Genomic DNA, 71,531 nt, shown 5'->3' on the forward strand with positions numbered 1-71,531 from the left:
CCTTCAGACGTAATATCACTCCCCCTGGTGGAAGAATGACATTACTGCAACGACCTGGACTCTGGGGCGCTGCAGATGTAACTCAGTATCAGTAATGTAATGTATGCACACAGTGACTGCACCAGCAGAATAGTGAGTGCAGCTCTGGAGTATAATACAGGATGTAACTCAGGATCACGCTATTAAAGTGTAACACTTTACCATTCTCTAGTCTGGCTGTCCCACCAGTAAATTTTATATACTGTATATTTACAGCTGCCAGAAGGGGAAGGAGACTGGTGGTGATGTGGAGCAGAAGGAAGTCCATGACCTATTGAGTAAATGGAAAGGATTTTGTAGGCAGATAACAGAGATGAGTCATGTGACTGCTCAGTAGCCCCCTTCGCTCAGTAGCAGGGATTAGTTGTGGTGCTGAGAGCTGCACAGAAAAGAAAAAAATATGAAAACCCTGTGTATTATGTTGAAACTGTAGTAAAGAGCTGACAATAGCCGTTAATTGTCTTTATGGGACTTTCCCTATAATCGGCGGCTGACTTGGGGATGGGGGACTTAGTTGGGGATAGAGGGTCTGACTTGAGGATGGGGATCTGACTTGGGGATGGGGGATTGAGTTGGGGATGGGGGGGCTGAGTTGGAGATGGGGGGACTGACTTGGGGATGGGGGGACTGACTTGGGGATGGGGGGATGAGTTGGGGATGGGGGGGTCTGACTTGGGGATGGGGGGCTGAGTTGGGGATGGATGACTGACTTGGGGCTGGGGGGGGCAGAGTTTGGTATGGGGGACTGACTTGGGGAAGGGGGGGGTCTGACTTGGGGATTGGGGGCTGAGTTGGGGGTGGGAGATTTGAGTTGCATTTTTTGCTTTCAGCCTTTTGTTTGCATTGAAAAAGAAAGTTTCAGCCTGTTTGTGGAGTTTGCTGGCAGCTGAGCCCCCTTAACCCACTGCTGGCCGGAGCTGAGCCCCCTCCTCCCGGCCTGGCACGGCTCCTCTTCCTCCAGAATCCCCCTGTTATTGTGGAGCTGCCAAACCAGTTCTTCGCCTGTGAGCGGCAGAGACTTGTCTGGGGGACTGGGCGCAGGAGGAGGGGGCTGGACGTGTCTGCACAGCACTAGCCGGCCGTCTCCTCCCCCTGCACTCAGTGCAGCCCGGGCCCCGATGAGCGGCAGGTGCGGAGGATGCCCTAAGCCGCGGCCCGGGAGATGCAGCAGGCCGCCGCCGAGCCACACCGCCCCCGGGAGGGGATGCCAGAGGCCGCAGAGCACCTGCTGGAGAGGACGAGACCCCAGGCCAGTGAGGCCACCCCGGGACCTGCAGCCCCTCTGCCATGTGTCGTCTGAAGACCCCCAGGAAGGAGGAGCCGCACAATGAGGTACTGTGGCCCCATGAGTGACTCTCTGTGTGCGGGGACTCCCTGCAGCCGACACTTGTTGATCGCAAACTTCCAGCAAGTAGTCGGAGGGGCCTGGAGTTAGTGGGGCGGGGGGCTGAGGATGGGGGGCAGCGCTGCAGACTGGTCACTGTACCCTCTCCCTTTGTTTCTCTGCTGGGACAATGCAGAGGGGTCGCTGCTCCCGGGACTGGGGGGCTACACTGGGGCTGGCCCTGTGAGAGCCGGGGTGGGGGCTGGAGCCAGTGTGCCGGTGACTGACTGCTGTGGATGAGGAAGACTTACACCTCCTCTGCACAAGACCTCTGCTGGCTGTCAGTGAATGCAGGGACTATCCATAAGATCTCTACTGGCTGTCAGAGAATGCAGGGACTATCCATAAGACCTCTGCTGGCTGTCAGGGAATATCCATAAGACAACTGCTGGCTGTCAGTGAATGCAGGGACTATCCATAAGACCTCTGCTGGCTGTCAGGGAATATCCATAAGACAACTGCTGGCTGTCAGTGAATGCAGGGACTATCCATATCAATGAATGCAGGGACTATCCACAAGACCTCTGCCGGCTGTCAGTGAATGCAGGGACTATCCACAAGACCTCTGCCGGCTGTCAGTGAATGCAGGGACTATCCACAAGACCTCTGCCGGCTGTCAGTGAATGCAGGGACTATCCACAAGACCTCTGCCGGCTGTCAGTGAATGCAGGGACTATCCACAAGACCTCTGCCGGCTGTCAGTGAATGCAGGGACTATCCACAAGACCTCTGCCGGCTGTCAGTGAATGCAGGGACTATCCACAAGACCTCTGCCGGCTGTCAGTGAATGCAGGGACTATCCACAAGACCTCTGCCGGCTGTCAGTGAATGCAGGGACTATCCACAAGACCTCTGCCGGCTGTCAGTGAATGCAGGGACTATCCACAAGACCTCTGCCGGCTGTCAGTGAATGCAGGGACTATCCACAAGACCTCTGCCGGCTGTCAGTGAATGCAGGGACTATCCACAAGACCTCTGCCGGCTGTCAGTGAATGCAGGGACTATCCACAAGACCTCTGCCGGCTGTCAGTGAATGCAGGGACTATCCACAAGACCTCTGCCGGCTGTCAGTCAATGCAGGGACTATCCACAAGACCTCTGCCGGCTGTCAGTCAATGCAGGGACTATCCACAAGACCTCTGCCGGCTGTCAGTCAATGCAGGGACTATCCACAAGACCTCTGCCGGCTGTCAGTCAATGCAGGGACTATCCACAAGACCTCTGCCGGCTGTCAGTGAATGCAGGGAATGCGACGTTCGTGTTACTCTCGGATCCATTCATTATCTGCAGGTGACGGGCTGCAGCCTCTACCCCCAAGTCTCCGCAGTCTCCGGCACCTGTCATGGGATTAGTTATTGGGAGGTAAGGGGTCCAGGGCTCACAAGCCGTGCGATGGCCAAAATATGTCAGCAGTGATGTCACAAATATCTAGCCGGGGTTGGGGAATTTGAGCTATAAAATAGCGTTCACCTACAAGACGTCATATGGGCCGACCGTCCTAACGACATGGTGCCAAAGCCAGACACAGAGCGGAGGTGCGGGAGCGGAGGTGTGGGCTGCAGCATCCAACCTGACCGGCTCTCATCCCTCCACAAAACCGTAGAGAATGGAGTCAGATCTGATTGGTTGCTTTGTGCAACATATATTCATGTTATCTATCTTCCGTACCTTTGGGAGAATACTGGGTGCAGCAGGCGCTCTCTAGTAATGTCATCAGGCCGCAGAATAAAATGCCAGTGGTGCAGGGAGCCGGTGGCGCAGGGAGCTGCATCTGCACCCGTAGATGTACCCCGGCCTCCAGGAATGACCTCTCTATGCTCTCCCTCTAATTTTTGATGTTTTTACCGTTGATGTATGATGATTGAGTGCACAGATATATAGTACTATGCTGAAGTTGTAGAAAAATGCTGCTGAGGAAGAAACCATCTACAATAGAAGGGTTAATAGTTTATTTTTATCAGTCAACAAAATGCAAAGTGGATAAAGAAAAATCTACAGCGCCTTGAAAAAGTCTTCATATCCCTTGAGCTTTTTCACGTTACACCACAAACTTAGCTATATTTTATTGGGATTTTCTGTGAGACCAATACAAAGTAACAAGAAATAGTGATGAGTAAAGGAAATGATGCAGGGGTGTACTAATTATTGTAAAAATATAAATCTGACAATTGTGAGGTGCATTAGTATTCAGCCCCCAGGAGTCTGATGTCCCTAAATAAAATCCTGAATGACCAATCGCCCCCAGAAGTCACATAATCTGTACATTACATCCACCTGGGTGTGATTTCTTCAGTATAACTACAGCTGTTCTGTGAAGGCCTCAGAGGTTTGTGTGAGAACATTAGGGATCAATGAGCCCATCAGACAGGTCAGAGATAAAGTTGTACAGGAGAGGAAAGCAGGGTTGTTATAAAAAAAAATAGCCCAAGCTCTGAACATCTCACAGAGCACTGTTTAACTCCTAATCCAAAAATGGAAGGAGTACGGCACAACTGCAAACCTCCCAAGACATGGCCATCCACCTAACCTGACCTCCCAAGACCTGGCCGTCCTCCTAACCTGACCTCCCAAGACCTGGCCGTCCTCCTAACCTGACCTCCCAAGACCTGGCCGTCCTCCTAACCTGACCTCCCAAGACATGGCCGTCCTCCTAACCTGACCTCCCAAGACATGGCCGTCCTCCTAACCTGACCTCCCAAGACATGGCCGTCCTCCTAACCTGACCTCCCAAGACATGGCCGTCCTCCTAACCTGACCTCCCAAGACATGGCCGTCCTCCTAACCTGACCTCCCAAGCCAGGAGAGCACTAATTAGAGAAGCAGCCGAGAGGCCCATGGTCACTGGAGGAGCCACAGATCCACAGCTCAGGGGGGAGAATCTGTCCACAAGACGACTATTAAGTCACCCTCACATATTCAGTATTTGGTCTGTATTTTACATCAGTACTTGTTCCACTCCTAGTTTAAAATCAGAAGAAAGGTATGATAGAATGATATTTAATAGGAAGAAATGCAAGATTCTACATCTGGGCAAGAAAAATGAAAATTACATCTATAGAGTGGGAGGAAAAGAACTAAGCAACAGCATGTGTGAAAAAGACTTGGGTATACTAGTAGATCACAGACTGCAGAGGAGTCAACAGTGTGAGGCAGAAGCAAAACAGGCAAACACAGTTCTAGGATGTATTAAAGGGCCACTGTCACCCCCCCCCCCCCCCCAGCCGTTATAAACTAAAAGAGCCACCTTGTGCAGCAGTAATGCTGCAGTCTAACAAGGTGGCTCTTTTAGTTTTTGATTCATTTATTACCTCAAAAAAGCGTTTTAAAAATTGGCCACACATACCAGATATTATACCTGGAGGCGGTCCGAAGCGTCCTGTATGAAGCTCCCAACTGCCGTCACTCTTCTCTTCAGGGGCGATGGTATCCGCCCCCTGAGCGCTGTTATCTTCTGAAATCCGGCGCCTGCGCTGTGCGTGCCTGCCTGGGGCCTGCGCAGTGTTCATTGTCAGTGCGGCCACACTGTTGCTGAATCCCCCGCCCCGCACTGTTATTCATTATGCACAGTGCGGGGCTGGGGTTCCTGGGAAGGCGGGGGAGCGTCGGAGCTGGGGAGCGTCTAAACAGCGCAGTGCGCATGCCCAGGAACCCCAGCCCCGCACTGTGCATAATGAATAACACAGTGCGGGGCGGGGATTCAGTAACAGGGTGGCCGCACTGACAATGAACACTGCGCAGGCCCCAGGCAGGCACGCACAGCGCAGGCGCCGGATTTCAGACGATAACAGCGCTCAGGGGGCGGGTACCATCGCCCCTGAAGAGAAGAGTGACGGCAGTTGGGAGCTTCATACAGGACGCTTCGGACCGCCTCCAGGTATAATATCTGGTATGTGTGGCCAATTTTTAAAACGCTTTTTTTGAGGTAATAAATGAATCAAAAACTAAAAGAGCCACCTTGTTAGACTGCAGCATTACTGCTGCACAAGGTGGCTCTTTTAGTTTATAATGGCTGGGGGGGGTGACAGTGGCCCTTTAAGAGTTTAGATCACGTGAAGTAATTACCCCCCTCTAGTCGTCCTCCTTTCTTTTCTTTTTTTTTCTTTTTTTGTCCATTCCTGGTTTTGGATTACAAATACTAATATAAAATACTGAACATGTGAACTTGGCTATTATTATTAATAATAATAATAATAATAATAATAATAATAATAATATTTCTATAGCATCATTGATTCCATGGTGCTGTACATGAGAAGGGGTTATATACAAATTACAGATATCACTTACAGTAAACTAACAATGACAGACTGGTACAGAGGGGCGAGGACCCTGCCCTTGCGGGCTTACATTCTACAGGATGGTGGGGAAGAGACAATAGGTTGTAGTAGCTCCGGTAGTGGTGAGGAGGCAGCGGGGGGTCAGTGCAGGCTGTAGGCTTTCCTGAAGAGGTGGGTTTTCAGGTTTTCAGGTTCCGTCTGAAGGATCCGAATGTGGTTGATAGTCGGACGTGTTGGGGCAAAGAATTCCAGAGGATGGGGATATTCGGGAGAAGTCTTGGAGGCGGTCGGGTGAGGAGCGGATAAGTGTGGAGGAGAGAAGGAGGTCTTGGGAGGACCGGAGATTACGTGAGGGAAGATATCGGGAGATTAGGTCAGAGATATATGGAGGAGACAGGTTATGGATGGCTTTGTAGGTCAGTATTAGTAATGTGAACTGGATACGCTGAGGGAATGGGAGCCAGTGAAGAGATTTGCAGAAGGGGAAGCGGAGGAGTAGTGAGGAGAGAGATGAATTAGTCGGGCAGCAGAGTGAAGGATGGACTGGAGAAGTGCAAGGGTGTTAGCAGGGAGGCCACAGAGGAGGATGTTGCAGTAGTCAAGGCGGGAGATGATGAGGGCATGCACAAGTATTTTAGTAGATTGACGGTTGAGGAAAGGACGGATTCTGGAGATATTTTGGCGCTGGAGGCGGAAAGAGCTTGGATGTGCGGTTTGAAGGACAGGGCAGAGTCAAAGGTTACTCCGAGGCAGCGGACTTCTGGTACGGGGGAAAGTGTGATGTTGTTATTTGCGATAGATAGGTCGGGTAAGGTAGATCTGATATGTCTACATTGAGTTTGAGGAAGCGAGAGGAGAAGGAGGAGGATATGGCTGAGAGACACTCTGGGATTCTGGACAGCAGAGCGTTGACGTCTTGGCCAGAGAGGTAGATCTGCGTGTCATCAGCATAGAGGTGGTACTGTAATCCATGGGACTTTGAGTTGTCCCAGGCCAAGTGTATAGATTGAGAAGAGTAGGGGTCCTAGAACAGAGCCTTGGGGGACTCCAACAGAGAGAGGGTGGGATGAGGAGGTAGTGTGGGAGTGGGAGACGCTGAATGTGCGGTTGGAAAGGTATGAGGAGATCCAGGATAGGGCGAGGTCTTTGATGCCAAAGGAGGAGAGGATTTGTAGTAGGAGGCAGTGGTCAACTGTGTCGAAAGCAGAGGACAGGTCTAGAAGGAGAAGTACAGAGTATTGTCCGTTAGCTTTGACTGTAAGTAGGTCGTTAGTAATTTTGGTCAGGGCTGTCTCAGTTGAGTGATGGGGGCGGAAACCAGATTGTAGATTGTCAAAGAGCAAGTTAGACGAGAGGTGGGAGGAAAGTTCAGCGTGGACGTGCTGCTCCAGGAGTTTGGAAGCGAATGGGAGCAGCGATATTGGGCGATAGCTTGGACATAGCAGTTGGATCGAGGGTTGGCTTTTTAAGGATAGGCGTGATTGTGACATGTTTGAAAGCAGAAGGGAAGGTGCCAGAAGCTAGTGATAGGTTGAAGAGATGGGTTAGGGATGGGATAAGTGTGGTGGTGAGGTTGGGGAGGAGGTGGGATGGGGTTGAGTGCAAAGGTGGTGAGGTGTGATTTGGAGAGGAGACAATTAAGCTCCCCTTCAGTGATCTTGGAGAGGGAGGTTATGGGGTTTGGGCGTTGGTCTGGTATACAAAGGGGCTGCGGAGGTTGAACAATGATGATTTGCCTCGTTTGGTCGATCTTATTTTTGAAGTGTGTGGCAAAGTCCTCAGCAGAAATGAGGGAAGTTGTGGGGGGCGGAGGAGGGAGTTAAAGGTTTTGAATAAATGTTTGGGGTTGTGGGATAAGGAAGACACGAGGGTTGTGAAGTCGCCTGGTTAGCCGAGGTGAGAGCAGATTTGAAAGCGACTGTTGCCTGTTTGAATGCAATGAAGTTGTCTTGCGAATGTGTTTTCTTCCAACGCCGTTCTGCAACCCTGGACACTTGCCAGAGCTTTTTAGTGGTGTTATTGTGCCAGGGTTGTCTATTGATATGTCGCACCCTGTCATGAACTAGAGGGACGACCGCGTCAATAGCTGATGCGAGAGTGGCATTGTAGAAAGCAGTGGCAGTGTCTGTGTTGTGGAGAGAGGATATGGATGCCAGTGGTAGGATAGAGTAAGAGTGTGTGGGCATTTAGGTGTGCAAGGTTTCTGTGGGGGTGCACATGTTGCTGGACATGGGTGACCGGTGAAGAGGACAGGGATGAGAAGGTGAGCAAATGGTGGTCGGATAGAGGGAGAGGGGAGGTTGTGAAGTTAGAGAGCAGAGATGGGTGAAGACCAGGTCTAGTGTGTGGGTGGCTGCGGAGGACCACTGAGTAAGTCCAAAAGATGAAGTAAGGGACAGAAGTTTGGAGGCTGCTGACTGAAGGGTATAAGTGGGGATGTTGAAGTCACCCATGATGATGGTGGGAATGTCAGCAGAGAGAAAGTGAAGAAGCCAGGAATGGCAAGAAGCAGCCATGAGAAATCCCATGTAGGGTACACAGTGAGGGTGTGGAAGAAGGGGCTCTGGTCAGATAAGACCACAGGAGTACTTTTTGGGCAATGTGTGGCGGAAAACTAAAGTTGCCTATCACTCTGAAAACTCCATCCCCGTTACAGCATCCTGCTGTGGGGAGGCTTATCTTCAGCAGGGGCAGGGAAACTGGTCCAAGGTGATGGGAAGATGGATGAAGCTGAATACAGGGTAATCCTGGAGAAAAATGTGTTGGAGACTACACAAGACTTGAGACTGAGGCATAGATTCACCTTCCAGCAAGACAACGACCCTCAACATCCTGGCGAGCTTTGATGGAAGGTGTAGATCAGAGCATATTCCTGCGTGTGAACAGCGCAGTCACCGTCCAGACCCAAATCCCAGAGAATCTGTGACAAGACGTGAAAATTACTGATCACAGACGTCTCCATCCAATCTCACGGAGCGAGGGTGCAAAAAAGGGACAAAAATGTCACCTCTAGATGTGCAAGAGACAGACCCCAAAGGACTGCAGCATTAATTACAGTGAAAGCGGGTCCCAGAAAAAGTAACCTCCTATTATTTCCTTACAAGTCACAAATATTTGTTACTTTGTGTTTGTGTCACAGAAAATCCCAATAAACATTATACAGGTGAAACCAGAAGTTTCCATCCACTATATATAAAGACACATCTGCAGGTTTTCCTCAATATCTGACATGAAATCAGAATAACCTTTCCCATTTTAGGTCAGTTAGGATTACCATAATTATTAATATTTGCCAAATGCCAGAATAATGAGAGAGAGAGAGAGAGAGAATGTTTTAAGGCATTTTTATTACTTACTGCAAAGTTAAAAGTTTCCATCTATTTCATTAGTATTTGGTGCCATCGCCAGTGAACGAGCATGTGTGTCTTTTTATATAGTGGATGGAAACTTCTGGCTTCAACTGTAAGTTTGTGGATGTAATGAGAGAAATGTACAAAAGTTCACTGGGTCTGAAGACTTTTTTTCATCAGTATCTGGTGATCGCCCGTCGCCTCCATCATCAGTAGCTGGTGACCGCCTCCATCATCAGTATCTGGTGATTGCCCGTCACCTCCATCATCAGTATCTGGTGACCGCCTCCATCATCAGTAGTTGGTGATTGCCCGTCATCTCCATCATCAGTACCTGGTGACCGCCTCCATCATCAGTATCTGGTTATTGCCCGTCATCTCCATCATCAGTACCTGGTGACCGCCTCCATCATCAGTATCTGGTGACCGCCTCCATCATCAGTATCTGGTGACCGCCTCCATCATCAGTATCTGGTGACCGCCCGTCGCCTCCATCATCAGTAGCTGGTGACTGCCCGTTGCCTCCATCATCAGTAGCTGGTGACTGCCCGTCGCCTACATCATCAGTAGGTGGTGACCGCCTCCATCATCAGTATCTGGTGACCGCCCGTCGCCTCCATCACTTCTTCTCATCACTTGTACACATTATGGAGGATCTTGGCAGGAGGTTGTTCCAAACATCTTGGAGACCTGACCCCAGATCTTCTGTGTGTGATTCTTGTGCAGATCCTTCATGTGATCCCAGACAGACGGGCTGATGTGAGATCAGGGCTCCGGGGCCGGATCATCCCCTCCATCACTCCTCGTTCTTACTGATATTGGCTGGATGTTGAAGGTCGTTGTCCGGCTGCAGGATAATTCTGGGGACGATCAGATGCCTCCTTATGGTGTCATATTATGTTTAGTTCATGAATCGGTTGCTGATAGTTCTGTGCTGATGACACTGCTGAAGATCTTCCGATTTTGAAGACATGTATGATGTCATTTTATCTGCAGTTTTATTGAATGATCACTGCGTCTCAACGTTGCCCATTTCTTGGTTTCTCTTCTTGAACAGCCCAGTAGCTGTGACCTCTTTCCTGGGAGAGACCTCGCTGATGCAGTATAACTACCTGGTGTCTTGTTGCTGCGCTCAGTCTTATCACCTCTGTTCCGTCCTCCACACCTTCACATTTTTGTTAGGCTAGTTTCACACTAGCGTTTACCTGATCTGCGGCGGGCTGCGGACTTCCTCCGTGAAGCCCCCCGCAGCACCTCAGCCGCTAGCTCCGCCTACTTCTGCATGCGGCCTGTGTACCTATATTTAACATTAGGTACGCAGGTCGTGCCGCATGCGTCGTTTTTACGATGCGGCGACCATCGTAGACGCAGCCATGTAGCATTTTTTTTTTTTTCTGCATCGTCAAAACGACGCATGCGGCACCATCCGCATACTGCGGCACGACCTGCGTACCTAATGTTAAATATAGGTACACAGGCCGCATGCAGAAGTAGGCGGAGCTAGCGGCGGAGGTGCGGCGGGGCTTCACGGAGGAAGTCCGCAGCCTGCCGCAGATCAGGTAAACGCTAGTGTGAAACTAGCCTTAGTTTGGCTGTTCCTCTCCCACTTTTATGCCTCCTACATGGCTGTTTGTGTCTGTTAATGACTGAGTGTTTCAACCTCAATATAAAAATGCTGGTTATTGCTTGTATTGATGAGCCGTACATTTTTCTTTTGTTCACTTTGCATTTTATTAGTTTGATGTTATCACTTCCATTGTAGAAAAGTCTATAGTCTGCAGCATTTTTCTACATCAGCCTAACACTTTTGCATAATTTTAATAAATCTAGAAATGATTTTTCCTGACCTCTCTCGATAGTGGTTGGCTCTCTTGAGCCATAATGTCTCCTCCTTTCTGAAGGACTTCTCCTCCTTGTAAGGCAATGCTTTTCATTTGCAACGTTTGGATACGTTTTCTCGACCATCTATGATTTGGGGTACCTGGTGGCTCAGGCTTGTGCACTCATTCCCGACTGTAAGTTTTGGAGACATAAGTGTGTGGTAATATGTATGGGTAGAAGCTGCGGTGGTAGGCGGTGAAACGCACGTCGAGGCACTTCAGTACCCCCCCTTCCTTGCATGCACCATGACTACAGGTGATATAACAAGATTCTATTGTTATCATACTGTTTTTTTGCAAACTTGGATACCAGTATTTCTCTTTAAACTCGGTAGAAAAAAAAATAAAAATAAATTATTACAAATCATTAGTAGTAATTTAAAACTATAAAAGATTTCCAGAGATCTGTATCTAATCCCGTCATGTGTGATACGCCCGTTAGCACAGTCCCCAGGACGTCCTCCATGCTTCTCGTCCTGTGCAGGTGAGCGTCTTGTCACCTGACACGGGGTGGGGGCCACACATTCTTCAGTCTATAACAAGCCGGGGGCCGCACTTTTATCTTGTCCTCAGGCCGCGATGCATGAAACCTCAGAACCTGCAGTCTCTAATTCCTCCATAGTCACAATCATTATCCACGACTGAGTGAGCCGCTGATAAACACGTCGCTGGGTCGCCCCGATTACCGCCTCGCACACGGCTGCTGCGTATTTGTCGTAAACTTCCTCCTGAGTCTCATACAGCAGCAGTGAGAATGGGGGAGACGCAGCGGAGAGGGGACAACATCTGCGCACAACAGACGTCCTGTCAGGAACCAACTTGGATGACTGCGCACAAAGCTGGGGATCAGTGTACATGAGAAGAACACGAAACTCCCGACACCTGTAATATCGCACGTGTAACACTGGTCCCCCGTGTAATAACGCACTTGTAACACTGGTCCCCTGTGTAATATCGCACGTGTAACACTGGTCCCCCGTGTAATAACGCACGTGTAACACTGGTCCCCTGTGTAATATCGCACGTGTGACACTGGTCCCCCGTGTAATATCGCACGTGTAACACTGGTCCCCCGTGTGATATCACACGTGTAACACTGGTCCCCAGTGTAATATCCCCCGTGTAATATCGCACGTGTAACACTGGTCCCCCGTGTAATATCGCATGTGTAACACTGGTCCCCCGTGTAATATCGCACGTGTAACACTGGTCCCCCGTGTAATATCGCACGTGTAACACTGGTCGCCCGTATAGTAGCGCACGTGTAACACTGGTCCCCCGTGTAATATCGCACGTGTAACACTGGTCCCCCGTGTAATATCGCACGTGTAACACTGGTCGCCCGTATAGTAGCGCACGTGTAACACTGGTCCCCCGTGTAATATCGCACGTGTAACACTGGTCCCCCTCTGGATAGTATTGCATGTGTAATACAGACACCCACCCTAAACCCCCCCGGTAATATCGTATGAGTAATATCAAAAGTGTAATACAGACACCCCCCTCTGGATAATATCACACGGTAATGTCGCGTGTGTAATACAGACATCCCCTCCCCGGATAATATCGTAGGAGTAAAAACCTGACCTGCACCTCCATATAGTATGAACATGTGCCTACTTCAATGAATACATAACTTGCAAAAAGGAGGAATGCAGCAGCACTCTGTAGAGACCAATACACATGCGAACACACAATCTTTTTTTTACTTTTTAATACAGTTTACTCAGCAATTATGATAGATTTTGTGTTTGCATGTGTATTGGTCTCTAGAGTGCTGCTGCGTTCCTCCTTTTTGCCCCGGGGAATATCGCACGTGTAATACAGACACCCCCATCCCCCCATGTAATATCGCATGTGTAATATGACACGTGTAATGCAGACTGAGCCTTGATCGTGGTTCACCTGCCTGCTCAGTTATGTTCTGTAGCCAGCAGGGCCGTGGAGTTGGAAATGGTATGAACGGTATGAAATGGCGCTACTCCGACTCCTATCATATATAACACATTGGGGGCAGTAGTACAATGCAGGATGTGCTGTAATTGTTTCCATAAGAATTTGGGAAAGTTCTGAAATGTCCTATAAATGTCTGTTGTGTTCCTGATCTCGGCTTTTAGTTGAGATGAATCTGTGCTGCAGTTTATGTCCAGGTCAGTAGTGACCGGGGCTGTGGGGTCCGAGTCATGGAGTCGGAAGTCAGGGAAATGTTGGTGGTTTGCCTTACCCGCTCCACAGCCCTGGTAGACACGGGGAGGGGAGGATGAGGATGCGGGTGGTGATATGATGCACACCAATTCACATGACAATAAGGCTCAGCTGAGGACTGTCTCAGTAGTGCAGCCTTAGGCATTGGGCCTGAAGGGAAAAGGAAGCAGCTCAGAACTAGAGATCCCGAACACAATGAGGTTCACTTTGTTCCAGTAATTTTCACACATATTGGTACAATTCTGGAGCACCGGCTACAGCCATAACACTGAGACAGCGGGGAGCCGGTGCTGGACCTGGGGAGGGTGGTACAGGTTGTTAATTCAGGTATTTTACAAAGTTTAGGAGCAACTTTCCCGAATGTGGACAATATCTCTAACTCTATATGGTGTTTACTAAGAATGGGATTGCACTATACATTATGCCCTTGAATCCTCTCATTTTATCCTGTGGATTGTTTAGACTTATTTTAGGTAGGAATGTATTTGTGTGTTTTTTACATATATTTATATTGGACCACCTACTGTATATCTCAGGAGGGGTCTCGCTGGACCTCGTTCTGGCGCCATTGAGCTCCGTGTTCCCAACATAGTGCTTCTGTTTACTTGATTAGAGGCTGAGATCCTAAAAACACATTGTTACATGCGCAGCTTCCAGTGAGTGCGCTCTGCTCGTCCCCCGCTCGGCCCCATCCCCCGCTCTGCTGTCTTGCTCTACTGTCCCCCACCTTGCCCCGTCCCCCGCTCTGCCATCTTGCTCTACCGCCCCCGCTCTGCCGTCTTGCTATACCGTCCCCCGCTCTGCCGTCCTGCCCTGCCGTCCCCCGCTCTGCTGTCTTGCTCTACCGTCCCCAGCTCTGCCCCGTCCCCGCTCTGCTGTCTTACTCTACCGTCCCCCGCTCTGCCGTCCTGCTCTACCCTCCCTGCTCTGCCGTTTTGCTCTACAGTCTCCGCCCTGCCCCCCGCTCTCTTACTCTACCGTCCCCCGTTCAGCCCCGTCCCCCGCTCTGCCACTTTGCTCTATCCTCCCTCGCTCTGCCCCGTCCCCCGCTCTGCCGTCTTGCTCTGCCCCGTCCCCCGCTCTGCCGTCTTGCTCTGCCCCGTCCCCCGCTCTGCCGTCTTGCTCTGCCCCGTCCCCCGCTCTGCCGTCTTGCTCTGCCCCGTCCCCCGCTCTGCCGTCTTGCTCTGCCCCGTCCCCCGCTCTGCCGTCTTGCTCTGCCCCGTCCCCCGCTCTGCCGTCTTGCTCTGCCCCGTCCCCCGCTCTGCCGTCTCGCTCTGCCCCGTCCCCCGCTCTGCCGTCTCGCTCTGCCCTGTCCCCCGCTCTGCCGTCTTGCTCTACCGTCCCGGCCACAGGGGATAATTTTGCACCTTCTATCTACTCATTTTTCTACTGGTGATTATTTGGCGACCGTCCTCCGGGCCCTCGGGCAATTTGGCTCTGTACATTTCCTGTAGCGGGCCAGAGCAGTGAAGACATGCCACTGGACCATGGCACCACCCTGCGCCCCACTACATCTGCACACAGCCATCATCTCTATGATGATGGCTGATGATTTGAGCCAAATCTCAAATCTGAGATTTGGTTTCCAGTACCATCTCTATGCTGACGACACCCAATTATACACCTCTTCTCCTGTTATCACGCCGACCTTTTTAGAAAACACCAGTGATTGTCTTACCGCTGTCTCTAACATCATGTCCTCCCTCTATCTGAAACTGAACCTGTCAAAAACTGAACTCCTCGTGTTCTCTCCCTCTACTAACCTACCTTTGCCTGACATTGCCATCTCCGTGTGCGGTTCCACCATTACTCCAAAGCAACATGCCCGCTGCCTTGGGGTCATCCTTGATTCCGAGCTTTCATTCACCCCCCACATCCGATCACTGGCTCGCTCTTCCTATCTGCATCTCAAAAACATTTCTAGAATTCGCCCTTTTCTTACTTTCGACTCTGCAAAAACTCTTAGGGTACTGTCACACAGTGGCACTTTTGTCGCTACGACGGTACGATCCATGACGTTCCAGCGATATCCATACGATATCGCTGTGTCTGACACGCAGCAGCGATCAGGGACCCTGCTGAGAATCGTACGTCGTAGCAGATCGTTTGGAACTTTCTTTCGTCGCTGTCATCGTTGGATCGGTGTGTGTGACACCGATCCAACGATGCGTTCGCTTGTAACCAGGGTAAACATCGGGTTAGTAACCCGATGTTTACCCTGGTTACCATCGTAAAAGTAAAAAAAAACAAAAACGTACATACTCACATTCAGGTGTCCGTCAGGTCCCTTGCCGTCTGCTTCCCGCTCTGACTGACTGCCGGCCGGAATGTAAGAGCAGAGCACAGCGGTGACGTCACCGCTGTGATCTGCTTTCACTTTACGGCGACACTCAGTCAGAGCGGGAAGCAGACTGCAAGGGACCTGACGGACACCTGAATATGAGTATGTACGGTTTGTTTGTTTTTTACTTTTACGATGGTAACCAGGGTAAACATCGGGTTACTAAGCGCGGCCCTGCGCTTAGTAACCCGATGTTTACCCTGGTTACCCGGGGCGTTCGGCATCGTTGGTCGCTGGAGAGCTGTCTGTGTGACAGCTCCCCAGCGACCACACAACGACTTTCCAACGATCACGGCCAGGTCGTATCGCTGGTCGTGATCGTTGGAAAGTTGCAGTGTGTGACAGTACCCTTACTGTTTCACTTATTCATTCCCGTCTGGACTATTGTAACTCTACTAATCGGCCTCCCTCTTACCAAACTCTCCCCGCTCCAATCTGTCCTCAATGCTGCAGCCAGGATCATATTCCTCACCAACCGTTACACCGATGCCTCTACCCTGTGCCAGTCATTACACTGGCTACCCATCCACTCCAGAATCCAGTACAAAGCTACTACCCTCATCCACAAAGCACTCCATGGCTCAGCACCACCCTACATCTCCTCTCTGGTCTCAGTCTACCACCCTACCCGTGCCCTCCGCTCCGCTAATGACCTCAGGTTAGCATCCTCAATAATCAGAACCTCCCACTCCCGTCTCCAAGACTTTACACGTGCTGCGCCGATTCTTTGCAATGCACTACCTAGATTAATACGATTAATCCACAATCCCCACAGTTTTAAGCGTGCCCTAAAAACTCATTTGTTCAGATTGGCCTACTGCCTCAATGCATTTACTGAACGATCCCTGTGTGGCCTATCATTTAAAAAAAAGAAAAAAAAACCATAATCGGGTTCCTCGTATCATGTTCTCATACACTTTATGCAGTTAATAGCCTCTGTGTCTGTACTGCTACATACTTAGGCAGTTAACTGGTTCATGCAGCTTTACATGAACACCCGAGCCTTACACTATGGCTGGTCCAAATAACTAAAGCAATTGTTACCATCCACCTCTCGTGTCTCCTCTTTTCCTCATAGTTTGTAAGCTTGCGAGCAGGGCCCTCATTCCTCCTGGTATATATTTTGAACTGTGATTTCTGTTATGCTGTAATGTCTATTGTCTGTACAAGTTCCCTCTAGAATTTGTAAAGCGCTGCGGAATATGTTGGCGCTATATAAATATTATTATTATTCCATCCCAGGACTCCCCTGTGGTGTAGGAAGCCAGAGAACGCACCTTCAGCCTGCCACATCCTGAGAGGAATCTTGTTTTTGTCCCCTGTGGCTACAATCCTAGAAGCTGACGCTCGCAGAGTCCGTGAGTCAGCGCAGCCTCGGGCTTCAGGATTTCTGAATTTTTTCCGACATGACATTATCCTGTCTAGTTAAGGACCATGACCTGGAGAAGGTGCTGCCCTCACTTCCTGCACTTTAACCTCAGCCCCATACGACAGGTGTGGAGATTGGCGACGATCTTCCAGCATGGCCTCTATAATGAGCGGTGTCCTGTGTGGAGGGTGACAGACAATTTCTGCCAGAAACCTACCAAACGTCTGCAGGAGAAGAATATTATTCAGGCGCAAATTTTTATAGATTTATACAGGACGGGTCTACGGTGTGGCACAATGTATCCGAGTATCCGAATACTGGAGGCAGGAAGATGTGTCTTGGTGTGGGATGTGGGATGGACGGTGTGTCTTGGTGTGGGATGTGGGATGGACGGTGTGTCTGGGTGTGGGATGTGGGATGGATGGTGTGTCTGGGTGTGGGATGTGGGATGGATGGTGTGTCTGGGTGTGGGATGTGGGATGGATGGTGTGTCTGGGTGTGGGATGTGGGATGGATGGTGTGTCTGGGTGTCGGATGCGGGATGGACGGTGTGTCTGGGTGTCGGATGCGGGATGGACGCGGAGTGTGGGATGTGGGATGGACGGTGAGTCTGGGTGTCGGATGCGGGATGGACGCGGAGTGTGGGATGTGGGATGGACGGTGAGTCTGGGTGTTGGATGCGGGATGGACAGTGAGTCTGGATGTCGGCTGCGGAATGGACGCGGAGTGTGGGATGGATGGTGTGTCGGATGTGGGATGGACGGTGAGTCTGGATGTCTGATGCGGGATGGATGCGGAGTGTGGGATGGATGGTGTGTCGGATGTGGGATGGACGGTGAGTCTGGGTGTCGGATGCGGGATGGACGCGGAGTGTGGGATGTGGGATGGACGGTGAGTCTGGGTGTTGGATGCGGGATGGACGGTGAGTCTGGATGTCGGCTGCGGAATGGACGCGGAGTGTGGGATGGATGGTGTGTCGGATGTGGGATGGACGGTGAGTCTGGATGTCTGATGCGGGATGGATGCGGAGTGTGGGATGGATGGTGTGTCGGATGTGGGATGGACGGTGAGTCTGAGTGTGGGATGCAGGATGGAGGGGGTGTCTGGGTGTGGGATGCGGAATGGACGGTGAGTCTGGGTGTGGGATGCAGGATGGACGGTGTGTCTGGGTGTGGGATGCAGGATGGACGGTGTGTCAGATGTGGGATGGACGGTGAGTCTGGGTGTGGGATGCAGGATGGACGGTGTGTCAGATGTGGGATGGACGGTGAGTCTGGGTGTGGGATGCAGGATGGACGGTGTGTCAGGTGCGGGATGGATGGTGAGTCGGACCCAGAACAATAGAGTTGTGGCCAAAAGTAGTGTGGCTGACACAAAGGTTGTTTACAAATTTTGCAGCTTCAGTGTTTACGCTGTTTCTATGGTTACTGACAGACCATTATAAACATTCCAGAAGTTGATACTTTTTATTGACAAATCCATGAACTTTCTGAGACTCCTCAATATTCCCAGTCCATTCCCCCTTACTCTCCGGGTTCCTTCCCTCCCTTACTCTCCAGGTTCCTCCCCCCCTTACTCTCCAGGTTCCTTCCCCCCTTACTCTCCGGGTTCCTTCCCCCCTTACTCTCCGGGTTCCTTCCCCCCTTACTCTCCGGGTTCCTTCCCCCCCCCCCCTTACTCTCCGGGCTCCTTCCCCCCCTTACTCTCCGGGCTCCTTCCCCCCCTTACTCTCCGGGTTCCTTCCCCCCCTTACTCTCCGGGTTCCTTCCCCCCCTTACTCTCCGGGTTCCTTCCCCCCCCCCTTACTCTCCAGGTTCCTTTCCCCCCCCCCCCCCTTACTCTCCAGGTTCCTTCCCCCCCCCCCCCCTTACTCTCCGGGTTCCTTCCCCCCTTACTCTCCGGGTTCCTTCCCCCCTTACTCTCCGGGTTCCTTCCCCCCCTTACTCTCCGGGTTCCTCCCCCCCTTACTCTCCGGGTTCCTTCCCCCCCCCCCCTTACTCTCCGGGTTCCTTCCCCCCCTTACTTTCCAGGTTTCTTTCCCCCCCCCCCCCCCTTACTCTCCAGGTTCCCTTCCCCCCCCCCCCCTTACTCTCCAGGTTCCTTCCCCCCCCCCCCCCTTACTCTCCGGGTTCCTTCCCCCCTTACTCTCCGGGTTCCTTCCCCCCTTACTCTCCGGGTTCCTTCCCCCCCTTACTCTCCGGGTTCCTCCCCCCCTTACTCTCCGGGTTCCTTCCCCCCCCCCCCTTACTCTCCGGGTTCCTTCCCCCCCTTACTTTCCAGGTTTCTTTCCCCCCCCCCCCCCTTACTCTCCAGGTTCCCTTCCCCCCCCCCCCCTTACTCTCCAGGTTCCGTTCCCGCCCCCCTTACTCTCCGGGTTCCCGCCCCCCTTACTCTCCGGGTTCCCGCCCCCCTTACTCTCCGGGCTCCCGCCCTCTGGCGTCTCCGGGCTCCCGCCCCCTGGCGTCTCCGGGCTCCCGCCCCCTCGCTCTCAGGGCTCCACATCCTGAGCATCACACTTGTTGTGCAGCATGCTACCCTATCGATAGATGACACCCTGCACGGTCATTGCCCCCGGACCGCTCTCTCTGTGTGGTCACTGTATATTTTGCACTATACATTTTTGCTATCCTTAAGCCTGTTTTGCCTTTTTTCACAGGCCCGGTCTCCCTAACACGATATTCATGGATTATCAAGCCCTCCCTGACTTCCAGCCACACCACAGCCCGATACCGTACGGGCGTGAAAGCAGTATGGTGTCCGGCATTGGAGACGCGCCCCCCAGAGAGAGGCATCGGGTGGTGATGTACCAGCAGGAGAGCTTGGCTTTTGGTGCTGTTCCCCCTCTGTGCACGGAGAGACAGTTGGGGTTCAGTACTGTGCAGAGTCCTCTCAAAACCGGGATCCCCGGAGTCACAAACCATATACCGGATCACTGGATCATGGGCTTCCACAACAAAGGAGTAGAGCAAGTCATGGAGCCCCAGAGCCCACACAGAGACCAACATGAGGACCTTACCCTTCAGGACGGGAGGAATACCAGCCTGGAGAGTGATGGTGACCATCCAGAAATTCCATCTGCCCCCATCCAGGAGAGTCTGCGACCTCTCTGCAGAACATCGCACAGCTCAGACAGAGCCAAATCCGCCTGTAAGTGATCGACCACCATCAACTGACAGATCCCCCATAAATGTGTCACTGATGCTTAGCAGATTGCTGTACATTCCATGCGGTAATCATAGAATATAATGTCACAAGACTTAATGCATCCAAGGTTCTGTCTTAGCCGAAATGTCACCGTCACTACTTGTGGTTATGAAATGTGGATAGTGGGGAAAATAAGTATTTGATACTCTGCCGATTTTGCACATTTTTCCATTAACAAAGAATAGACAGGTCTGTAATTTTTATCGTAGGTACACTTGACCTGTGAGAGACAGGCTCTAGAAATAAAAACAGAAAACCACATTGTAGGATTGTTACATAATTTGCATGTTATTGCATGAAATAAGTATTTGTTACAATAGAAAAACAGAACTTAATATTTGGTGCAGAAACCTTTGTAATTACAGAGATCAGATGTTTCCTGTAGTTCTTGCCCAGGTTTGCACACACTGCAGCTGGGATCTTGGCCCCCTCCGCCATACAGATCTTCTCCAGATCTTTTAGGTTTCCGTGCTGTCACTGGGCAACATTGAGTTGCAGCTTCCTCCAAAGATTTTCTATTGGGTTCAGGTCTATAGACTGGCTATGCCACTCCAGGACCATGAAACACTTCTTGCAGAGCCCTAGTTCCCTAGTCGTGTGTTTGGGGTCATTGTCATGCTGGAAGACCCATCCATGACTCCTCTTCAATGCTCTTACTGAGGGAAGGAAGTTGTTGGTCACAATCTCACGATACATGACCCCATCCATCCTCCAATCGTCCTGTCCCCTTAGCAGAAAAACACCCCCAAAGTATGATGTTCCCCCACCATGCTTCATGGTTGGGACAGTGTTCTTGGGTTTGAACTCTTTCTTTTTTTTCTGTTTTCTCCAAACACAGCGAGCAGAGTCAGTACCAAAATGTTCTATTTTGGTCTCATCTGACCACATGACCTTCCATGTCTCCTCTTGATCATCCAGATGGTCATTGGCAAACCTGAAACGGGCCTGGACATGTGCTGGTGTGAGCAGGGGGACCTTACGTCCCCTGCAGGATTTTAATCCATGACGGTGTAGTGTATTCCAATCTGTAATGTTTGAGACTGTGGTCCCAGCTCTCTTCAGGTCATTGACCAGGTCCTCCTGTATAATTCTGGGCTGATTCCTGACCTTTCTCGGAATCCTCTTTACCCCATGAATCAAGATCTGGCATGGAGCCCCAGACCAAGAAAGATGGACAGTCATCTTGTGTTTCTTCCATTTTCGAATAATTGTGCCAACAGTTATCGCTTTCTCACCAAGCTGCTTGTCTATTGTCCTGTTGCCCATCCCGGCCTTGTTCAGGTCTATAATTTTATCCCCGGTGTCCTTTTACAGCTCTTTGGTATTGGCCATGGTGGAGAGGTTGGAGTGTGATTGTGTGTGGACAGGTGTCTTTTATACAGGTAACGAGGTCACACAGGAGCAATTAATCCAGGTAATGAGTGCAGAGTAGGAGGCTTCTTACAGAAAACTAACAGGTCGGTGAGCGGCAGAATTCCTGCTGGTCGGTCGGTGATCAAATACTTATTTCATGCAATAAAATGTAATTTAATTGTTACAATAATACAATGGTATTTTCTGGATTTTATTTTTAGATTCTGTCTTTCACAGGTGAAGTGTACCTACGATACAAATTACAGACCCTTCATTCTTTGTAGGTGGGAAAACTTGCAAAATCGGCAGAGAATCAAATACTTATTTTCCCCACTGTATAATAACTAGTGGGGATGAGTGAATAGCTGCGGATAGTTCCTTACCCAAATAGCTATAGCGCTCACCGAATAGCTGCATCGGTAACCCGGATACCTGGAGCGCTCCGGTACCGGTAATCGGCTGTTCCGCACCGCAGCTGCCTGTGTCGCGGCTGTGTGACGGTCACAACACCTGAGCCCTAATCACTAGATGAGGCGGATCTGCCCAAAATTACCACAAAAGTAAACGCTGTAGGATGAACTTCATCACCTCTTGATGGTCCCATTACTGTAGACACATTGACGTATGATATCTCTCTGCTGACTTGCCACCAATGTTTTGTGCCAAAATATTTGGTACATTCTATTATTATTATTATAAAGCTTCTTTTCTAGCCTCCTCTACTCCTATAGGAGGCAGCAGGGTTGAAAGCAAATAATCTGCAGGGAAGAAAGCAGCTGCCAGACACTTGTGTTCCCTCCAGACACCTGTCACCCACCCAACTATTGTCACCTCCAAACACGTCTGTTCCCTTCCACAGCTCTGTTCCCATCTAGTCTCTTTTCTCCACCTTCAGACTCTTTTGTAACATTTATAGTCTTCTGTCTTCACCTGACATGTTTACCCATCTCCAAACGTCTCTGGCCTCCTTCCACCCTCTTCTGGCCTCTTTCCAAACCCCGGTGAACATTTTGATTTCATGAAAAATACCCAAAGAAAAAAGCCCACACACAAATGCCCACAAGCGGAAAACTGCCCTCAATGACAAAATGTTTATTAAAACAATTTATTAAAAAGAGTTAAGCCTGTATTCACACATGGAAAATTGGGCACATGCCGGTACAGCTGGGGTCACAGCGTACACAGGCTCCGGAGTAATATAACATATTACAGGTTGGGGGGTCGGGTGGTTGGATTTGATAACTTATTTTGTCTGCGTGGCCTTTCTTTCTGGTCAACAAAACTCCTCTGTCCTCCTTCAGACCCCTGTAAACTCTTCTGTCCTTTTTCCAGACCCCTATAAATTCCTCTGTCCTACTCCTTCCAGACCCCTGTAACCGCCTGTGTCCTCCTTCCAGACCCCTGTAACCGCCTGTGTCCTCCTTCCAGACCCCTGTAACCGCCTGTGTCCTCCTTCCAGACCCCTGTAACCGCCTGTGTCCTCCTTCCAGACCCCTGTAACCGCCTGTGTCCTCCTTCCAGACCCCTGTAACCGCCTGTGTCCTCCTTCCAGACCCCTGTAACCGCCTGTGTCCTCCTTCCAGACCCCTGTAACCGCCTGTGTCCTCCTTCCAGACCCCCTGTAACCGCCTGTGTCCTCCTTCCAGACCCCCTGTAACCGCCTGTGTCCTCCTTCCAGACCCCTGTAACCGCCTGTGTCCTCCTTCCAGACCCCTGTAACCGCCTGTGTCCTCCTTCCAGACCCCTGTAAACGCCTGTGTCCTCCTTCCACACCCCTGTAACCGCCTGTCTCCTCCTGCCACACCCCTGTAAACGCCTGTCTCCTCCTGCCACACCCCTGTAACCGCCTGTCTCCTCCTGCCACACCCCTGTAAACGCCTGTCTCCTCCTGCCACACCCCTGTAAACGCCTGTCTCCTCCTGCCACACCCCTGTAAACGCCTGTCTCCTCCTGCCACACCCCTGTAAACGCCTGTCTCCTCCTGCCACACCCCTGTAAACGCCTGTCTCCTCCTGCCACACCCCTGTAAACGCCTGTCTCCTCCTGCCACACCCCTGTAAACGCCTGTCTCCTCCTGCCACACCCCTGTAAACGCCTGTCTCCTCCTGCCACACCCCTGTAAACGCCTGTCTCCTCCTGCCACACCCCTGTAAACGCCTGTCTCCTCCTGCCACACCCCTGTAAACGCCTGTCTCCTCCTGCCACACCCCTGTAAACGCCTGTCTCCTCCTGCCACACCCCTGTAAACGCCTGTCTCCTCCTGCCACACCCCTGTAAACGCCTGTCTCCTCCTGCCACACCCCTGTAAACGCCTGTCTCCTCCTGCCACACCCCTGTAAACGCCTGTCTCCTCCTGCCACACCCCTGTAAACGCCTGTCTCCTCCTGCCACACCCCTGTAAACGCCTGTCTCCTCCTGCCACACCCCTGTAAACGCCTGTCTCCTCCTGCCACACCCCTGTAAACGCCTGTCTCCTCCTGCCACACCCCTGTAAACGCCTGTCTCCTCCTGCCACACCCCTGTAAACGCCTGTCTCCTCCTGCCACACCCCTGTAAACGCCTGTCTCCTCCTGCCACACCCCTGTAAACGCCTGTCTCCTCCTGCCACACCCCTGTAAACGCCTGTCTCCTCCTGCCACACCCCTGTAAACGCCTGTCTCCTCCTGCCACACCCCTGTAAACGCCTGTCTCCTCCTGCCACACCCCTGTAAACGCCTGTCTCCTCCTGCCACACCCCTGTAAACGCCTGTCTCCTCCTGCCACACCCCTGTAAACGCCTGTCTCCTCCTGCCACACCCCTGTAAACGCCTGTCTCCTCCTGCCACACCCCTGTAAACGCCTGTCTCCTCCTGCCACACCCCTGTAAACGCCTGTCTCCTCCTGCCACACCCCTGTAAACGCCTGTCTCCTCCTGCCACACCCCTGTAAACGCCTGTCTCCTCCTGCCACACCCCTGTAAACGCCTGTCTCCTCCTGCCACACCCCTGTAAACGCCTGTCTCCTCCTGCCACACCCCTGTAAACGCCTGTCTCCTCCTGCCACACCCCTGTAAACGCCTGTCTCCTCCTGCCACACCCCTGTAAACGCCTGTCTCCTCCTGCCACACCCCTGTAAACGCCTGTCTCCTCCTGCCACACCCCTGTAAACGCCTGTCTCCTCCTGCCACACCCCTGTAAACGCCTGTCTCCTCCTGCCACACCCCTGTAAACGCCTGTCTCCTCCTGCCACACCCCTGTAAACGCCTGTCTCCTCCTGCCACACCCCTGTAAACGCCTGTCTCCTCCTGCCACACCCCTGTAAACGCCTGTCTCCTCCTGCCACACCCCTGTAAACGCCTGTCTCCTCCTGCCACACCCCTGTAAACGCCTGTCTCCTCCTGCCACACCCCTGTAAACGCCTGTCTCCTCCTGCCACACCCCTGTAAACGCCTGTCTCCTCCTGCCACACCCCTGTAAACGCCTGTCTCCTCCTGCCACACCCCTGTAAACGCCTGTCTCCTCCTGCCACACCCCTGTAAACGCCTGTCTCCTCCTGCCACACCCCTGTAAACGCCTGTCTCCTCCTGCCACACCCCTGTAAACGCCTGTCTCCTCCTGCCACACCCCTGTAAACGCCTGTCTCCTCCTGCCACACCCCTGTAAACGCCTGTCTCCTCCTGCCACACCCCTGTAAACGCCTGTCTCCTCCTGCCACACCCCTGTAAACGCCTGTCTCCTCCTGCCACACCCCTGTAAACGCCTGTCTCCTCCTGCCACACCCCTGTAAACGCCTGTCTCCTCCTGCCACACCCCTGTAAACGCCTGTCTCCTCCTGCCACACCCCTGTAAACGCCTGTCTCCTCCTGCCACACCCCTGTAAACGCCTGTCTCCTCCTGCCACACCCCTGTAAACGCCTGTCTCCTCCTGCCACACCCCTGTAAACGCCTGTCTCCTCCTGCCACACCCCTGTAAACGCCTGTCTCCTCCTGCCACACCCCTGTAAACGCCTGTCTCCTCCTGCCACACCCCTGTAAACGCCTGTCTCCTCCTGCCACACCCCTGTAAACGCCTGTCTCCTCCTGCCACACCCCTGTAAACGCCTGTCTCCTCCTGCCACACCCCTGTAAACGCCTGTCTCCTCCTGCCACACCCCTGTAAACGCCTGTCTCCTCCTGCCACACCCCTGTAAACGCCTGTCTCCTCCTGCCACACCCCTGTAAACGCCTGTCTCCTCCTGCCACACCCCTGTAAACGCCTGTCTCCTCCTGCCACACCCCTGTAAACGCCTGTCTCCTCCTGCCACACCCCTGTAAACGCCTGTCTCCTCCTGCCACACCCCTGTAAACGCCTGTCTCCTCCTGCCACACCCCTGTAAACGCCTGTCTCCTCCTGCCACACCCCTGTAAACGCCTGTCTCCTCCTGCCACACCCCTGTAAACGCCTGTCTCCTCCTGCCACACCCCTGTAAACGCCTGTCTCCTCCTGCCACACCCCTGTAAACGCCTGTCTCCTCCTGCCACACCCCTGTAAACGCCTGTCTCCTCCTGCCACACCCCTGTAAACGCCTGTCTCCTCCTGCCACACCCCTGTAAACGCCTGTCTCCTCCTGCCACACCCCTGTAAACGCCTGTCTCCTCCTGCCACACCCCTGTAAACGCCTGTCTCCTCCTGCCACACCCCTGTAAACGCCTGTCTCCTCCTGCCACACCCCTGTAAACGCCTGTCTCCTCCTGCCACACCCCTGTAAACGCCTGTCTCCTCCTGCCACACCCCTGTAAACGCCTGTCTCCTCCTGCCACACCCCTGTAAACGCCTGTCTCCTCCTGCCACACCCCTGTAAACGCCTGTCTCCTCCTGCCACACCCCTGTAAACGCCTGTCTCCTCCTGCCACACCCCTGTAAACGCCTGTCTCCTCCTGCCACACCCCTGTAAACGCCTGTCTCCTCCTGCCACACCCCTGTAAACGCCTGTCTCCTCCTGCCACACCCCTGTAAACGCCTGTCTCCTCCTGCCACACCCCTGTAAACGCCTGTCTCCTCCTGCCACACCCCTGTAAACGCCTGTCTCCTCCTGCCACACCCCTGTAAACGCCTGTCTCCTCCTGCCACACCCCTGTAAACGCCTGTCTCCTCCTGCCACACCCCTGTAAACGCCTGTCTCCTCCTGCCACACCCCTGTAAACGCCTGTCTCCTCCTGCCACACCCCTGTAAACGCCTGTCTCCTCCTGCCACACCCCTGTAAACGCCTGTCTCCTCCTGCCACACCCCTGTAAACGCCTGTCTCCTCCTGCCACACCCCTGTAAACGCCTGTCTCCTCCTGCCACACCCCTGTAAACGCCTGTCTCCTCCTGCCACACCCCTGTAAACGCCTGTCTCCTCCTGCCACACCCCTGTAAACGCCTGTCTCCTCCTGCCACACCCCTGTAAACGCCTGTCTCCTCCTGCCACACCCCTGTAAACGCCTGTCTCCTCCTGCCACACCCCTGTAAACGCCTGTCTCCTCCTGCCACACCCCTGTAAACGCCTGTCTCCTCCTGCCACACCCCTGTAAACGCCTGTCTCCTCCTGCCACACCCCTGTAAACGCCTGTCTCCTCCTGCCACACCCCTGTAAACGCCTGTCTCCTCCTGCCACACCCCTGTAAACGCCTGTCTCCTCCTGCCACACCCCTGTAAACGCCTGTCTCCTCCTGCCACACCCCTGTAAACGCCTGTCTCCTCCTGCCACACCCCTGTAAACGCCTGTCTCCTCCTGCCACACCCCTGTAAACGCCTGTCTCCTCCTGCCACACCCCTGTAAACGCCTGTCTCCTCCTGCCACACCCCTGTAAACGCCTGTCTCCTCCTGCCACACCCCTGTAAACGCCTGTCTCCTCCTGCCACACCCCTGTAAACGCCTGTCTCCTCCTGCCACACCCCTGTAAACGCCTGTCTCCTCCTGCCACACCCCTGTAAACGCCTGTCTCCTCCTGCCACACCCCTGTAAACGCCTGTCTCCTCCTGCCACACCCCTGTAAACGCCTGTCTCCTCCTGCCACACCCCTGTAAACGCCTGTCTCCTCCTGCCACACCCCTGTAAACGCCTGTCTCCTCCTGCCACACCCCTGTAAACGCCTGTCTCCTCCTGCCACACCCCTGTAAACGCCTGTCTCCTCCTGCCACACCCCTGTAAACGCCTGTCTCCTCCTGCCACACCCCTGTAAACGCCTGTCTCCTCCTGCCACACCCCTGTAAACGCCTGTCTCCTCCTGCCACACCCCTGTAAACGCCTGTCTCCTCCTGCCACACCCCTGTAAACGCCTGTCTCCTCCTGCCACACCCCTGTAAACGCCTGTCTCCTCCTGCCACACCCCTGTAAACGCCTGTCTCCTCCTGCCACACCCCTGTAAACGCCTGTCTCCTCCTGCCACACCCCTGTAAACGCCTGTCTCCTCCTGCCACACCCCTGTAAACGCCTGTCTCCTCCTGCCACACCCCTGTAAACGCCTGTCTCCTCCTGCCACACCCCTGTAAACGCCTGTCTCCTCCTGCCACACCCCTGTAAACGCCTGTCTCCTCCTGCCACACCCCTGTAAACGCCTGTCTCCTCCTGCCACACCCCTGTAAACGCCTGTCTCCTCCTGCCACACCCCTGTAAACGCCTGTCTCCTCCTGCCACACCCCTGTAAACGCCTGTCTCCTCCTGCCACACCCCTGTAAACGCCTGTCTCCTCCTGCCACACCCCTGTAAACGCCTGTCTCCTCCTGCCACACCCCTGTAAACGCCTGTCTCCTCCTGCCACACCCCTGTAAACGCCTGTCTCCTCCTGCCACACCCCTGTAAACGCCTGTCTCCTCCTGCCACACCCCTGTAAACGCCTGTCTCCTCCTGCCACACCCCTGTAAACGCCTGTCTCCTCCTGCCACACCCCTGTAAACGCCTGTCTCCTCCTGCCACACCCCTGTAAACGCCTGTCTCCTCCTGCCACACCCCTGTAAACGCCTGTCTCCTCCTGCCACACCCCTGTAAACGCCTGTCTCCTCCTGCCACACCCCTGTAAACGCCTGTCTCCTCCTGCCACACCCCTGTAAACGCCTGTCTCCTCCTGCCACACCCCTGTAAACGCCTGTCTCCTCCTGCCACACCCCTGTAAACGCCTGTCTCCTCCTGCCACACCCCTGTAAACGCCTGTCTCCTCCTGCCACACCCCTGTAAACGCCTGTCTCCTCCTGCCACACCCCTGTAAACGCCTGTCTCCTCCTGCCACACCCCTGTAAACGCCTGTCTCCTCCTGCCACACCCCTGTAAACGCCTGTCTCCTCCTGCCACACCCCTGTAAACGCCTGTCTCCTCCTGCCACACCCCTGTAAACGCCTGTCTCCTCCTGCCACACCCCTGTAAACGCCTGTCTCCTCCTGCCACACCCCTGTAAACGCCTGTCTCCTCCTGCCACACCCCTGTAAACGCCTGTCTCCTCCTGCCACACCCCTGTAAACGCCTGTCTCCTCCTGCCACACCCCTGTAAACGCCTGTCTCCTCCTGCCACACCCCTGTAAACGCCTGTCTCCTCCTGCCACACCCCTGTAAACGCCTGTCTCCTCCTGCCACACCCCTGTAAACGCCTGTCTCCTCCTGCCACACCCCTGTAAACGCCTGTCTCCTCCTGCCACACCCCTGTAAACGCCTGTCTCCTCCTGCCACACCCCTGTAAACGCCTGTCTCCTCCTGCCACACCCCTGTAAACGCCTGTCTCCTCCTGCCACACCCCTGTAAACGCCTGTCTCCTCCTGCCACACCCCTGTAAACGCCTGTCTCCTCCTGCCACACCCCTGTAAACGCCTGTCTCCTCCTGCCACACCCCTGTAAACGCCTGTCTCCTCCTGCCACACCCCTGTAAACGCCTGTCTCCTCCTGCCACACCCCTGTAAACGCCTGTCTCCTCCTGCCACACCCCTGTAAACGCCTGTCTCCTCCTGCCACACCCCTGTAAACGCCTGTCTCCTCCTGCCACACCCCTGTAAACGCCTGTCTCCTCCTGCCACACCCCTGTAAACGCCTGTCTCCTCCTGCCACACCCCTGTAAACGCCTGTCTCCTCCTGCCACACCCCTGTAAACGCCTGTCTCCTCCTGCCACACCCCTGTAAACGCCTGTCTCCTCCTGCCACACCCCTGTAAACGCCTGTCTCCTCCTGCCACACCCCTGTAAACGCCTGTCTCCTCCTGCCACACCCCTGTAAACGCCTGTCTCCTCCTGCCACACCCCTGTAAACGCCTGTCTCCTCCTGCCACACCCCTGTAAACGCCTGTCTCCTCCTGCCACACCCCTGTAAACGCCTGTCTCCTCCTGCCACACCCCTGTAAACGCCTGTCTCCTCCTGCCACACCCCTGTAAACGCCTGTCTCCTCCTGCCACACCCCTGTAAACGCCTGTCTCCTCCTGCCACACCCCTGTAAACGCCTGTCTCCTCCTGCCACACCCCTGTAAACGCCTGTCTCCTCCTGCCACACCCCTGTAAACGCCTGTCTCCTCCTGCCACACCCCTGTAAACGCCTGTCTCCTCCTGCCACACCCCTGTAAACGCCTGTCTCCTCCTGCCACACCCCTGTAAACGCCTGTCTCCTCCTGCCACACCCCTGTAAACGCCTGTCTCCTCCTGCCACACCCCTGTAAACGCCTGTCTCCTCCTGCCACACCCCTGTAAACGCCTGTCTCCTCCTGCCACACCCCTGTAAACGCCTGTCTCCTCCTGCCACACCCCTGTAAACGCCTGTCTCCTCCTGCCACACCCCTGTAAACGCCTGTCTCCTCCTGCCACACCCCTGTAAACGCCTGTCTCCTCCTGCCACACCCCTGTAAACGCCTGTCTCCTCCTGCCACACCCCTGTAAACGCCTGTCTCCTCCTGCCACACCCCTGTAAACGCCTGTCTCCTCCTGCCACACCCCTGTAAACGCCTGTCTCCTCCTGCCACACCCCTGTAAACGCCTGTCTCCTCCTGCCACACCCCTGTAAACGCCTGTCTCCTCCTGCCACACCCCTGTAAACGCCTGTCTCCTCCTGCCACACCCCTGTAAACGCCTGTCTCCTCCTGCCACACCCCTGTAAACGCCTGTCTCCTCCTGCCACACCCCTGTAAACGCCTGTCTCCTCCTGCCACACCCCTGTAAACGCCTGTCTCCTCCTGCCACACCCCTGTAAACGCCTGTCTCCTCCTGCCACACCCCTGTAAACGCCTGTCTCCTCCTGCCACACCCCTGTAAACGCCTGTCTCCTCCTGCCACACCCCTGTAAACGCCTGTCTCCTCCTGCCACACCCCTGTAAACGCCTGTCTCCTCCTGCCACACCCCTGTAAACGCCTGTCTCCTCCTGCCACACCCCTGTAAACGCCTGTCTCCTCCTGCCACACCCCTGTAAACGCCTGTCTCCTCCTGCCACACCCCTGTAAACGCCTGTCTCCTCCTGCCACACCCCTGTAAACGCCTGTCTCCTCCTGCCACACCCCTGTAAACGCCTGTCTCCTCCTGCCACACCCCTGTAAACGCCTGTCTCCTCCTGCCACACCCCTGTAAACGCCTGTCTCCTCCTGCCACACCCCTGTAAACGCCTGTCTCCTCAAGCCAGACCCCTGTAAACTCTTCTGTCGCACGGCAGTCTCCTTTGTCTCCATCCTCCCCCCCATCCAGACCACTATATCAGCAGCGTATCTGGGTGGAAGAGAGATGGAAGCCCCTACGCACATTAAATGGTTGGTTTCTTAGTATCACGTTTCATGTGTGTAGAACTGGAGATATTACACAGTAAATTCTGTAAATTGGAATTGGCGCTCTCTTGATCCGCTGTGAATGTCTCGGATATGTATATAGAGTTATCTGCATGGTTTAGGGGATGGGGACTAATGTGCACGGACGACCGCTGGGGCTTGTCCAATACCCTGATCATTGTGCTTTTTAGAGCAGTAGTTCTTGGTCAGTGGTCATCTTGTGCTTTTCCTCCCCATTAGTCCCTGTTACTTGGTGGCTACTCAATATGGCAGATTGTCTTCCCTTTTACCATCTATAGCCTGACTATAGAGCATCACACTGATCTGTAGCCACTGGTCTTTTACACATGTCAATACTTCAGGCAGCTGACAGAACCACCAACTTATTTCCTACAGGGCGTAAACTCCGTTTGTACCTCCCCGATTCCAGCAGCTCCCTACCTTCTCCATCAGGTGTGGAGGATTCCGTGTTTTCTGAACTTGAAGATCCCAGTCCTCCAGTGGCTGAGGTGAGAGCGGTCCCGGAGGTGACGCCGGCCCCTGGTAAAGTGGAGCAGGAGAGGTGGAGGTTCTCTGCCACGGAGCTCATCTCCAAACTACAGCTCACTCAGCGAAGGAACAACTTCACTGCTAGGATTGGCAAGTCCCTGTCCACCAAGATAACACTGAGAGAACGAGGGGCGTCTGCTGGCCAGGAGGGTGCGTATACAGGCGGTCAGGGCAACTACTAACCTGTCATAGCATGGGATTCTTCTATATACAGTTGAAACCAGAAGTTTCCATCCACTATATATAAAGACACAACTGCAAGTTTTTCTCTCTACCTGACATGAAATCAGAATAAACTTTTCCCGTTTTAGGACAATTAGGATTACCATAATTATTAATATTTGCCAAATGTCAGAATAATGAGACAGAGAATGTTTTAAGGCATTTTTATTACTTACTGCAAAGTCAAAAGTTTCCATCTATTTCATTAGTATTTGGTGCCATTGCCCTTAAACTGAATTACTTGGGTTAGACGTTTGGGATCTCCTTCCACAAGCTTCTCACAATAGTTGGTGGGAATTTGGGCCCATTCCTCCTGATAAAACTGGTGTAAATGATCCAGGTTTGTAGGTCGCCTTGCTCGCACCGGTATTTTCAGCTTGGCCCATACATTTTCAATATGATTGAGATCAGAGCTTTCTGCTGGCCACTCCAAAACACTGACTTTATTCTGAAGCCTCTTTCGTACTATTTTGGCAGTATGCTTCGGGTCATTGTCCATTTGAAAGACCCATTTCCGCCCAAGCTTTAGCTTCCTGGCTGATGTCTTGAGATGTTGCTTCAGTATTGCCACATAATCTTCTTTTCTCATGATGCTATCTATTTAGTTAAGTGCACCAGTCCCTCCTGCAGCAAAACAACCCCACAACATGATGCTGCACCCCCGTGTTTCACAGTGGGGATGGTGTTCTTAGGCTCCCAAGCTTCTTCCTTTTTCCTCCAAACATAACAATGGTCATTATGCACAAAAAGTTCAATGTTGTTTTTATTACACCACAGGACGTGTCCAAACTTAAGGTCTTTGTTCCTGTGTGCATTTGCAAATATTAATCTGGCTTTTTATATTTCTTTTGGAGTAATTGCTTCTTCCTGGCAGAGTGGCCTTTCAGCCCATGTTGATACTGTGCTCATTTCACTGTGGATATTGACACAATCTTACAGCTTCTGCCATCATCTTTACAAGCTCTTTTGCTTTTGTCCTTGGCTTGATATGCATATGTTGGACCAAAGCACGTTCATCTCTGGGACACAGAACCAGTCTTCTTTCTGAACGGTATGATGGCTGGACATTCCCATCTTGTTTGTACTTATGTATAACTGAGCAGATGAACGAGATGCCTTCAGGTATCTTGAAATTGTACCCAAGGATGAGCCAGACTTGTGCAAGTCCACCAATTCTGTTCCTGATATCTTGGCTGATTTCTTGAGACTTTCACATGATGTTACACAAAGAAACAGTGTGTTTCAGATGTGCGTTAAAATACATCTACAGATGTGTCTCTAACTCAGATGTTGCCAAAAAACCTATCGGAAGCTTCCAAACACCTGACCTCATAATATGGACAGTCCAGAATTGTTTAAAGGCACACTAATCTTAGTGTATGGAAACTTTTGGCTTTGCAGTAACTAATGAAAATCTTAGAACCATCTGTCTCTCATTATTCTGGCATTTGGCAAATATTAATAATTATGGTAATCCTAATTGTCCTAAAACAGGAAAGGTTTTATTTTGATTTCATGTCAGATATTGAGAAAAACAGTACATCTGCAGGTATCTTTTTATATAGTGGATGGAAACTTCTGGTTTCACCTGTACATGATGGCATGAGATATACGAGCAGTGTATGATGGTGAATGAAGTTTCACATGATATGGGGGGGGGGGGGGTAGTGTTGTCCGCTTCATTGACACCAACTATTTCTCAATCTATAGGAAAATCTGGTAGAAGGGAGAGAAGATGCAACAGTGCTGGGGTGACGGGTCTTCACCAGCCGGCCACAGTGGACACTGACCCCTCATGGCTCAGGTAAATGAAAAATTCAACTGAGTTCCAAATCTAGAACCTCATTCTGAAGGAGGATCTCTTTCCTAATCCAGCGGCGTCCAATGAGGGCTCCTAAAACGTTCTATACTAATGGTGGACATTTCCTGTTGTGGCACTGAATCCCCTTCAGTACAACCCAAGCCTCATCAGAGGCACCATGTCTCTGGAATCCTCGCTAGACGTGATAATTAGATGTCATCTTATCCAAACTTGCTTGGTCTGTGCTCTCATCAAACATTCACCCCATTCTTGACCATCACAGTCAACTTCCTGACCTGGTTTCGGGCGGTCTCTACGGTCAGCCACTGACATGAAAAAACTGACATCAACCACAAACCTTGCTTTTTCCCGATTGCCGACCATTGATTGGGCACTTTCTTTAGGGAATCCATTAAATAAAAAAAACCAAAAAACTGAATCCCACAATTGGGAGATAATGTTATGAATTGTTCATTTACATCCTGTGGACGCTGAGAATTAATGTATCTGACAACCTCTAAACAGGGATGTGAATGAGTATATTAGCCCAAGCAAGGTTGTACAAGTGATCAGTCCTCCCTCTGATGGACTGTCCCATCTCTCCTCGCTCTGACGGACGGTTCCTTCTTTTCTCCTCGCTCTGCCGGATGGATGGTCCCTTCCTTTCTCCTCAGGCTTGTGGATGGGTTGGTCCCTTCTTTTCTTCTCGCTCTGCCGGATGGCGGTCCCTTCTTTTCTCCTCAGTCTGGCAGATGGTCGGTCTCTTTTTTTTTTTTTTTTTTCCTCGGTCTGTTGGACTTTCTCCACGCTCTGTCTGATGGATGGTCCCTTGCTTTCTCTTCAGTCTGGCCTATGGTCGGTCCCATCTTTTCTCCTCACTCTGGCTGATGGTCGGTCCTTTCTTTTCTCCTCAGTCTGGTGGATGGTCGGCCCCTTCTTTTCTCCTCGCTCTGCCGGATGGATGGTCCCTTCTTTTCTCCTCGCTCTGTTGGGTGGATGGTCCCTTCTTTTCTCCTCAGTCTGGCGGACGGTCGGTCCCTTTTCTCCTCGCACTGTCAGAAGGATGGTCCCTTCTTTTCTCCTCAGTCTGGCGGATGGTTGGTCCCTTCTTTTCTCCTCGCTCTGTCGGATGGATGGTTCCTTCTTTTCTCCTCGCTCTGTCTTATGGTTGGTTCCTTCTTTTGTTCTCACTCTGTCGGATGGACGTTCCCTTCCTTTCTCTTCAGTCTGGCGGATGGTCGTCTTTTCTTTTTTTTTCCCCTCAGTCTGTTGGACTTTCTCCATTTTCTCAACGCTCTGTCTGATGGATGGTTCCTTCCTTTCTCTTCAGTCTGGCGGATGGTTGGTCCCTTCTTTTCTCCTCGCTCTGTCTAATGGATGGTTCCTTCCTTTCTCTTTTGTCTGGTGGATGGTCGGTCCCTTCTTTTCTCCTCGGTCTGTCGGACTTTCTCTTTTTCTCCTCAGCCTGGCTGATGGTCGATTCCTTCTTTTCTCCTCGTTGATGATCGTTCACTTCTTTTCTCCTCAGTCTGGCGGATGGTTGGTCCCTTCTTTTCTTTTCGCTCTGTCGGATGGACGTTCCCTTCCTTTCGCTTCAGTCTGGTGGATGGTCGGTCTCTTCTTTTTTGCTCGGTCTATCGGACTTTCTCCTTTTCTCTTCAGTCTAGCTGATGGTCGGTCCCTTCTTTTCTCCTCGCTCTGTCGGATAGCAAGTTCCTTCTTTTCTCCTCAGTCTGGCGGATGGTCGGTCCCTTCTTTTCTCCTCGCTCTGTTGGATGGATGGTCCCTTCCTTTCTCTTCAGTCTGGCGGACGGTCGGTCCCTTTTCTCCTCGCTCTGGCGGATGGTTGGTCCCTTCTTTTCTTCTCAGTCTGGTGGATGGTTGGTCCCTTCTTTTCTCCTCGCTCTTTCGGATGGATGGTCCCTTCTTTTCTCCTCGCTCTGTCTTATGGTTGGTCCCTTCTTTTGTCCTCACTCTGTCGGATGGACGTTCCCTTCCTTTCTCTTGAGTCTGGCAGATGGTCGTCTTTTATTTTTTTCCCTCGGTCTGTTGGACTTTCTCCTTTTTCTCCACGCTCTGTCTGATGGATGGTTCCTTCCTTTCTCTTCAGTCTGGCGGATGGTCGGTCCCTTCTTTTGTCCTCCCTGATGGATGGATGTTCCCTTCCTTTCTCTTCAGTCTGGCGGATGGTCGGTCTCTTTTATTTTTTTCCCTCGGTCTGTTGGACTTTCTCCTTTTTCTCCTCGCTCTGTCTGATGGATGGTCCCTTCTTACTCTTCAGTCTGGCGGATGGTCGGTCCCTTCTTTTCTCCTCGGTCTGTTGGACTTTCTCCTTTTCTCCTCAGTCTGGCTGATGGTCGGTCTCTTCTTTTCTCCTTGTTCTTCTGGATAGTCGGTCCCTTCTTTTCTCCTCAGTCTGGCGGATGGCCGGTCCCTTCTTTTCTCCTCGCTCTGTCGGACGGACAGTTCCTTCCTTTTGCTTTGCTCTGTCGGATGATGGTCCCTTCTTTTCTCCTTACTCTAGCGGATGGTCGGTACCTTCTTTTCTTCTCGCTCTGTCGGATGGACGTTCCCTTCCTTTCTCTTCAGTCTGGAGGATGGTTGGTCTCTTCTTTTTTGCTCGGTCTGTCGGACTTTCTCCTTGGTCTGTTGGACGGTCCCTGTTGCTCCTCAGTCCATCAGATGGTTTTATTTAATGCCTGTGTTCAGTCTAAAGAGAAGCCTGATCGAGCAGCTACAGATACAGACAGATAAGAGACGATGGTTTGGTCACATTACATCCACTTATCTGTATGTGACTGTGATTTTTGCCTTCTGCAGATGAACATCTCATAATACATACTACTCGCTATATTTCAGACCTCCCATCCACAGGTCTGATGTGGGGGAGTTTTCTGTAATTGAAGGATTTGTTCATTATGTTTCCTTGTCTCAGTGTTTGCAGAACAGACTCTTGTTTGCTTCATTAAAAGGAATTTTTCGCACTTGCCCTTCAATTGTGTCCCCGCAACCTCCACTCCCTACGTCCCCCGGCCACTGAGGCCTCACTGAGTCTTCTTTCACCCTTTCAGGAACAAATTGACAGATGGTGCAGAGTCCAGTCCAGCAAGACCACCCAGCCAGGAGGCCGAGAGTGACAGCCACATGAGACGGTCACCCACAAGTCACAGTGACGCAGACCAGACAGAACGAAGACAGTCATACTGTGAAAGGAGACAGTCTCGTTTCCTACTGAGCTGTAAGACTTCATTATTATTTGTCTATGTGCTGGACACATCCATAGGTAATTGTGAATATTTCTTGTCAATGTATGAGGCAGAGAGACACAAGAACTCATCCAGCAATTACATGCCCCAAAACCCGAGTCTGGAATCTATGTACATCCCAGAGCTGCGCTCACTATTCTGCTGGTGCAGTCACGGTGTACATACATTACATTACTGATCCTGAGTCATGTAATGTACATACACTGTCACTCCACTAGCAGAATAGTGAGTGCAGCTCTGGAGTATAATGCAGGAGGTAACTCAGGATCAGTAATGTATGTACACCATGACTGCACCAGCAGAATAGTGAGCGCAGCTCTGGGGTATAATACAGGATGTAACTCAGGATCAGTAATGTAATGTATGTACACAGTGACTGCACCAGCAGAATAGTGAGTGCAGCTCTGGAGTATAATACAGGATGTAATTCTGTAACGGAACAGTAATGGAAAGGATTGCAGCAGCTTTGGGCAGCGCTCTGGCGTAGCTTTGGGCAGCGCTCTGGCGTAGCTTTGGGCAGCGCTCTGGCGTAGCTTTGGGCAGCGCTTAGGTGCAGGTTTGGGCAATGCTCTAGCCTCTCGTATGGTGGTTGTTCTCTATCCTGATTACCCATAGCTGTCTGTATCTGTGCTGACTTTCCAGTAACCCCCGGCTGATGATTCACCCCCTTGTGTGCTCCCCAGTAATATTGCTGGTGCTGTCTTGTCTTCAGCAATCCTGTATCAGGAGTACAGTGACGTGGCCATAAACCGAGAGCTACAGAGGCAGAAGCGAGAGGACACCACTGTGGAGGAAGACGATGTGTCTGCAAGTCCCAAGAGCAACCTGTCACCCAGCAGCTCCTTCCGCTCCCAGCGCTCGTCCCGAGGTTCTACGTTCTCTCTATGGCAGGATATCCCGGATGTGAGGGGCAGTGGCCTGCTGAACACGCTGTCCATCCAGGAGAGGAAGCTGCAGGAGGTACTGTGTGTACGCTGTATGTGCTGCCCATGATCGCCCCATGGGGCAGGGCTGACTGACGTTACTGCAGCTGTAGCACAAGAACAGCTGGACCATAATCTGCTCTCAAGTTACGCCATGATTTCTACACCAGAGCTGCAATCCGTGTTCTGCTAGCTAGCTCTGGAAAATTAGCTCCCAGCCGCACCCTGAGCAGCATAGCATCCTATGTTACACCGCCATGTGTTGCATTATATTGTGGATGAAATGGTCGCTTTCACACCACTGTATAGTCAAATCCTGTCGCTGTCATCTCTCTTAATGCACCACGTCAAGGCAAAGGGAAAGTTGAAGCCCACTAGAAGCCAGCAGAATTGTGACTGCAGCTCTGGATGTGGGTTGAGCACAAGACGTAATGTGAGGCAGATAATTTGTCGCTATATCTGGGTACTTGCTGATCATTATTGGATTGTAGGATGCAAACCCAGCTTTCTGACACTGTACACTACATTGCTACCCAAAATCCTTTATTAATCTTCATATTTCATGATGCCTTGCACCCAGTGGCAGAGGCAGCAAAACATCCCCCAAACCTCTCTGAAGTTCCACTATATTTGACTGTAGGTACTGTGTTCTTTTCTTTGTAGGCCTTATACCGTTTTTGGTGAACAGTAGAATGATGTGCTTTACCAAAAAGCTCTATGTTGGTCTCATCTGTCCAGTTGCTTTCCCAGAAAGATTGTGACTTACACACGAAGATTTTGGCAAACTTTAGTCTAGCTTATTTATGTCTCTGTGTAAGCAGCGGGGTCCTCCTGGGTGTCCTACCATTAGCATTTCATTCACATGTGGATGGATAGTTTGCTCCGACACTGATACACCCTGAGCCTGCAGGACAACTTGAATTCCTTCACTGTGACTGTTTATCCACCTTCCCGGACTATCCTGCTTTGCAACCTTTCATCAATTTTTCTCTGTTGTCCATGTCTTGGTAGATTAGCTACAGTGCCAAGGGGTTGTAAACTTCTTAATTATGTTGCACACCATGGACAAAATAACATCAAGATCTCTGGAGATGGACTTGTAACCTTGAGACTGCTGATGTCGCTCAACAATTTTGTTTCTTAAGTCCTCAGACAGTTCTCTTCTCCTCTTTCTGGTCTCTGTGCTTGGTGTGGCACCGACACAATACAAAGATTGAGTCGACTTCTCCCATTTTTACCTGGTTTCAGGTGTGATTTTCACATTGCCCACACCTGTTACGTGAACGAGCATCACATGCTTGAAATAAGATTGTTTACCCACAATTTTGGAAAGGTACCAACAATTGTGTCTGACCCATTTTGGGGGTTTTGTGTAAAATTATGTCCAATTTGCCTTTTTTTTTTCACTGTTTTGTGTTGTTGCATTACACACAAAGGGTATAAACCTGTGTATAACAAAACGAGGAGTTGCAACAATTTTCTGGAAGAAATGCTTCATTTTCTGGAACAATTTCAAGGGTGCCAACACTTTTTGCCCTGCCTGTATGTAGATAAAATAATGCTCTCAGTGTGGAAAACCACTAAGCATTATTTTTTTTTTTAACTGGCTAACATGGTACTAAACCCCTTTTTTCTTTTAACTGTATGTAGATAGTAATATCATGCGCTCAATACCAGCTAAGACCCCGATAGTCATGAGTATCTGGTGCCTGGTCTATTGTGTCATGTGTGTTGTGTGACTCCTCACTGGTGTGTCCTTGCCTCCATCAACCCGTCTCTCTTCTCATGTTCCCTGTCTTTTCTCACCATTCCCCGACTATGTTTTGTGTTCACCTTCTCACCATTCCCGGCTATGTTTCGTGTTCCCCTTCTCTTCTCACCATTCCCAGCTCTCTCCTCATTCACCTGGTCTCATCTCACCATTCCCCGGCTATGTTTCGTGTTCCCCTTCTCTTCTCACCATTCCTCGGCTATGTTTCATGTTCCCCTTCTCTTCTCACCACTTCCCGGCTATGTTTCGTGTTCCCATTCTCTTCTCACCATTCCCCGGCTATGTTTCGTGTTCCCCTTCTCTTCTCACCATTCTCGGCTCTCTCCTCATTCACCCGGTCTCATCTCACCATTCCCCGGCTATGTTTCGTGTTCCTCTTCTCTTCTCACCATTCCCCGGCTATGTTTCGTGTTCCCCTTCTCTTCTCACCATTCGCCGGCTCTCTCCTCATTTGTCTGGACTCCTCTCACCACTCCCAGTTATGTTTCATGTTCCCCTTCTCATCTCACCATTCCCCGGCTATGTTTCATGTTCCCCTTCTCTTTTCACCATTCCCCGGCTATGTTTCGTGTTCCCCTTCTCTTCTCGCCATTCCCCGGCTATGTTTCGTGTTCCCCTTCTCTTCTCGCCATTCCCCGGCTATGTTTCGTGTTCCCCTTCTCTTCTCGCCATTCCCCGGCTATGTTTCGTGTTTCCCTTCTCTTCTCTCCATTCCCCGGCTATGTTTCGTGTTTCCCTTCTCTTCTCACCATTCCCCGGCTCTCTCCTCATTTGCCTGGTCTCATCTGACCCATTGGCTGGCTCAATGTCTCATGATCTCCTTCTCTTCTCACCAGTCGCCATCTCTCTCATCATTCGCCCGGTCTCATCTAGCCATTTGCCGGCTCTGTCTCATGTTCCCGGTCTATTCTCACCATTTATGTGTTTTTGTCTCTTCAGGCTAAATTTGAGTTGGTGACGTCAGAAGCTTCATACGTTAACAGTTTGTCCATAGTTGTGGATCATTTCCTGAACTCTCCAGAGCTCAATGAATGTCTAGGGGCTCAGGAGAAGCAGTGGCTTTTCTCTAAACTTCCAGAAGTCAAGGAAATCAGTGAGAGGTGAGAATATTTTAAAGCTTTGCCTTGACTTTTTTATTGCCCTTCACCATCATTTCAGACAGAGTGGGGTATGTGTGACTTATTTCAGGTCACCATAGAGAGCTGTTGTTCTCCACCCACTGCATTCAATTTTTGGTGACTATCCCTGTACATTCCAAAATCCGTAAAAAAAAAATTGCATGTATGATTTACTTTGAGTGTCTGGGAGCCTGTATCAGGGATAGTGATGGTAATAATCATTTATAGATTGCTCTGTCCATAGCCGCAGTTTGGCCTGTAGACACAGGTTATGTATCCCTTTGGACTTGTATCTTCTGTCCTGGTTTAGGACCTGCAGAACCCACTGGGGCAGATTAAGACTGGTTTTCTTTATGCCGGTATAAAACATGACATTCATTGGAGAAAATTTCTCCCACGTTATTACGTGATTTCACGATACTTAAATTTGCTGCAGGTTTAGACTGTCCTAAAGTCAGAAAATGAAAGCCACAAATCCCACGGGAGGTTGCAAATTTGCACCAAAATTTGCTACATATTCTAGTGTAAAACTTTACTAATGTATAACTTTTCGGGGGCTTAATTTACACCAAACACTGTTGAGACTTGCGTGATAAATGTGGTTAAAACCATTTTCTATCCAAAGAATATTAATTGTAAAGGATGCATGCTTACGTGATACGGTTCTCCCTTGCATCACATCCACAGGTTCCTGGAAGACCTGGAGGAACGTCTGGAGGAAGACATCCTGAGATTTGATGTTTGTGACATTGTGTTACTGCACTGTCCGGAGCTGCGTAGAGTTTATCTTCCCTATGTCACCAACCAGGCCTATCAAGAACAGACCTACCAGCGGCTGCTGTAAGTGTCACCTCCTGTCACAATCAGCATGGCCGAGCTGAGACTTCTTCATGTACTGGACAGTGTTGTCACAAGAGATGAATTATTAGGATGTTCTGAACAGGGTGGATGATGATCGCCTGCACCGGTAACACCCGGAAAGACAAAGTGCAGGCAATCGGGGTTTGCTTTGGGGTGATGATCAATGTTGCAGTGTGAACACGGCTCTGCTTGTGGTGTAATACTGTGCTATGTATATGTCGCCCCTACAGATTGGATAACACTCGCTTTCGTGGAGTCCTGGCCAAGCTGGAAGAAGACCAAGTGTGCCAGCGACTGCCCCTGACCTCCTTCCTTATCCTGCCCTTCCAGAGGATCATGCGTCTGAAGATGTTGGTGGAGGTAGGTGATGGGGATGTGCTCAGCCATGATCGGCCTCATATGTGCTCCTTATCTTCTTTGTAAAGACACATTTACATAAATGAACGCTCACTGATGAGCCCGGATGATCGGCCATCACATGATGCGAATGATGGATGGTTAATATGACCGCTCGGTACATTCTCCATGGTGCCGGAGGACCGTGCTCCCGACAAGTCCCATAAAAGGTGCAATCCTCCATCACGAGCGTTTTCTCATTCACCTGGAGACTGCAATCTTTTGCTTTCTGTTATCAGGTTGGGGAGGCGCTGACTGTAGGACATATAACTGCGACATGGGAAATCATTTCTTAGGAAAGATTTATTACAAGCTTTCCCCTTCCCCACTGTGTCGGAGTTGTCATGTTCTCCTTTCTTTGCAGAACATCTTGAAGCACACGGCCCCCGGGTCCCATAATGAAGAGACAGCGAGCGAAGCCTTCACTGAGCTCAAGAAGGTGAGCGGAGGGTGGGAATGGGCAGGTCACACTGGGGGTGATGGAGAAATGGCGCCATGTAATCGTAGATAACTGCCGCCCAGGTGACATGCCGCTCCAAGACCATGCATGTGTCCCATCCTGCTGACATCAATGACTGTGCTCAGGAGCTTACAATCTAATGGCCGTACAAGGGAGCGTGCTCACGAAGCCAGTGATGCAGGTTTATGGGCCGCGGTCAGACATCTCGTCATTGCTGCCTCTGTGTACTCAGCGCAGTGTTGTAGACTGGGTGGTTGCACTGGAGGTGACAGGCGGCTGAGATGTGACACCCGGGTGTGATTATTGGGGAGGAGGGAGTGTTGGATGTGGCAGGACTGCTGAACATGTGGGGCCCACCTGGACTCGGTGTGACTGTGTGGCAGACGGGTGCAAATTGTGCTATAGTATCAACGGAAGAGCGAGGTGAGGGCACATTGCGAGGACCGGTTTGTGAAGGGCGGTGAGGTTTTATTCACCAGTGGGTTGCAAAAGTATTCTTTGCTTTATACCCATTTTGTTACATTACAACTTTTGTAATCTGATTTGTGTGTGACACATCAGCACAAAATAGTCTAAGTTGGTGAAGCGAGAAAAATATAAGCATAATGTGAGATCAAGTAACTAAAAATAGGCATGTGCATATGTATTCACTACTTTTGCCATGAAGCCCCTAAAAATTTCTGGTGTGATCAGGTCCTTTAGTCCCATGCTTAGTGGCAGGACGTCCCCCTGTGTGCAATCAAAGTGTTGCATATCTGTCAGTATATACACGTTACATTTTCAGAAAGGTCAGAGAGGCTGCAATACCTTGAACAAGAGGCAGCACTAACCAAACAATGCCACGAAGACCAAGGAGATCTCCAAACACCTCCACGATGACCAAGGAGATCTCCAAACACCACAAAGACCAAGGAGATCCCCAACCACCACCAAAAAGACCAAGGAGATTTCCAAACAACATGAAGGCCAAGGAGATCTCCAGACAACACTACAATGACCTAGGAGATCTCCAAACACCACCACTGGTGCTAGTGAAAAGGGTCTCTCAGCTTGTCAGAGTTGTGAGCGAGTGTGGTGTCACATCAGTGGCTGTGTGGGCCACATCCTCTCACTCCCTGGGCCTCCCTGAACCTGTGTGGTCAGGGGGTATGTCGGTAAAACTGGGCCAAGCTCACCTTAGCTGTCCTCAGGGAATGCAGAATGTCACGATGGTGCAAGTGAGGAATCCATACGACATGAGCTTGCGGATGTAAAAAGTGACGTAAGGCGGGGTGGTGAGGTGTGGGTTCGTCACATGTGGAGGGATTCTGTGTGATCTCTCTAGTGTCATCCTTCACAGGGGGTGAATAGTTATGCACTCTTAAGTTTTCAGTTATTTTGTCCTATTTGCTTTACAATAAAAAGAAAACCAAATATTCAAAGGAGTAGGTATGTTCTTTACATGAACCGATGCAAATCCTCAAAAAAAACCACTCTGAAATTCCAGGTTGTAAGGTAGCAAAACATGGAAAATGCTAAGGGGTGAATACTTTTGCAAGACACTGTAATTAAATGTTCATCCATCTCTATTGCCTATTGACCCACCACCAAGACTGAGGCGAGTTCTCCTGCCTGATTACATTGTATGTTCGGGCCCTAAACACGTTGATAATATACTAGATGGTGGCCCGATTCTAACGCATCGGGTATTCTAGAATATGTATGCGTAGTGTATAGCACAGCTCACGTAGTATATTACACAGCCCACGCTGTACCTTGCGCAGCCCATGCAGTACATTGCGCAGCCCATGCAGTACATTGCGCAGGCCACGTAGTATATTACGCAGGCCACGTTGTATATTGCACAGCCCACGTTGTATATTGCGCAGCCCACGATGTATATTGCGCAGGCCACGATGTATATTGCGCAGGCCACGATGTATATTGCGCAGGCCACGATGTATATTGCGCAGGCCACGCTGTACATTGCGCAGCCCACGCTGTCCATTGCGCAGCCCACGCTGTACATTGCGCAGCCCACGCTGTACATTGCGCAGCCCACGCTGTACATTGCGCAGGCCACGCTGTACATTGCGCAGGCCACGCAGTATATTACGCAGGCCACGCTGTACATTGCGCAGCCCACGTTGTACATTGCGCAGCCCACGTTGTACATTGCGCAGCCCACGCTGTACATTGCGCAGCCCACGCTGTACATTGCGCAGCCCACGCTGTACATTGCGCAGCCCACGCTGTACATTGCGCAGCCCACGCTGTACATTGCGCTGCCCACGCTGTACATTGCGCTGGCCCACGCTGTACATTGCGCTGGCTCACGCTGTACATTGCGCTGGCCCACGCTGTACATTGCGCAGCCCACGCTGTACATTGCGCCGCCCACGCTGTACATTGCGCCGGCCCACGCTGTACATTGCGCCGGCCCACGCTGTACATTGCGCCGGCCCACGCTGTACATTACGATGCTTGGGATCCACCGAAGCTCCGTTGAGCTGCTCGCGCCGGCCGCCATCTTCCGTTCCCAGGATGCATTGCGAAATTATCCAGAAGACTTAGCGGTCTTGCGAGACCGCTAAGTCTTCTGGGTAATTTCGCAATGCAGCGCCGGGAACGGAAGATGGCGGCCGGTGCGAGCGGCTCGGCGGACTACGGAGTGTGAGTATAGCAGGTTTTTTGTTTTTTTATTATTTTTAACATTATGCGGCATCAATAGTAAAAAAATGTAATGTTAAAAATAATAAAAAAACAAAAAACCTGCTATACTCACACTCCGTAGTCCGCCGAGCCGCTCGCACCGGCCGCCATCTTCCGTTCCCGGCGCTGCATTGCGAAATTACCCAGAAGACTTAGCGGTCTCGCAAGACCGCTAAGTCTTCTGGATAATTTCGCAATGCATCCTGGGAACGGAAGATGGCGGCCGGCGCGAGCGGCTCGGCGGACTACGGAGTGTGAGTATAGCAGGTTTTTTGTTTTTTTATTATTTTTAACATTACATTTTTTTACTATTGATGCCGCATAGGCAGCGTCAATAGTAAAAAATTGGGGACACACGGTCCGTTACGCGGCGACCGGAGGGGAGTATGCGGGCGCCGGGCAGTGAGTGCGGGGAGTAAGGAGCGGCCATTTTCTTCCGGACTGTGCGCGTCACTGATTGGTTGTGGGCGTTTTGACACAACCAAACAGTGACTTGGATTCCATGACAGACAGAGGCCGCGACCAATGAATATCTGTTACAGACAGACAGAAGGACAGACAGACAGACGTGACCCTTAGACAATTATGTAGTAGATAAGTGATGTCAGTAACATAGGGAGTCGCTGACAACCTGTCACGTGGTGTATAGGCTGGTAGTCAGCAGGAATAGGTGACTGAAGTATATTATCTTCTTGCTTAGCTGGTGAAGGAGTGTAATTCCAGCGTTCAGTCCATGAAGAGAACCGAGGAGCTCATTCATCTCAATAAGAAGATCCACTTTGAGAGTAAGGTGAGGATCTGCCCGCTGGCTGGTAATTGCCCCCCCGTGGCCATGCTGATGGATGCGGTAACGTGTCACTCTACACCTTGTATCTTGGCCTCTCTGCAGATTTTCCCGCTGATCTCGCAGTCTCGCTGGTTGGTGAAGCACGGAGAACTGACAGAACTGGACATGCAGATTCCGAACGCAGCCGGGTCACGGTTTAAGCTCAGCCCAAAACCGGTGTATCTGCACCTGTTTAATGACTGCCTCCTGCTCTCCAGGAAGAAGGAGTGAGTGTCACGTCAGCCAGACTGACATGGGCGCCATTACCATACATCGGTGCCCCCCACACTCTGACATCCCCCCGACACCTGTGTATTACAGGACAGTCTGCCGTCGCTGCGATGGCGCCCTCACACATTTCTGCTGGTTGGGCTCCAATACTGCACAGTGATGACTCCAGTTTAGCAGCACTGAGTATTGGAGTCTGAGCTGTGTAATAAGAGGTTTCTGGTCCTTGCTTTACACTGCAGCTCTGCTTACTCAGTCGGCCTGTTGTACGTGATCAGCCCCTCTTCCTTATTGCCGGCAGCACATTGCCGGCTTACAGTAGAAGTGCTGCCGAAAACGGTGATATTTGGGACTGCACGAACCAGGGGGTGATCTGATGCACAGCATGTCCACACGGGTCAATGATGGGGAACGAGCGCTCCACGAAAAAAAGGCCCATGTAGGCGAGCGGATGATTGGGAACTCTCGGCGCGATGATTTATAATCTTACAAAACCTTGTACTCGGCAGCACATCTTCCTGTGTAGCCAGTCTGTGCTGCCGAGAACCCAATGTTCTGTGCAGACTGAATAATCGTGTTACCAACTGTTTTGTGGGCGTGGAAGTGCGGTTAACCGGGGGGTCAGCCAGGGTCATCACAGCATGAACGCCCCCCTATCGGCTGACAGGTTGTGGTCGACAAGTGTAAACCCAGCGTAAGTGTAATGTGTATCCACAACAACAGAGACCCCCAACCACGTAAAATCAGGAGATAGCTGGGGGGCCGCCTCTGAAGGGTGGAAGACATGGACTTCTCTACAATTTGGATAGAAATGAGCAATGAGGGCCCCCTGCAGCCCAGAGGGGCCCCGCTCCATGTATCCACAGTGTCCACGGATCACTCATGCACCAGTAATAAATATGGTGCTGGGGACACTACTGTCCATGTAGATTCCCAGAGGAAGTCGTCACATGGCGCTATATAAGAGTGGCCCCGGGGTCCAGCTCCGTGTCAGTGGGGGAGACTTCTACATATCCAGCATGGCACAGGGCGTCTAGAGTGGCACAGAGGGCGTCTGGCGTGGCTCAGGGCGTCAAGCGTGAAACTGGGGGACGTCCGGCGTGGCACAGGGGGCGTCCGGCGTGGAGGACTCCTGGGGTCACTATCCTCTTCCAGCTGCTCCCGGGTTTCCGCTCCGTGGTCTCCAGTTCACTGTTGCTTTGTACACTGATTGCTTTGTACTATCAGCTGATACATTGTTTCCTTTCTTTGGGTCACTGTTCTCTGCGCTCCGCAGGTTGGGCCGCTTTGCCGTGTTCGCGCACGCTCAGGTGTGTGACCTGAAAGTGACGGATTTGAGCTGGAAGTTGCAGGAGGTCCCTGGGGAGGTGTTCCACGTCCAGCTGTGCCACGAGCAGAAACCAAAGCACCAGATACTGCTGCGAGCGCAGAGCGAGTGAGTGCGGGGGGAACACTGCGCTACAACAGTGTTATGGGGGTCACCATTACATGACCGCAGAACAATAACTGCAGACATCACCCATCTTTCCTCCATGTATGCTGGCTCCTCACTGTCTCTCCCTTCAGGAGTCAGAAGCAGCGCTGGATCTCGGCCATGTGTCCCTCCAACCCACTCAGTGACCTCGAGAACCTGACGGAAAGTGAAGGTGAGATCACTGGGAATAATGAGAACGTTAGCGCCTCACCTTCCGATAATGTGCTGCTGCGCCCCCGGAACACGCAAGACGCGCGTTGCCACCTTATAATCTCCCTCTCCTTCCAGATGCCCCACAAGTGCAGTGCATCAAGGCTTACACGGCACAGGAGCACGACGAGCTCACCCTGGAGAAAGCCGACATCCTCCGCCTCACCGCCAAGACCACCGATGGTGAGAGAGCGCCGCACACCGAGCGATGACTGCTGATCTGTCACCACAGATCTCCTCTCCTTTATATTCTCAAACATTGCAGCAGTTTTATAGTAGTTATATTCTTGTACATAGGAGCAGTATTATAGTAATATTCTTCTACATTGGGGCAGTATTATAGTAGTTATATTCTTGTACATAGCAGTATTATAGTAGTTATATTCTTGTACATAGGAGCAGTATTATAGTAGTTATATTCTTCTACATTGGGGCAGTATTATAGTAGTTATATTCTTGTACATAGCAGTATTATAGTAGTTATATTCTTGTACATAGGAGCAGTATTACAGTAGTTATATTCTTCTACATAGGGGCAGTATTATAGCAGTTATATTCTTGTACATAGGGGCAGTATTATAGCAGTTATATTCTTGTACATAGGGGCAGTATTATAGCAGTTATATTCTTGTATATAGGAGCAGTATTATAGTAGTTATATTCTTGTACATAGGAGCAGTATTATAGCAGTTATATTCTTGTACATAGGAGCAGTATTACAGTAGTTATATTCTTCTACATAGGGGCAGTATTATAGCAGTTATATTCTTGTACATAGGGGCAGTATTATAGCAGTTATATTCTTGTACATAGGGGCAGTATTATAGCAGTTATATTCTTGTACATAGGAGCAGTATTATAGTAGTTTATATTCTTGTACATAGGGGCAGTATTATCTACTATATAATTGTCTAAGGGTCACGTCTGTCTGCCTGTCCTTCTGTCTGTCTATCACGGATATTCATTGGTCGCGGCCTCTGTCTGTCATGGAATCCAAGTCGCTGATTGGTCGTGGCAAAACGCCCACGACCATTGTCACGACCAATTGGCGACGTGCACAGTCCGGAAGAAAATGGCCGCTCCTTACTCCCCGCCCGGCGCCCGCATACTCCCCTCCGGTCGCCGCTTACACAGGGTTAATGCCGGCGGTAACGGACCGCGTTATGCCACGGGTAACGCACTCCATAACCGCCGCTATTAACCCTGTGTGTCCCCACTTTTTTACTATTGACGCTGCCTATGCGGCATCAATAGTAAAAAAATGTAATGTTAAAAATAATAAAAAAACAAAAAACCTGCTATACTCACACTCTGTAGTCCGCCGAGCCGCTCGCACCGGCCGCCATCTTCCGTTCCCGGCGCTGCATTGCGAAATTACCCACAAGACTTAGCGGTCTCGCAAGACCGCTAAGTCGTCTGGGTAATTTCGCAATGCATCCTGCATATACTACGTGGGCTGAGCAATGTACAGCGTGGGCTGAGCAATGTACAGCGTGGGCTGAGCAATGTACAGCGTGGGCTGGGCAATGTACTACGCATACATATTCTAGAATACCTGATGCGTTAGAATCGGGCCACCATCTAGTAGTAGTTATATTCTTGTACTTAGGGGCAGTATTATAGTAGTTATATTCTTGTACATAGGGGGCAGTATTATAGTAGTTATATTCTTGTACATAGGAGCAGTATTATACTAGTTATATTCTTGTACATAGGGGGCAGTAGTTGCTTTATATGGGAAGTAACAAGGATCACAGGTAAAGATTACTTGTAGGGTAAAGAAAATCTGTTTTGTGTCCAATGTGATATTTAGTTTTTGTGAATGTTTAGGCGCTGTTTTTCTGCTGCTGTCCTCGTTTGACATGCAGATGTCTGTCTCGATGCTTGGGGCCATTGTATAACTGGTGTCTTACTTTTTGGCAGGATGGATGGAAGGTATTCGACTTTCGGATGGAGAGAGGGGTTGGGTGCCAGCAACTCATGTGGAGGAAATTACCAGTAAGAACGCTCGGCTGCGCAATCTCCGGGAGAACAAGAGGATCAAGCATGCCACTAGTAAACTGGAGCTGAAGCCCCCGTAGCTCAGAGACCACACAATGACATGTACCCTGGGGGTTGTGGTCCGCACATATGACATTTCAATGTCCTGCACATTTCAGCAGTCTCCTGTAGTTCCTGTAGTTCACCTTTTCCTTGTTTCCTCACGTGGCCCCGTCCTATCTTCTGGGTCCCTTGACCTTGTCACACAAGACTGCTGCGCTTTACTTCCCCTGCTCCCCCCGGACCCGTCGTGTTACAGGGGGCGACCATACCTGTCAGATCTGGGCCCCGTCTGTTCATGATCTCTGGGCAGAAGATCTGCAGCACGATAGTGACAAGGGCCGAGAGTTTCCAGTACCACACGACGTTCCGGCCTATGGTTTCCATGTTGGGGTGCAGAACATACCGAGAGACATCAAAAGTATGTAATATAGATACGGGGTGGTCACCAGGCTCCTTATGGCCCCACAAGACGTGGCCCCGTCAGAGCGTTCTGTACATAGTTGTGTAATTACATTTCTTCAGATTAGCGTCTGTGTTATTTCGCCAGACTGCGGCGTTGGTGGTACCAGAACACGACCACTTCACAGGATTCCTATCCAGATCTGTGCCGGAGGTGCCACGTATTACTGCACCGACACGGCGTCATTAGGATCTGCCCGAGGGGCTTCCATTACTAATTCACAGGGGCGGCGGTACACACACCAGATATGGTGATCTTTGTATAGCGCTTCATTCAGAGGCCACTGTAGGAAAACTCATCAGTGTGAACATCTACCAGAAGATCTGTTGGGCACACAATAAAAGTCAGGGCGAGCGCTGCTCCGTAATATTAAGATTGCATCAGCGGGTGAGGAAGGGTCGTGGGGTAAGTAACCGGACGGAGACGCTACAGATGATGGAAAATGGAGACTTCACTCCTGTATTTAGTCAGGATCATGTATGCGCCATCTGTAGACGTCCCGGCACCTCCGGCCTCGGCTGTTGTCACCGAGGTTAGTAATGGGCGTCTGAGGATGGTTCTAAGGCTGTATGCCCACGTTGTGTTTTACCCATGGCAGGGAGTTGCGGAAATGCAGCGGACATTTGCTCAGCATTTCTGCAACGTGGGCACATAGCCTGACACTGAATCTATGAATCGCCAGGACCCCCTGCCGGCAGCTCCTGTGTGATCACTGCCCAGGCCCGTCTGCGCTGGGAGACAAGTCCAGAGACCCTGCTGTCACAAATCACAGGGAGGATATTTTTACCATCCCACCCCACTGACCCCAATATGCCATGAACCGGGGTTGTTTCGTTGCCCAAGTTATTTTCTGAAGGCGATTTATCTATATCCCACTTCCCAGTTCCGGTTTGGAACTTGCAGCTTTCTGGCGCCCCCTTACCCTCTAGTCAGACAGGGTACTGCATCTAGGGTAATTAGTTGCCAGAAAGACTGTCTGCTATGTACTGGCTAATGGGCACACTGCAGCGAGGGCGATATAACTATTCCCACTCAGTCGGGAACAATAATTATCAACGCCGCTGTCGCTACCAGGTTTCCCAAAAGCGCAGGAGAAATCCGCTGCCACCGGCTCCGATTTCTTAACTAATAACGGGTCCGGAGACAACCCAAATTAGTAGCGTAATTCACTTCAGAGGACATGACCGTACATTATAGAGCAAGGAGAAACGAAGCTAGTAATTTTACATATTTTACACCAAAAGGAGGTAGGCAGTGTTTACAGATGGTTAAAAAGATATTATAAAAGACAAGTATCGTATGTACAATACAATTGCAAATAAAAAAAAGGGATTAACGGTGAAAATCAACTTACAGTTCTTTCATGTCATTCCATGGTAAGCCATGTGGGGGTGGGGGAGGGGGGACCTTCTCCAAAATCCTCAGGTCAGATTGCACAGCCTATCGTAGCTGAATTTCCTGACAAAAGACACCCCCCCCCCTTGTCTGGGTCTCTGAGTTGTATACAGTTACGTCCATATATATTTGGAAATATATGACCCCGAGGCTACAGGGTCTAGGAGAGGGGAAAAAGACAAGAAACAGGGCGCAGATAGATATAAGTGCAGATTATTTAGTTCAACTCCATTTTCAAAGGCTAAATTGCTCTCCTTTGGTGTGGCTTGTATCATAGCGTATCGACCTTTGCAGTCTGGATGAGATGCCTTGTCTCCCTGATGTGCAGCTATAGTCTGGATACAATGGATCTCTCAGCCAGGAGACCGTGGAGTGAAGTTCAGAAAAAAAAGGGGTTCATCCAGTCTGTTAAGCGCTTCCAGGTAACAGGCACCAGGCAGAGGTATTACTAATCTTCAGTAATTTATTTAAAATAAAAAACAATATATAGAACAACGCGTTTCGGCTATATGCTTAATAAAAATAGCCTTCCTCAGGTATGATATTGCTTTATAGATTACTAGAGTTATATAGTCTACACAAGTCCACTTGAATAATCAATTACGTTAATTGATCAAGACCTGGTGGTTCTTCATTAGCTTATTTGCTGCTTAGTGGTTTTCAGTATATAGCTTTAACTTATCCGTGTAAAAGATTAAACAGTTGAAATACATGATAAAATATAACAAACTTAAAACCATTAATTAGCATAAATACAATACATGGACAAAATTTGTATCTATATCATTATCCATAAATACAATATATTCAATGATTATGTCCATTATATTATACTTCTTTTAAAAAAAAAAATTCCTAAAAAGTATAACAAATACATTTCATACATCTCTTCTGTTAATACAAACAAATAAATCTGAAAAGACTATTCATTTATTTGATCATAGTGTTAATTCTGTATCTTTAATTTATGTAAGAACTCATTACATGTGTTCATTTTTGACCACTAAGGAAAAAAAAAAAAAAATACACACCAAAAAATGGAAATTTAGCTGTATCGCCCAATGAAGACCCTATAGTTTTTTTCATGGTCCTCATGACACTAGTTTCACTAGCCAAAAGTTTATGAACTAGCCAGGTCTTGATCAATTAACATAATTGATTATTCAAGTGGACCTGTGTAGACTACATAACTGTAGTAATCTATAAAGCAATATCATACCTGAGGAAGGCTATTTTTAATAAGCATGTAGCAGAAACCCGTTGTTCTATATATTGTTTTTTATTTTAAATAAATTACTGAAGATTAGTAATACCTCTGCCTGTTACCTGGGAGCGCTGAACAGACTGGATGAACCCTTTTTTTTTTTCTGAACCATATATATTTGGACAGAGACAACATTTTTCTAATTTTGGTTATAGACATTACCACAATGAATTTTAAACAAAACAATTCAGATGCAGTTGAAGTTCAGACTTTCAGCTTTCATTTGAGGGTATCCACATTAAAATTGGACGAAGGGTTTAGGAGTTTCAGCTCCTTAACATGTGCCACCCTGTTTTTAAAGGGACCAAAAGTAATTGGACAGATTCCATAATTGTAAATAAAATGTTCATTTCTAGTACTTGGTTGAAAACCTTTTGTTGGCAATGACGGCCTGAAGTCTTGAACTCATGGACATCGCCAGACGCTGTGTTTCCTCCTTTTTGATGCTCGGCCAGGCCTCCACTGCCGTGGTTTTCAGTTGCTGTTTGTTTGTGGCCTTTCTGGCTGAAGTTTAGTCTTTAACAAGTGAAATGCATGCTCAATTGGGTTGAGATCAGGTGACTGACTGGGCCATTCAAGAATCTTCCTCTTCTTTACTTTAATAAACTCATGGGTTGCTTTGGCTTTATGTTTTGGGTCATTGTCCATCTGTAGTATGAAACGACGACCAATCAGTTTGGCTGCATTTGGCTGGATCTGAGCACACAATATGGTGGCTCTGAAGACCTCAGAATTCATTCGGCTGCTTCTGTCCTTTTTTAGCCTTTTTCTTCTTGATGCTTATGAGTGGCTTGCACCGTGCAGTGAACCCTCTGGATTTACTTTCATGCAGTCTTCTCTTTATGGTAGATTTGGATACTGATACGCCTACCTCCTGGAGAGTGTTGTTCACCTGGTTGGCTGTTGTGAAGGGGTTTCTCTTCACCATGGAGATTATTCTGCGATCATCCACCACTGTTGTCTTCCGTGGGCGCCCAGGTCTTTTTGCATGGATGAGTTCACCAGTGCTTGCTTTCTTTCTCAGGATGTACCAAACTGTAGATTTTGCCATTCCTAATATTGTAGCAATTTCTCGGATAGGTTTTTTCTTTTTTCGCAGCTTAAGGATGGCTTCTTTCACCTGCATGGAGAGTTCCTTTGACCGCATGTTTACTTCACAGCAAAACCTTCCAAATGCAAGCACCACACCTCAAATCAACTCCAGGCCTTTTATCTGCTTAATTGAGAATGACATAACAAACCACACCTGTCCATGAAATAGCCTTGGAGTCAATTGTCCAATTACTTTTGGTCCCTTTAAAAACAGGGTGGCACATGTTAAGGAGCTGAAACTCCTAAACCCTTCATCCAATTTTAATGTGGATACCCTCAAATGAAAGCTGAAAGTCTGAACTTCAACTGCATCTGAATTGTTTTGTTAAAAATTCATTGAGGTAATGTCTATAACCAAAATTAGAAAAATGTCTGTATATATATATATATATATATATACTTAACTGTACCTTTGCCCAAAACTAAGGGTCTCCCCCTTGGATAACCTCATGGGGTGGGCAGAGCTATGGAATGCACTCCTCTTTCTTGAGTATACGAAAAAACATTATCCCACCTATATCGGCGTATGAACCTCGTAGAAAGACGACACCCGTGTCGTTATGCTCATCGTGACATAGGGATTCGTATGAGTATAGACGTGGGGTAGCTGGGTGACCCAGTTACGTAGTAATCTGTTTCTCAATTGTGCTGGTTCTGGAACCTAGAAAACTCACTGGCTTGTAGTCCTTTTGAGGCACATACCATGGGAGAGAAGCAGGACGAAGGCACAGCCATATGACCTCGGGTTGAAGAAGCTGCACACACACCAGGGATTACGGGTGCCACTTCCAAAGAAAGAATTTGTATGACCATAGAAAAGAAAGCGGATTGGCACATACCGTCCCGTGCAACAAAATCCTTTATTGTGGAATCATCATACCAACAGCAGGCAGATAAAACCGTGGAGCAATTGCAGACAACGATCGGTTCACGCTTACATTGTGCTTCAACAATGTAATGTAAGCGTGAAACAATCGTCGTCTGTAGTTGCTCCACTGTTTTATCTGCCTGCTGTTGGTATGATGATGCCACAATAAAGGATTTTGTTGCATGGGACGGTATGTGCAAATCCGCTTTTCTTTCTATCGAGGCACATGCCAAAAATGTTTTTGTCCCACTTCTATTATTAACGGTGCTATGATATTTACGTTTGCAAGGACAAAGGAACCTTGGTTTTTCCATGTGCTTCTACTTATACTTTCAGTTTAAGGCCATAAAACTCCTCAGTGAGGGCTGATGGCACGCTGGTCTCACATTACAGCTGTATAGCAGGGGGAGTGAAATCGTAGCGAATGTCTGGAACCATGGACCTTCTAGAAAATTACTCAGACCATGGCATATTTACGTTATCGTGACACCTGCCGGCAGCTTCTGTGTTATCACCGACCAGCGCCGTCCCTGCTGGGAAACAAGTCCGGAAACGCTACCAGCAGCTCCTGTGTGATCACCGACCAGCGCCGTCCCTGCTGGGAGACAAGTACAAAGACATTGCAGGTTTAGGTCACGCACACTGCTCACAGTAGGACGAGAAACGTGCGGGTGGTGATGTTGTGTTGACAAACGGCTCCTTGGACACTTTGGAGAAATGGCTGCACCACTAGATCCACGACCAAATCAATATAACACCGACCTGTCAGTGCACCTGAACAGACTAGACGGGTCCAGCTACCTACATACAATATACCACCCCACACCAAAAGGTGTAGGACTGATGCGGCATTGGCTTGTGAATGCCTCTTCATGACGTTGTCCATGTGGTCTACAGAGCAATCTCCAACTATCATTGTGTCCAAGAGAAAACTCATCACTGAAGAGGAGAAACCTGTATACCAGACTCTGTTGCTCCATACCATGATCACCATTGACAGCTGAGGACAAAGGACACCTGCAGCTGGGTGTGCGGCCCGTAGCCCAATGTCCTGCAGAAGCCAGATGTTGATGGGTGTAGACACTGATCAACTAGGCGTAATATGTGAAGTCTCATTTCAATTGTACAGAATATATAACCAGTACTGCGGCCATTTCTCAACAGTGTCCCAAGATCCGTGTCTGTACACAATATCCCCAGACCACCTGCATGGCCTAAACCTGCTCCTGTGCCGGCAGAGTTCCGGACTTGTCTCCATCGAGTACAAAGGAGACTTCATCGGTCGGTGATTATACAGGAGTGAATTCTGACGACTTGTCCATTCAGCAACAGAACCTTTTTCAGACAACCATTAATAACCTCAACCGATCCTGTACTGATCCTGAGTTACATCCTGTATTGTTCCCCAGAGCTGCACTCACTATTCTGCTGATGCAGTCACTGTATACATACATTACATTACTGACCCTGAGTTACCTCCTGTATTATACCCCAGAGCTGCACTCACTATTCTGCTGGCACAGTCACTGTGTACATACATTAAATTACTGATCCTGAGTTACATCCTGTATTATACACCAGAGCTGCACTCACTATTCTGCTGGTGCAGTCACTGTGTACATGCATTACATTACTGATCCTGAGTTACATCCTGTATTATACCCCAGAGCTGCACTCACTATTCTGCTGGTGCAGTTACTGTGTACATACATTACATTACTGATCCTGAGTTACATCCTGTATTATATCCCAGAGCTGCACTCACTATTCTGCTGGTGCAGTCACTGTGTACATACATTACATCACTGATCCTGAGTTACATCCTGTATTATACACCAGAGCTGCACTCACTATTCTGCTGGTGCAGTCACTGTGTACATGCATTACATCACTGATCCTGAGTTACATCCTGTATTATACCCCAGAGCTGCACTCACTATTCTGCTGGTGCAGTCACTGTGTACATACATTACTGATTCTGAATTACCTCCTGTATTATACTCCAGAGCTGCACTCACTATTCTGCTGGTGCAGTCACTGTGTACATATATTACATCACTGATCCTGAGTTACATCCTGTATTATACCCCAGATCTGCACTCACTATTCTGCTGGTGCAGTCACTGTGTACATACATTACATTACTGATCCTGAGTTACTGTTATGATCTGGTGGCCTGGGAGCAGCATGAGACGTACTCTGGAGAAGGTGGTACCTGTACTGACCGCAGACCCTGAACCTAACACCGCAACTAGAAGTAGCCGTGGAATGTACCTAGCGCTCCCTAGACATCTCGACACAGCCGGAGGATTAATTACCCCTAGAGATAGAAAAGGGAAAACTATCTTGCCTCAGAGAAAATCCCCAAAGGATAGGCAGCCCCCCACAAATATTGACTGTGAGAGGAGAGGGAAAAAACATACACAGACTGAAATCAGAATTTAGCAAAGGAGGCCACTTCTAGCTAAATAGAAAGGATAGGACAGAGTACTATGCGGTCAGTATTAAAACACTAGAAAATATCCACCACAGAAAACACAAAAACTCCACAGCTAACTAAAGATATGGAGGGTATATCTGCATCTCCAGAGATACCAGCTTGGCTAAACAAATCCTTATACAGACCAAGCTGGACAAGACAAAAACATGGAAAAGAACTGAACAATAAGGCCACAGCATGTGGACAGCAAAAAATCAAGGCCAGAACTTATCTTTGTAGAAAAGAACTGCAAAGCAGGAGAGACCAGGCAGAGATGTGAATCCTCCAGGAACAATGGACAACTGGCACTGACTAAAGGGTGAAGCAAGACTAAACAGCCCAGTCAAAATTGCACAAAGTGAACACACCTGATAAATGCTGCGATTCAGAGACAGCAGCGCTACCACTTACAACCACCGGAGGGAGCCCAAGAGTAGAATTCACAACAGTTACATCCTGTATTATACCCCAGAGCTGCACTCACTATTCTGCTGGTGCAGTGACTGTGTACATACATTACTGATCCTGAGTTACATCCTGTATTATACCCCAGAGCTGCACTCACTATTCTGCTGGTGCAGTCACTGTGTACATACATTACTGATCCTGAGTTACATCCTGTATTATACCCCAGAGCTGCACTCACTATTCTGCTGGTGCAGTCACTGTGTACATACATTACATTACTGATCCTGAGTTACATCCTGTATTATACTCCAGAGCTGCACTCACTATTCTGCTGGTGCAGTGACTTTGTACATACATTACTGATCCTGAGTTACATCCTGTATTATACTCCAGAGCTGCGCTCACTATTCTGCTGGTGCAGTGACTGTGTACATACATTACTAATCCTGAGTTACATCCTGTATTATACCCCAGAGCGGCACTCACAATTCTGCTGATGCAGTCACTGTGTACATACATTACTGATCCTGAGTTACATCCTGTATTATACCCCAGAGCTGCACTCATTCTGCTGGTGCAGTCACTGTGTATATACTGTACATTACATTGCTGATCCTGAGTTACATCCTGTATTATACTCCAGAGCTGCGCTCACTATTCTGCTGGTGCAGTCACTGTGTACATACATTACATTACTGATCCTGAGTTACATCCTGTATTATACCCCAGAGCTGCACTCATTCTGCTGGTGCAGTCACTGTGTATATACTGTACATTACATTGCTGATCCTGAGTTACATCCTGTATTATACTCCAGAGCTGCGCTCACTATTCTGCTGGTGCAGTCACTGTGTACATACATTACATTACTGATCCTGAGTTACATCCTGTATTATACCCCAGAGTTGCACTCACTATCCTGCTGGTGCAGGCACTGTGTACACACATGATTGATCCGCAGTGTCCTCCTGTAGTATACCATTCCTGAGGTTCTCCGGATCCCAATGTTACATATCCTTCTCAGGCTTTTGCTGGTAACATTGGGATCAGTCACTAATGTTAATAATCCAGTGGTCGCTGCGGTCCATGATCACAGGTACAGGCTGTCACGCTCGGGGAAGGCTACTTTCACACTAGCGTTAACTGCATTACGTCGCAAATCCGTTTTTTGCCGAAAAAACGGATGCGTCAAAAAAAGTGAAAAACGTATGCAACGCATACAGCATTTCGACGGATCCGTCGCAAATCCGCTAAACGTTTCCGTCGAAATACTGGATGCGTTGCATACGTTGCATCCGTTTTTACCATCCGTTGCATCCGTTTTTACGACGGATCCGTTTTTAAAATGGGAGGCTCCCAAATTTGATTGGCTACTGGAAAATATGGAAAACTATATAGTTACTGTTTTTACAGCCCATCTTTGAGGGTTTTAGTTTTGTGGCAGCGATGGAAGGTGTTCTTGTGAGGATTGCTAGTTTGGTTACCGACGTTATCTTTGAGACGAATCGCCTGGATATCATAGTGCGGGAGAAGGAGGCGGCAGCGGAAAGACGTAGGATGCTTCTGCAGCAACGGAGACGGAGGCGACTCTGGATACATCAGATTAATGAACTACGGATGATGATAAAGGGATCCAAAACCTAACCCTACCCCTAACCTCACACCTAACCGTTTAATGAACATTTTCTGACAGTCATAGTGCCACGTATTTCAGTGCCACGTATTTAAGTGCCACGTACTATAAATACTATAACTACGTGGTTATACGTGGCACTGAAATATCGTGGCACGTAAATACGTGGCACTTAAATGCGTGGCACTGAAATACATGGCACTGAAATATCGTGGCACGTAAATACGTGGCACTTAAATGCGTGGCACTGAAATACATGGCACTGAAATATCGTGGCACGTAAATACGTGGCACTTAAATGCGTGGCACTGAAATACATGGCACTGAAATATCGTGGCACGTAAATACGTGGCACTTAAATGCGTGGCACTGAAATACATGGCACTGAAATATCGTGGCATTTACGTGAAATACGTGGCACCTGTATACGTGGCACCTGTATACGTGGCACCTGTATACGTGGCACCTGTATACGTGGCACTTGTATACGTGGCACTTGTATACGTGGCACTTATATACGTGCCACGTATATAAGTGCCACTATATAGGTGCCATGTATACAAGTGCCACGTATACAAGTGCCACGTATACAGGTGCCACGTATACAGGTGCCACGTATACAGGTGCCACGTACACAGGTGCCACGTACATAGGTGCCACGTACATAAGTGCCACGTATTTCACGTAAATGCCACGATATTTCAGTGCCACGCATTTAAGTGCCACGTATTTACGTGCCACGATATTTCAGTGCCACGTATAACCACGTGGTTATAGTATTAATAGTACGTGGCACTGAAATACGTGGCACCTATATACATGGCACTTAAGTACGTGGCCATATATGTGGGGTTGAAGGCCCAGGCCAGGTTTATATAGATTTGGGGGTGTCTGGCCAATTGGCAACAAAATCCAGCTTCTGAGCATGCTCAGTGTAAAAAAACATATTGCAGCGCTGCATTGCGTCGTACAACGTGTCCCGACGCATCCGTCGCTCATAGGCTTCCATTGTAGCCAACGACGCATGCCGCAGGATGCGTCGCGACACGTTTTTTAGGCGGAGACAAAAAACGTTACAAGCAACGTTTTTTGCCGACGACGTGTCGCCAAATTTCGACGCATCCGTCGTACGACGCACACGACGTATGCCAATCCGTCGCAATACGTCGCCAATACAAGTCTATGGGGAAAAAACGCATCCAGCAAAAACTTTTGCTGGATGCGTTTTTTCTGAAAAAAGACGTTTTGAGACGTAATGCAGTTAACGCTAGTGTGAAAGTAGCCTAAGGAGAGCCGCCGGCCGGTCCGTGCACTGCGATGTGATTGTCGCCCGTGTTATATGGCCGTGTGCCGCACACACTGAGAAGCTCGGTCCTATATATCAGGGGTGTCAAACTGCATTCCTCGAGGGCCTCAAACCATGCGTGTTTTCAAGATTTCCTTCTCAATGCACAAGGTGCTGGAATCATTCTGTGCAGGTGATTAAATGATCACCTGTGCAATACAAGGAAATCCTGAAAACATGACCTGTTTGCAGCCCTTGAAAAATGCAGTTTGACACCCCTGCTATATATCATCATGTAGAGGTCTCACTGCAGGGCTGGGATGAGACTCCGACTGCCGGTGGCCTCTTCCCGGGTCTTCATCTCAGCCAGGAGCCGGAGGTTACTTAATGTCAGAGCTCAGGTGCGGCGTCACCACCTGGGACGCAGGTAACGGCATTAGGGCAATGGTGGGAGCTGATGATTGAATGAAGCCCACAGCTAAATGTCCATCAGAAGATTCTGCTCTGCCGAGAGACCACTGGGGACCACCACAGTCTGGGAAGAAAGGGTTTGTGCATTTTATACTCTCTTACTAATACTGAAACTGAATTTTATGCTGTGAGGTTCATGCAGTGTTAATGGTGACAAAATTCTGATGTTTGGTGAGAAGGTGCAGATTTCCATAGGGGAGGAACAAGGAATCTAGGAGGAATGAACCCGAGACTGACAGTGTTATAATACAATACATGCACTAGAGGGCGACATAACCTCACAAAACAATAGAACCACAGCCCAAGCTTGTCTGACATGTACACGGTATATACACTGCATAGCACCCTCCTGCTGTATATATACACTGCACAGTACCCTCCTGTATATATACACTGCACAGTACCCTCGTGTGTGTGTGTATATATACACTGCACAGTACCGCTCCTCCTGTCCTGTATACATACACTGCACAGTACCACTCCTCCTGTCCTGTATATATACCCTGCACTGCACCACTCCTCCCGTCCTGTATACACTGCACAGTACCTCTCCTCCTGTCCTGTGTATATACACTGCACAGTACCATTCCTCCCGTCCTGTGTATATACACACTGCACAGTACCAATCCTCCCGTCCTGTGTGTATATACACACTGCACAGTACCAATCCTCCCGTCCTGTGTGTATATACACACTGCACAGTACCAATCCTCCCGTCCTGTGTGTATATACACACTGCACAGTACCAATCCTCCCGTCCTGTGTGTATATACACACTGCACAGTACCAATCCTCCCGTCCTGTGTGTATATACACACTGCACAGTACCAATCCTCCCGTCCTGTGTGTATATACACACTGCACAGTACCAATCCTCCCGTCCTGTGTGTATATACACACTGCACAGTACCAATCCTCCCGTCCTGTGTGTATATACACACTGCACAGTACCAATCCTCCCGTCCTGTGTGTATATACACACTGCACAGTACCAATCCTCCCGTCCTGTGTGTATATACACACTGCACAGTACCAATCCTCCCGTCCTGTGTGTATATACACACTGCACAGTACCAATCCTCCCGTCCTGTGTGTATATACACACTGCACAGTACCAATCCTCCCGTCCTGTGTATATACACTGCACAGTACCGCTCCTCTGCCTAGTATACTGGGTGTATGTAGGTATATTAATATATGTAGCTTAGTTCTGCCTTTTTGCTTGAGGTAACTCCTAGGACCGGCTCTGATTTTGTGTATATGGATATTTTCTTGTGAACACACCTTTATGCATTTAGAATAAAGTTCTGCTTCTTGCTCCTTGTACATGTCAGTGCAGTTCTCCATGAATCCTCTAGTGGGCGCTATATGTGATGTGTACAGGTGTTGTATATCTGTGGTAGATTATAATCCGGGTTGTTCCTGAAATCCGTTGTTTCCTTTGGCAGAGATGGAGCTGTTCTGCAGAAAGCGCTCACACAGTGAGTCTCCTCCACCCGTGGAAGTGACAGTGAAGCGCTGCGCCTCCTGCCCCGAGGCCTACAAGCCCCTGGTGAACCTGCAGCCCTGCCAGGAGGAGCGGGGACTGCTGCCACGACTGTTTCGTCACAGGACGCTCAGGAAGCGAGTTACTGTTACTGGTGGAAAGTGGAAATCTTATGACGATGTCCGTTTCCGATCAGCCCTGGACCACATCGAAGGTAATCGGAGTGATGCCATCTTCATAAGGCAAACAAGTCTGCGAAATCGCAGTGATGAAGGTGAGCGACGATGTGTGTGGTCACCGGGACAGGTCCATGCAAGTGGTCACTCAGCTTTTCTAGACTCCTGACACAATGGGTGTATTGAATCTTACGTCGGCTGCACGTTGTCTGCCCCCAGAGGGGATGCTACTGAGGTGCACGGTTCTGGGGGACCCCCGGCACAAGGACCCCATGACTTATTGTTCTGGTTGGGGGTCCTGTGTCTTGGGTGGACTTTAGTCCTCTGATTGGGAAGGACAGGGACTACCTGTAGTCAGATGAATAATCTCCTGTCTGGAAGACTTTGCAGAAGTCCCGCAGAGCTGCTCCAGGCCCCGGAGAGCTCGGTGACCCCATCCAGGGTTACAGGAGGAGCAGCCTTTGTTGCCCGGAGTATATAACAGATTAGTAGGGATTATGGCGGATTCTTCGCAGCGTTGTCGCTCTGCGGAGGTGACACTGAAGAGGTGAAGGATACTGGGCCGGATTATCCCCTTGTGTAAAGATGAGGGGGCACAAGTCCGCAAATACTAGAAGGAACCATGTAACAAACAGATTAGCTGGTGTAGAACAATGAGCGGATAATGCACATAATCCAGAGGCCGAGGAGCGTCCTCCAAGAAATTACACGAAGGTCACTCCTAGTCTAACACCCCGGACATTTCCTACTCTCCCGTCTTCACACACTGACAGATCGGTGATTCTGTAACTTCAACGTACGTCACAATGTGCTGATCCTGGAAGTGGCCTCACCAGAGGTCTATGGGCCCCGGGGCAAAATCTAGGCCTGTACCCTCATACTACTCTCAGCATGTTGCTCTGGCCCCAGAGGCGTTGTCAGCCTATTAAGACATTGTTCTCCCTCCCATAAAAAAAACAAAACGGATAAAATATAGAATACAGAAAACCAAGGCATAAGATCATTTTCTAAGTGATACTTTCAGCTGGTATTTTCACATTGTAACTGAGCAAATAATGCCGCCACACCATGAGCACATATAACCACTATCCTGTTACTAAACAAAGTCCACTATACCAAGACCAATATTACCAATAATATCCATATAAGAAAGACAATAATACCGCCACATATTACCAACACATACAGGAATGACCAGATAATACCACCACCAATAACTAACAAAAATTAATACTAAAATTGTTACAGGCGACTTTGTTCACAGGAACTCTGTATATAGTGTCAGTGTACAGGTAATAGTGATCACCAGTGACATTATTCATAGTAGCTCTGTATGTAGTGTACAGGTATCACCGGTGACACTATACACAAGAGCTCTGCATAAAGTGTCATGAAACATGGTGATCACCAGTGACATTATACACAGGAGCTCTATATACAGTGTACAGGTAATAGTGATCACCAGTGACATTATTCATAATAGCTCTGTATATAGTGTCAGTGTACAGGTAATACAGTGATCACCAGTGACATTATTCATAGTCGATCTGAATATAGTGTGCAGGTATCACCGGTGACACTATATACAGGAGCTCTGCATAAAGGGTCATGTAACATGGTGATCACTGGTGACATTATAAACCATAATCATTCGATTTCAGGTTACACTCCATTTGCATCCAGAGCTGTGCTCACAATTCTATAGCTTTTCCTTTTTTTATAAGTACCATGCAATAGTATCTAATTTTGCTGACCTTTCTGCTTGTTCAGTGTCTGCGCAGTAAATGAAATATAGGGAGATGCCAACGCACACTATCCAGAGGCTCTGTGCCTGGAGGTAGTGCATTAGGCCATCAGGCTAGTAGTGTTAAGCAGGGTTATAGGGGAGGTATATTCTCCATCTGAATAATTATGTATGGGGATAATGTCTACATAATTGTCTTATTTTTGGTGTTTTTAACCTGTTTTTGATTTGTGCTAAATTCTTCTTTTAATTTGCGCACATTTAAGTCTATTTTAAGTGTTAGCCTGCGTTTTTTTTTTTTTTGCTTTTAAGATGTTCACTGCAGAATCATTGCGATTTATTTTAAACGACCCAAATTTTATGCAAATGTACTCCGGTCCCCCACTTGGGAGAGATTCACATGTTGGAGGTGTCTAGTAAAGGCCAGCGCCAAGTAGAAAGCATGATGTTTGTAAATCTTTCAGAGAGTGAACTCGGGGGATCTAAGGTCTTCAACAATCCAATCTACCAGCCTCCTTTCTGTCCAACGTCCCCGTGTGTTTCTTCTATGGGACTCGAATACAAAGAGGACACAAAGACTGATGTCCAAGAGGCTTCTCTGCTCAGACCCTCAGAAAATCCCCCTCCTAAGAAAAAAGCACTGGAAGAACAGAGCACGAACACAAGCCCCCCAAAACCCAGGTACGTCCCACCATACACTCAGATGTAGAAGGTCCTCACCACCAATTATTGTCATTGGACCAGATTCATTATTGCATTTGCGTCTTTTCTTAATTTGTTTCCTGTTCTAGGAAGAAGTTTCTTCCTTTAAGTTGCACTAATGTTTTTCCTACTGGTCCATGTTTTGTCTTCTCCATTCGACTCTTGGTAAAGGTGAAAAATAGTCTTTTTGATTTTGTGCAGGTTTAATGAACCTGCGTGCACCATTTTGAAACATTTGGTGTTAACAATATCAACTTATCCCATAACAAAAAAAGAAAAGGGACTGAAAAAAAGAAATGGGAAATGACGGCAGGAGCTCATTATGTTTCCTCCATGCACATCTACAGTACATTTACAGCCTTATAAATTGCAAACTTCTTCTCCAATCATAAAGCGCCCCACCGGTCACTATATCATGTCAGATGCCTGTAGACCAGGGATGATCCGGCTTCACAATTCTACAGTACAAACCCTTATATTCCTCATTTGCCTCGGTTAGTACCGTTTTCATTCTTAAAACCCAGATTGGTTGCCATGGGCAACTACACCAGACTTAAATTGGAATAGTTTTGTTCAGGTTTCTTAGGCATGAGCAGACTGATTTGCAGGATCCTGGTCCAGCAGCCATCTCTGCAGCCCTTTGCCATCGGATGGAGCCCTGGGAACCTTCTCCTACCTGCCGATACCTCTTCGGATTAGTAGGTTCAGAGAGATATGAAGCCAGGGATTTTGGAAGGTATGAGGTATCTCATTAGGCTCATCTGGTTACCACAGATTACAATGCAGGACCATTATCAATTCACTTATCTAATGTGACATTGAGTTCTTAGACATGACCGGCTACAATGTATACTCCCTACTGTAACGGTGACCACGAAGCCTTTACGCTGAAGGTTAGGACTATGATCATCATCATGACTAAAGAACCATATGGGGGTAAAACGCTCTACCGGCATGTTTAGCTGAGACCTTTTTCCGTTCTGACTGTGCAGTAGTGGTGTATGCCGAGGAGTCCATTTCTTGGAGTGGCTTATTAAATTCTTTAAACTCCACTGACCACAGATCAGAGTCACCGAGGGCTCATAAACCTCAATCGTTGCAGCTGATCAGACCTTATAAGCTGGCATTCTTCAAATCTACATGATGTGTCATGAAATGATGTAACGTTAAGCCTCTGAGACCACTGATTGTGATTGATTCTTTAACCCGGACCTCTGTGCTAATAACAATGTCTTTCTACTTAGCCTGATTGGAAGACTGATGGAGTCTCGTCGGTGGAAGCGGAAGGAGTCCAAGTTTGTGCACACGCGTTAGTAGAGCTTATGTTTTAGTGGTTCGCTCCTCTTGGTTGTGTTGTTGTCCATAATTCTATGTTTCGTTCCTTGCTCAGAGCCGCTATATCAAGACTATTGTGTCTATTACACGAAGGGAGCTCCAGCATTGTCCCCGGCTGTCTTCTCGGTAGACTCATCCCTTTCTTTTGATGGTCTCTTCAATTCTTCTTTACTTGGGAGTAATGTGAATAATGAAGGACCCTTGCATTACACCGCATCCTTGTGGCAAGAACTTCCAGAAGTTAAAGGAAAGGGCATTGCTCAGAAAATGAGCCCCCAGAAGCGGCAACTTCAGGAGGTGAGCACTGGCTGGATGGTCCTTGTATGGAAGGGCTGGGTCATAATAGGGTTTCATTCCCAGTTCCAGCTGGTGATACCAATGCTAATCTCGTTGGATGAGGGTTTGATATCTAGTATAGACTAACACTGGTCACGTGGCTGATTGATATCAAAGGCTTAAAAACTTCCATGGCTTTCACTAAACAGCTTGGTGCCACTAATATTTGGAAGACTATGGGCCGGGCCTGTGTTGTACTATGTGAGGTGCCTCCATTCATTACTATAACTTTGTTCCATCTACCTTTAATTGCTCAGACTGGAACGCTCTGGTTCATAATTTTGGGTCTTGGTCCGCAGGCTATTTTTGAGGTGGTGACGTCGGAGGCCTCCTACCAGCGCAGTCTGTCTGTAGCCACTGGACATTTCCAGAAATCGCGGAGACTGTTGGAGTGTTTGGGCACCTCAGACAGGCACACCCTGTTCTCCAATCTCCCCAGTGTTCGAGAAGTCAGTGAAAGGTCTGTGTCTCGTAACCATTTTCTTGGCTGTTTTACAGTATGTTATTGACTTCTGTGGTCTCCAATATCTGCAGATTTCTTCTGGATCTGGAAGAAGGTTTGGAGAAGGACATACACCTACATGATATTGGTGACCGAGTTCTGAGGCACTGTAATGAATTCCAGCGAGTTTACATTCCCTATGTCACCAACCAGATGTACCAAGAAAAACTGATGCAGCAGTTAATGTAAGTTCTGGACATGGACAAGTGTTTGCCTCTTGATCGCGTCATCCACAGTCGCTCCAGGACAGAATTAGTGTTGAGTAACGTGAAGCTCCTGGACTCTAATCTACATCTGGCTCTCCATGTGCCATTTATAATGCTGGCATCTTGTATGACACGGACCCTTGGGTGTCCTTGGGGATCTGACCCTATGGTATTATTGCATTCACTATTACAATGGTAGCATGGATGTTATCAGGAACAACTTCAACGACTGGACTTGTCATAGTCTTCCCATAGTTCGAGTTCTTAGTCTTAAGGGGAACTTGTTACTAAACTCAAATATAAGGCTAGAATTACACAGCGACTTTTTCTCCAAAACGTGTAATATCCCCAAAAGTCACAATATACTGCGCCTACATTGAAGCACAATGAGTGAGTACGGTTACATTGCGGCCTGCTAGTTATAGTGACGGCTACGGGCAAGTTATACTAAAGGCTACGGGCAAGTCAAAATCATTTCATATCTGGTGGGTGACTGCATGACCATATTCACATGACGTGATGTCAGTGAGACACTGCGATCTATGGCCACACGATATGCCGTATCCATTTTCAGGTCCAGCCTGAGACTCAAAAACAGAGTCGTCCAGTTACAAGTTTTTGGAAGTATAATTTAGCTATTTCTTGGTTCGGTTTCTTCATTTGGTAATACAATGACAATCAATATTGCAGCCATTTTTTCACCCATGAGTCAGGCAGCTAAGGTCCTAAACTGCAGGTTCACCAATCAGTGCAAGGGCCCGATTGCATTTGTGACTCTGCCCTAGTGGTTATCGGCATGATGTCTCCAGATGTGAACAAGCTAATTTTCTAGGTTTCTAGACCTTGACTTTTGTGACTAGGGGTGGTGATATTCATAATGTAATCACAAGACTCTTCTTGGCTCTGATCTATTCTATCTTCTACCAGTCAAGAAAATGGAAGATTCCTGCAGGTGCTCCAGCAACTGGAGGAGCAGCCGGTCTGCAAGAGACAACTGCTGAAATCATTCCTGGTTCTACCATTCCAACGGATAACGCGCCTGAAAATCCTGCTGGAGGTAAAAGGGCGTTGGTGAATCCAGGGGTATAGTGCCCACCTGGATTTCAACAAATTGCTTTCCTTGCAGAATATCCTAAAGTTGTCAGAGAGTCTCGTGTTATCGTCTGTACGTGAGGCAGTGTCTGCAGTAGGAGAGGTGAGCAATGGAGGAGTAACTGGCCACGAAGGTCTAATATTGAGTGTAGGTTCACAGCTGACCACGGTCCACCAGAACGATTTCCATCCTCTGAGCAGAGTTTGTCTAAAGCATCACACGTATCTGATGTAACCCGCTGTAAGTGTCTACAGAGCCGGCTGTGTCTTCTGCCCGCAGATTGTGTCTCGGTGTAATGAGGGGGTGAGGAGCATGATGCAGACAGAGGAGCTGGTCTTACTAGAAAAGAGGATGGACTTCCTCCACACCAAGGTGAGGGGTCCTCACCTTTTTATCTTCATGTAAATATCATTTAGAAGAGAAATGCTCATTAGCCTCTTGTCTGCTGACCTATGGGACCGGGAAAGAAAAAGGACCTTCTCTAGTCGGGTACATATTTCCCCCCCCTATTCCTCAAAAACTTGAGCTACAGCCGTTACTCACTGACTTGGAGCCCTCTTTATGTAGTAATACAATGCTGTGTATGGAGAATGGGCCCCAGTTTATGCCATGACCCATGTAGCCACATATCTTCATTCTGGCCAGTAATCTCCACTGCTTCCATGATGGCTGCTCCCTTGTCTGACTGCCTTGTAATTGCTGGACCTCCTTTTGCAGTCTCTTCCACTCATCTCGAGGGGTCGTGTTCTTGTTCACCAAGGGGAACTGGTGAGGATATTTTTCCAAGAGATGGGTGCTGGTCACCGTCCGCGTCTTGCCAGCAAACCAATCTATCTCCATCTTTTCAGTGATTTGCTGCTTCTATCCAGCAAAACAGAGTAAGTATGTATATGGGGACTAGAGAAATTCATCTATCCGGCATAATATGGTAGGAGGTGAAGATGCAGGCTTATGTGATGCCCTTCTTGTAAATGTCATTTATTACAAGCGGAAACCCGAGCACTCATGCCTTGTATTGTAGTATGTGATCAGCCGATTTTCCTGGTTACCTATGGATGGTACCTTTTTTCTCTCGTCTTCCATCCAGTGCTGGACGCTTCCAAGTGACTGACTATGCGAGACGAGGACAAGTGAAAGCCGACTATGTCAAGGCCAAGGCCCTTGGCCTGCCCACAATGGTCTTCTTACTGCGCCTGACACAAAACCACAGTGGACTGAGCTGTGAGATCGTCCTGCAGGCTTCCAGCGAGTAAGTTAAGGCCACCTCCAACTACACGAAACCATTATAGCACAAACCAAGCCGGGTGAAGCATCTGCAGTCCAATCCAAGACCATGAGCAGCATGAGGAGATAACCCTCTAGTAAGAGAACATCAAGAATATTGGTGACTCGTGAGATAAAAACCCTGAGGACGGGTAAGGTTGTCAGGTGCCGATTCACGCTACTGATCTACAGGGTGATGTGTATGATAAAGTATATATGTAATCAAGGCCTTGTGCTGCCCTGTGATATTAACTCTTTACATATTCTGTGTTTCCACTAGATTGGAGAAGCAGCATTGGATCTCCAAGATAACACAACACATGTCTCAGGAATCAAGCTGCTAATCGAAAGTGAAGACCACAAGGTAAATCTCCAATATGCAGGATTACCCGTTTATCATGCTCCTTTCAGAAGCCTTCCATTTCAGGGTAGAGCGTGCTCCCCTCCTGCACAACGTGTTCTCTGGGATACGGCACACGTTTCACCCCCAATCTTTTTTTTTTTCCCCCCTCTATATATTTTGGTGATTCCAGGATCCTCCATCTACAGCCACCTCACCAGTAATACATTTGATGACAACTGCTGAAGTGTCCTGTGTAAACAGCCGTTCCCAGCGTTATGTCAGAGCAGCCCGTTGCACACCTGACCCTTCCTCAGATCTGCAGGCAGCTGTATACTGGGGACAGCAGGTGGACAGTCCTGTACAATAGCTGCACAGTATACAGGAATGTAATGGTGGTCTGTATGGTGGGGGGATACAATGATTCTCCTGTCACTTCAGTTTTCCCTTTTAATAGAAGCCCATAAGACACCTGGACACGACTGTTCATTGTCACCTGGTGGTGGGGAGTGATGGCCGCTCGGCCTGTGACTCTGCGTCTTCGTGGCCATTACACCAATAACAGATGATTGAACGTTTATCCAGACGATTGTAAAGCCGCAGCAGAGCGCAGATTTCTATCGGTGACAATGGTCGGAGCGTTTCCTTTATCCATTTTCCCTCGGTGATTCTCTACAGTCTTCGATCACGAATTCTCCATTTTCAGCAGTGATAATGGTTTATAGTTTCATTATGAGTGTAGCTGTGGTTGTGAAATCTGGAAGTTGTATGGAGCCACCGCCATGATATAGTCTACGCTAACTAATGATATTGTCCTAGTGATGGACGGGACATTATGGGATTGTTCTGATCCATCGATTGGGGTAGCGCAGGGGTCAGCGACCTTTACCATCAATGTCACTTATGTCTGACTTTGCTTTGTAGGATTTAAGATAAACTGGAAAATCTGCTCTGGGGACTGAGGCCGAACACTATAACCTCTGCCCGTGCGTGAGCTGTAGTATGCCGAAGCCGAACATTACAACCTCTG

General features: G+C 49.4%; 2 protein-coding genes across 6 annotated transcripts in view; both read left to right on the forward strand.

The window, feature by feature from the left end:
• Positions 1–1,084: 1,084 nt before the first annotated feature.
• ARHGEF19 (Rho guanine nucleotide exchange factor 19) lies at positions 1,085–50,490 on the forward strand. Of its 2 annotated transcripts, none has more exons than XM_077260389.1 (16): positions 1,085–1,371; positions 19,502–19,992; positions 31,521–31,823; positions 33,606–33,699; positions 36,768–36,934; positions 37,675–37,922; positions 40,596–40,756; positions 41,462–41,614; positions 41,866–41,995; positions 42,396–42,470; positions 45,883–45,972; positions 46,072–46,235; positions 47,513–47,671; positions 47,803–47,882; positions 47,999–48,103; positions 49,844–50,490. In XM_077260389.1, exons 1-16 carry the CDS (start codon positions 1,367–1,369, stop codon positions 49,999–50,001), a joined length of 2,583 nt encoding a protein of 860 aa, XP_077116504.1. In that variant the 5' UTR covers positions 1,085–1,366; the 3' UTR covers positions 50,002–50,490. The 2 variants fall into 2 exon arrangements, with proteins under 2 accessions (XP_077116504.1, XP_077116503.1); XM_077260388.1 differs by lacking the exon at positions 1,085–1,371 and adding an exon at positions 2,617–2,785.
• A 10,666-nt stretch (positions 50,491–61,156) lies between these two features.
• LOC143770606 (rho guanine nucleotide exchange factor 19-like) overlaps positions 61,157–71,531 on the forward strand; it is an 11,252-nt gene continuing 877 nt past the window's right edge. Inside the window, exons 1-14 of one of the 4 annotated variants that reach the window (XM_077260392.1) lie at positions 61,157–61,395; positions 62,767–63,018; positions 65,189–65,405; positions 66,671–66,735; positions 66,817–67,058; positions 67,397–67,557; positions 67,632–67,784; positions 68,733–68,862; positions 68,932–69,000; positions 69,178–69,270; positions 69,616–69,776; positions 69,986–70,147; positions 70,442–70,525; positions 71,426–71,531. The exon at positions 71,426–71,531 is cut by the window's right edge and continues 877 nt beyond it. In XM_077260392.1, coding sequence (XP_077116507.1) covers positions 62,769–63,018; positions 65,189–65,405; positions 66,671–66,735; positions 66,817–67,058; positions 67,397–67,557; positions 67,632–67,784; positions 68,733–68,862; positions 68,932–69,000; positions 69,178–69,270; positions 69,616–69,776; positions 69,986–70,147; positions 70,442–70,505 — 1,767 coding nt within the window. In that variant the 5' untranslated portion in view covers positions 61,157–61,395; positions 62,767–62,768 and the 3' untranslated portion in view covers positions 70,506–70,525; positions 71,426–71,531. Of the gene's footprint in view, positions 61,396–62,766; positions 63,079–65,188; positions 65,406–66,670; positions 66,736–66,816; positions 67,059–67,396; positions 67,558–67,631; positions 67,785–68,732; positions 68,863–68,931; positions 69,001–69,177; positions 69,271–69,615; positions 69,777–69,985; positions 70,148–70,441; positions 70,526–70,694 lie in introns of all 4 variants that reach the window. The other 3 variants (XM_077260391.1, XM_077260390.1, XM_077260393.1) reach the window with 3 other exon arrangements.

This window comes from Ranitomeya variabilis, chromosome 4, assembly GCF_051348905.1.
Source record: "Ranitomeya variabilis isolate aRanVar5 chromosome 4, aRanVar5.hap1, whole genome shotgun sequence".
NCBI lineage: Eukaryota > Metazoa > Chordata > Amphibia > Anura > Dendrobatidae > Ranitomeya > Ranitomeya variabilis.

What these genes read in the sequence shown, in the direction of transcription:
- ARHGEF19 (XM_077260388.1), top strand. Translation starts at nt 2,766, where the DNA reads ATGGGATTAGTTATTGGGAG. An exon ending in CAGACCTACCAGCGGCTGCT is followed by an intron (nt 41,615 to 41,865) that starts GTAAGTGTCACC and finishes TCGCCCCTACAG; the next exon opens with ATTGGATAACACTCGCTTTC. An exon ending in CACCGCCAAGACCACCGATG is followed by an intron (nt 48,104 to 49,843) that starts GTGAGAGAGCGC and finishes ACTTTTTGGCAG; the next exon opens with GATGGATGGAAGGTATTCGA.